Source organism: Protomyctophum bolini (assembly GCF_963924005.1).
Source record: "Protomyctophum bolini genome assembly, chromosome: 1".
NCBI classification, from domain to species: Eukaryota; Metazoa; Chordata; class Actinopteri; order Myctophiformes; family Myctophidae; genus Protomyctophum; species Protomyctophum bolini.
Genome location: NC_137862.1, coordinates 2,467,042 through 2,534,109, shown reverse-complemented (window position 1 = coordinate 2,534,109; position 67,068 = coordinate 2,467,042). Strand labels below are relative to the sequence as shown.

Genomic DNA, 67,068 nt, shown 5'->3' with positions numbered 1-67,068 from the left:
GTTTCAATATTTATAAATCCCAGAGATACACTTAACCACTTTCACAATTTTTCTACAAGCTGACAACATTGTGAGCTTGTAGATCTGCTTGATCTGTATCTGCTGTACTTTTTACACAACATTTTTTGTTGGGCATTCATTTTCCAAATATACATAATAATTATAAATGGAGATGGCCTATACTAGCTCTGGTCCATAGCCTTCTACTGCTTCAGTATAATAAGGCTATGAAGGCTATGGGACTTTCGGTTTTGAATCTCAAATTTCAGATTTGATTCTGATTCTGAATAAAAATAACGTTTTTGCTACTCACCAAAACAAAGGCGGGTTGTGTCATTAGAAAGCCTACTTTCCTTAGTGGAAGCACTCTGAGCCCCCCCCCCCTCCCCCCCACCACACGTATAAACGGTACTTTTTGGCCAAAAAGGGATTTTGTTTCCACTAGGAAAAAATTACTTTTAGTTACTCCAATGCGCCCTCTAACGATATTGCCCAGAGAATTGCCTCATAGAACATATTTTCCCCCCAGTGAAAAAAAAATCCCTTTCAGGCCAAAAAGTGGGTGGGGGGGCTCAGAGTGCGTCCACTAAGGAAAATAGGCTTCCTATAATGACACAACCCGCCTTTGTTTTGGTGAGTAGCAAAAACGTTATTTTTATTTACGCTAAAGAGGAGAGGCTGGTCTGATTTCGATTTGAGATTTAAAACCGAAAGTCCCATAGCCTTATACTGAAGCAGTAGAAGGCTATGGACCAGAGCTAATGTCCCACAAGGTTTCCCAACAAGACCAAATTCAATGTGATAGACTGAAACCCTTTAATTCTATACTTGGTATAGTCTTATTTAAATCTATGCAAAGTCATACACTTCCCAAGTGGACCCATGAGCAATGTACTGTACATTCTTGATGGCCTTGTTTTAATTGTCGCTCTTTTTATAGTCGTCTTAATAACTTTACTAAAATAAAATCATTGATTTGAATTAATAATATTTGAAATACAATTATGATATTTTGTGCTTGTAAAATGTTATTTAGACATAATGATGTTGACTTATTTAAGTTGTATGTGACTGTTGTGATTATCTTTGTCCTTCATTAGAGATGCTATTGTTTTCAGAGACTATTGAACCTGTAATAGGGGAGAATTGTATAAAGGCACTTTTTAATTTGTATTCAGGCACTTTTATCGCTATTACAAACTCACTGAGTGCACTTGGGTTTAAATCAGGTACTTTGTGTTTCTCATTAGATTAGCTAGAGGTATCGTACATTAGATTAGCTAGAGGTATCTTAACTAGCTAATTATCATGAACTGCTGGAATGTTTGCAAATAAAGATGTACTGAAGACATTGTCCTGGATGTGTTGCCATGTTTCACCACAGGATGGCATTGTTTACCTAATAGTAAAACCATGTTTTCAGTGTCGAAGGTACAGTAGGATAGTGTTTGGCTATACAGTGGTGGACGGTAACAAAGTATATTTAATTGAGTACTACACTAAAGATTTTGAGTCTGAGCTACATGGAGGTGATCAGCTTTTGTCACTGTTAAGGTGTCATGGAAGCCCAGGGTCCTGTTTCACAAAACTTGGATTAGAGATTAAACCGGGATTTAATATATCCTGGTTTTAATATATCCTGGATCAGCGGATTAACCGGTTTCATGAAAGCTGGTTAATCTTGCCGGATTCATTTAACCAGTTAACCTGGATATATTGAGGCTTGATTCGGTTTCATGAAAGCAATGCCACACTAGTTACCATGGAAACTAATGCTGTGGCTAAATATGCATTTTTTTTTTACACAAGTTTATGGTGATTTCTTTTTTTATGGTTTACTATAGTCCTAATAAACGCCAGGAAATTACATCTGGCCACAGAAGATCACAGGATCTACTGAAGGTAGCCTACTGGGGGAAGGCTTATACTGTGTGTATAGGCTCAATATGTCAGTTTGTCACATTCAATAGATCCTGTGATCTTTTGTGGCCAGATGTAATTTCGACCAGATGTAAACGAAAGAAAGCAGCAAATGAAAGAAAATGAACACATTCACTTGTACGTTCTCTAATAACAACCTGAAACATGAGCCTTGGTTGAAAAAAACCTAAAGTTGTCCTTTAAGTCCTTGTATCAGTAAGTCTGGAATAGATTAGTAAAGATACTGAGATATACAGAAGGGGAAGTACAGTAATGCAACTATTAACCCATTCTGACCTGAGATCAGATTCATACGAGGTTTCCACTGGACACACACTGGTCTGATTAACCCATTCTGACCTGAGATCAGATTCTAAAAATGTCAGTCGTTCTTCGATTTTTCAAAAATAGCAGACCTACAAGCTCGTAGCGCGCCACTCGGTGGCGCGCTATGAGCTTGTAGATCTGCTATTTTTCAATAGCTAAAGCATAACATGATGCCAACACCAAAATGGGTTCCCGTTCAGAATGGGTTAAGGATGCCAACTGCCACGAAGAATTACCCTCTGCAAGTCACGCTTGATGGTATACTATGGATGACCCGAGGAGAGAGAGAAGTTGCCTCATAATTAGTCCCCAAATGTCAGAGGAGCATTAAAGGGGGCTGCCACTGAATTACAGTATTAATAATTATTATAGTCACTCCACTGATAGGAAGTACATTCTGTTGAAATGAGTTTCCCTTTAGGTCCACATCCATGTTATTCTACTAACACCTGTAGTCATTGTGTTGAACCTCTGCATCCAAAATGGGTTGATCCACACCGGCAATATTGAGTGACTACTCCATATATAGGCATGTACTTTTCTTACTCGGATGTTTTAAAAAGGTACTTTAAAACATTCAGGAGGTGATTTTTTATTTGTTTCAGATACGTGATTAATGGGGCTTTATTGTCGTAGCAATCATTGCTATAATATGAGCGTCCATTAACGGTGGTCACCCCATCTGTTACGGACTGTTCTAAAGTCTAGGGGCAAAAAACTGCCCCGCAGCCTGTATGGAAGAACAACACCGCTCATGAAAGAGTTTATTTTAATACTAATAATAAGTTACAAAGTGGCTTTAATGGTGCATGACGAATGGTTTACAACAGATAGTTTTTAATGGTGGAATGACTTACATTGACAGGGTGTTGGCTGAGTAAGTAACAGCTGTTACACCATGCATCCCCCAGAACAGAATGCATTTTAGTTCATTTTTAGGTCATTTTTAGGTCGGGACACCAATTTGATTAGGAGAGAGAACTCATACAAGATAAACAAAGTGAAAATATAAGTGATGACAGAGTGATAAACAAAGTGAAAATAGAAGTGATGACAGAGTGATTAGAAGTGTAACGAGCAGACAATTAGAACTGGAGCACTTAAATAATTAAAGCTAATAAATGTAATGAATCTTTTGGCAACTCAAAACCTGTTTAAAAGGCTAGAGAGTGGGTGAAAGAAAACCCTGTTAACACTGTCTAGTCTATACCATTGATTACAGAGCTTTACATTTTTAAACTTTGTTTTAAAATAAAATATGACTTGCACTTTCGTTTTATATATATATTGTGGCGTCTCGGTCAGGGACCGCGCGTCACAGGTTTGAAACCCCAGAGGGGGGGAGAGAGGCAAAGTGAAGCGCTGTCAGCTCGGTGTCATCCAGGATGGGCGGTACTTCGCACGTCACCTCCTCGTTTACCAAATTACCTGACACCTGTGGGCCGACGCCCAGGTGAATAAAAGCCTCTGCCTATCTCAGTCCCTCAGAGACTCTCCCGAGGAAGCAGAGAAACCTATACGGCGCTCGGTAAGACAATATAATAAGCCCATATTCTCTCTCTCAAATATAATTTAGTATGATAAGATAGTAATGTTTGTTTTCTCACCTCACAGGCCGTTCCACCACAATGATGCATGAAAAATCACACCCGTGTGAACTGAGTGGTGGAACCCCCCCCCCCCCCTCCCTCTCTCTCTCTCATTAGCAGGCAACAGTGCAGCACTATCTCTCTCTGTATCCGGCAACAGCGCCCCTACTGGTACTAATAGTCATACTCGTGCTCATGGCCACATGCATAGGTGAACACGGACATTGCTGTTCCTTGGACTCAAAAAACGTTGGGCTCTGAGGCCCCCCCCCCCCCTATTCCCCCACCAGTGAGCTAAAAGGAGGAATGTGATAAATCTTACCTGTTGTCCGAGGAGAGGCCCCGGCACATGTACCCTATACTTACCATATAGACGCTCCTCCTGCTCTCTGTAAGAAATGACATTATTATTTGGATTGATTTGAACGCTCCTAATTTGGCATATTATGCAGAAGATAATGGAGTTGAATCACAAGCCTCGAAATGGGAAGGAAAACCCTAAACTAAACCCACTTACCTCACCCGGTCCTCGGCTGGTCCTTCGCTGGTCCTCCTCGCTGCCCCCCTACCCCCCTGAAAAGAAAGACTGACTTTTGCCTAGCATAGAGAGGGGGGGGGGTGTGTGTGTGTGTTTGTGTGTGTGTGTGTGTGTGTGGACGGACAGTAAAGAGGAGAGACATGCAGCAAAGGTCATCTTAACTGGACTCCGACACGCTGTCAGGCCAGAGCCTATATGTGGCATGTGCCTGGACCGCTAGCCCAGCAGGCGCCCCCTGTTAAATATTTTACATCAATCTATTTGTTGTGGTTTGACAAACATGCATTATTATATGCTTGACACTTAAAAATGAATGTGCTGAAATCATAATTCTAACTACCATCCAAAATCAAAAATTGCTAATGTGAGAACATTCTCAACCTTTTTTCCCACACAAATCTCATGCAATTCTTTACAATACATCTGTTTGTACTTACTACAGTAATTCTACTGTATGTTTTGCTGTGACATCCATAAATCATACAACCACTTAAAACGCAAGAAGACTTATGATAAGCATTGGCTGAGAAATGGAGCCCCGAGGGGAGGAGATTACACAAATTATGTCTGTTCTGTGTAACCATTTATTTCCTCTAAAAAAAAGGGAACTGAAAGAGAATAGTGTTGCTGTGTCATCAGGCCCGTCGTTAGAGAAGACGTAAGCTGTAAGTGTTGTTCAAGAATTTCCCCCAAACCTTTTTGTATTCACTCATAGTACTGAAACTGACCTAGAGTGGGGAGAGAAAAGATTGAGAGTTGTGGCTTTGTGTGTGGGTAATTGTTCTGTATTGATTATAGAAAAGGTGGATAGCTGAAAACCATGAATAAAATGTGTTTTTAAATGATATTGTTGTTTAGTGTGCAGACGTGTACAGTATGTGCACACTATTATGCAAATATTAGATGACTAGATGAGGAAGTTGTGGGAGTTGACTGGTTGCGTTTGTGAGGAGTCTGTGAGATGTGTGTCCCACGCAGACCGGCTGTTACTCTGTCTGAGTCACTGTGTTGAATTATGTTTGTTCTGGAACTGCTTCAAAGCTGTACGGTCATCAACACAGTAACGTTGATTGACTGATTTAGAACATTTTGCTTATTAACCCATTCTGACCTGAGATCAGATTCATACGAGGTTTCCACTGGACACACACTGGTCTGATTAACCCATTCTGACCTGAGATCAGATTCTAAAAAAATGTCAGTCGTTCTTCGATTTTTTCAAAAATAGCAGACCTACAAGCTCGTAGCGCGCCACTCGGTGGCGCGCTACGAGCTTGTAGATCTGCTATTTTTCAATAGCTAAAGCATAACATGATGCCAACACCAAAATGGGTGCCCGGTCAGAATGGGTTAAAGCAATAGCCTACCTTTTACAGAGTCAATCATATGATATACAGGTCCATCTCAATAAATTAGAATATGTTGTAAAAAGTTCATTTTCTTCCATAATATAATTCCAAAAGTGAATTCAATTCATTGTGCATAAAGGTTTCAAAGTATTTGAAACCTTTTTTTGGTTTAATCTGGATGATTATTGCTTACAGCTCATGAAAATCAAAGAATCCTATCTCAATGAATTAGAATATTTAGACCACTAAAATAAATATTTTTATAAAAAAAATTAAACAAGAAATGTCGACCATCTGAAAAGTATATTAATGTATGCAGTTAATACTTGGTCTGGGCTACCTTTGAACAAATAATTTCATCAACGGGGCATGGAGGTGACCAGCCTGTGGCACTGTTGATGTGTTATGTGTTATGGAAGCCCAGGTTTGCTTTGATAACAGCAGTAAATTAATTTGTATTGTTCAGTCTGATGTCTCACACCTTCCTCTTGACAATACAACCTAGATTCTCTGTGGGGTTCAGGTCAGGCTAGTTGGCTGGTCAGTTAAGCACAGTAATACCATGGTCAGTACACCAGTTACTAGTATTTTTAACACAGTAATACCATGGTCAGTACACCAGTTACTAGTAGTTTTAACACAGTAATACCATGGTCAGTACACCAGTTACTAGTAGTTTTATCACAGTAATACCATGGTCAGTACACCAGTTACTAGTAGTTTTGGCTCTGTGGGCAGGTGTCAAATCGAGCTGGAAAGGAAAATTAGGCCCCTCCCCCCGATCAAACAAAAATGTTTGGTCAAACCATGTGACTCCCATTGGAAAAGCATTGTGGTGGCCTAAAAAGAACAAAAAAATGACCAAACATGTACTTGATTCGTGTTTGATACGTGTGAATGAGGCCTGAAGCACAATGTACTCTAAAAAGATGGCTGTGTTGAAACCATTGTTATGTTTTCACTGTCAGTGGATCAATTAACACCAGCAGGTAACGCAGCCTAAATCACCACTGTGTTTTTGTCATGTCCAGACTCTCAACACAACCGTCTATTATGATATTTTACAGCACCGTGTGCCTCCTGTACATTGACAAGCTTTATGTTGACACTGATCTTCCTTTTCCAGCAGCGTGTGTTGAGACTCTATGATGCCCGAGTGTGAGCGTGGTGCTGGGGTGGAGGTGGGAGAAATCATCACATAACAACCAGAAGGAAGGCAGGAAGACGCTAGGTGAGCTTAAATACCCTGCCCAATTGGTCAGCTGACTGCCACATCAGCGTATGACGCGAGTGTTGCACACCCACATAGTAACGCAGCATATTAACCCCTCGAGTATATGAATGCACCCTTCTTGAGCACAGCATGAAGTCCCTCGAGTATGTCTGACTGAACTAACTCCGCAAGCTATACAAAGTCAAAGTCGTACGATTTGTCACACACGTTATACCGCAGTGAAGCATTTTCTCAGCATTTGACCCATATCTCTTGGAGCGCTGAGCCGCAGCCAAGGAGCGGTGAGCTGCAGCCGCGCCGCGCTCAGGAATAATTTGATTAGTTGATTTGACCCCCTCCCAATCCAACCCTTTGATGCTGAGTGTCAAGCAGGGAGGCATTGGGTCCCATTTTTACAGTCTCTGTGTTAGCCAATACCAAATACCGATACCAGTGTCGTGATCTCATGTTGTGTTTATAGCTATCTAGCTATATATCTGGTGTTGTGTTTATATCAGACTCCTCACTCAAATGTGCACTTGCAGTTTGGGGCAACTCCAAAGCAAACTCCACATGTCCCAACATTTTATTCACCTGCCATAGTATCAACCCCTGTGTCGGATCTGTGGTTAGATTGGCATATATTATGGTTTAATAGTGTTTAATAGAGAAACTCATGTGTAATGTGTGGTGTGTGTAATGTGAAAAATATACCAGCAAAAGATTGAGAAAGTTACATCCATCAATGATTACTGGATACGTAGTATTAGATTCAAAACAAGTCACATGATAGATGGATGACCTTTATTGATGCTGAGGGGAAGTCAATTGTCATAGATTAGCAGCCCTGTGGCATGAAAGCAAACTATACATCTAAGCTTCAAGAGTATAAATAAATTAAATAGAAAATGTACAAAAATATATATAGTACAGAAAATCGCTGACCAAACTAACTTGGGTTGTAAATGTACAAGAACACAGTAGAATGACATGTATTTCTATTGGTTCACTGACTGTAATTATAGCTAAGAAATAGAAAAGTCAAAAGAAGCAGGTGAAACTGCTGCTATTCTGCAAATGTACAGTAAAGGGTTTTTACAGTTGTAGTCAAAGGGTCAAATGTGAAGAAAGTAAATAAGTATATTAAATGAATGAAACTAATTCGGAGGTATGTAGTCGTTCACCCCTATAGGTCTTGCTTTTCAACCCCTTTTGGTGTTTTAAAGCATTGTTTTAGCAAATGAGAAATAGCAGATCTACAAGCTCATAGCACGGCACCGAGTCAGTGCCGCGCTATGAACTTGTAGGTTCTGCTATTTTTGAAAAGACGTGAAAATGTGCCTCAAATCTTTGAATATATAATATTACAGAGTGAACATTTTAACTCAAATCTTTGCTACTGGGGAGGTCCCTGGAACAACATATCTTCAGATGCGGAGGCCAGTTAAATTTTTGGGTTCCTTGACATTAAATATTGAGCACCACTGATACAGAAACATACTTTTTTTTTTACGTCAGGCTTAAATGGGTTAAACATGTTGAGAACCCTCTGACATCCCACTGGATTGATTGATTGATTGAAATATTGATATTGCCTACTAATATTGATTGAAATATTTATTAACAGTTTGCAGAATTACAGTACATTTCAAGCACAAACTCAATACAAAGACTGTTAACTGTGAGTGGACGACCCAATTAAGCATTAAACTTGTTTACAAGAGGGTCCATCATGTTCAATTCATCAAAACATTTAGAGACGTACAAATAGACACTTCTATATATAGTCAAAGAACAGAACAGGAATTCATCATAAAGGAGGTAAAAAGGGAAACTTATACAGTGAGGGGAAAAAGGGGGGGGAATTAAACAACATGTGTAGGCACAATGCAAGGAATAAATGCATTCGCCATGTATCCGAAGGAAGTCTGATCCAATCACTTTTAGATTTATCCAGTTTAATCTTGAGTTTAAGTTTTTGTTGTGTTCAAGATCTGATTTTAGGCATGTTTAAGCCTCCAGGAAAATCCGTGTTGAGGTTCTTAATCCACTGTTTTTCACTAAAACGTCTTTGTCCTACTGTCCAGTTAGGATTGTGTTGAAGTCCAGCGCATTTTAGAGCTTCAATGCCGTGAGCCATGAAATGTTGCACCAATCTTGTGGTTGTCTTTTTGGCATTGTTAATATTGTATCCGTGTCGTCCCAGCCTAGTATGTAGCTATTGTTTTACCCGTTTCTCCGACATATTGTAAACCACATTTTTTTTTATGTGATTAAGTAAATGCAGTTGCTGGTTCTGGCTGTTATTTGTTGTTTAATCTCTAACACGCGTTTTGTGGTTCTATTTTTTACTAATTGTTTGGGTTTGAAGTATTCTGGTCCCTGGCGTGCTGGTGTGGGGGGCGGTGGGTTGGTCACTGCTACAGAGCTCTCTGAATCATACACTTACTGTACACCCCCCCCCCCCCACCCAGGCAGATGATTATTATGGTTTCTATCCCCCTGAGTGAGGACATTTCTCATGTTCCGACATGTCTGATTACTGTTACTCTGGGAGGTCAGGGAGAGAATAGTTGTTTCACATGTGAAAAGGATATTTTGGATGACATTGTTTAGTTAAATGGGGCATAATGTTTATTGGCTACAATTAACTTCAATGTCAATGTTTTAGCTTTCTCATATCCTATAACTGAACTCAACATAAATAAATGTATAACTTGCCTACACTACTAGATTAATTGAACAATGTACACTAATGGTAAGATTGGTAAAAAGCAATCTGTTGCTGTGGGCATTCAATGGGAGCCTTTAGTGTTGACTGGGTAGGTTTTGGTATTTTGTTCATTTTAGTCATTTTGCTATATTTTGTATAATGTAATGAATTTGTTACATTATTGTCGAGCATATACAGTATATGGTTAATGTGTTTGTAGGATCCCTCACTCCTATCTGTGAGGGTGGTGTAGTAGAAGACGTGTAGTCATTTCATAATACAGCCCTGCTACATATAAACTGTTTTCAATCTCGAGTGGCAGCTATATTATATAATCATGGCAGCTTTGCCAGAACAAGAAAGTGAGAGAATGGAACAGAGACTGTATTAGTGGTGAAACGGGCCCATCCAGTTCTGAATGGAGGTAGAGCACATGAGACATCATAGCAATCATTTTAATTTAAAGGACCACTTCACCACTTTTCAACCTATCTGCATATAATAGGTCCTCACTAATAATCATGAAAAAATGGCACGGTTTATTTCTACTCAGTCTGTGTCTCATAGGACGGCTGTGGGCAGTTTAGTAACCGTCTTCCAGTGACATCATCATTAGGCAGATATATTTTTTTACAAAAATATTTCGATTTTCATTATCGTGAGAACGATGGCTTCCATTTTCGCATTGCAACTTTTCAGGACTAGAAAGCCTGCCGTTTCTATTAGCTTGTATTCCCCATCGATGATGTCACTGGAAGACGGTTTCTGAACTGCCCACAGCCCTCCTATGAGACACAGACAGAGTAGAAAAAAATTGCACCATTTTATCATGATTATTAGTGAGGACCTAAGATCAACCTAAGATAGGTTGAAAAGTGGTCCTTTAACACATGGAAGAATACACAATAAACCAAAACACAAAGAGAAAGATTGCACTCAGTAGAGTGCAATGTGCATACTTCTGAAAATGATATGCACTTACCTTACAGTTGGGCCTACATGCCGAGTTTCCATAGCAGTCATGCAATGTGATATTTGGTTTTCTTAAAGACAAATATCAGAGGCAAGGTTGTAGTCAAGAACTGTGAGAATAATTCACAGAGAAAGTAAGATAGTGCCTCTTCACAGTATGATCAAAACAATATTTGACTGGCCCTTTCTTGTGTTTGACACCTACTCATCTGTAGTACTCTAGTCAGGACTATTCAACCTTTTTCATAAGAATTTGCGGAGGATAAACCACTTTCATAATTATGTTTGTAAGCATGATTTGTAAGCACACTCCCTGATTATTTCATCAGGTTTCAATATGTTTCCTTGCATGATAAAGCAAGTCATCACTGCCATCTCTTAATCACTCTTACAAACAAAAGCACAGAGCACACCCTGTCCTTAGACCTTCTAGAACTTTAACATTAATATATGCTACTCCCTTAAGTGTATCAGGGGCAGCGGTGGCCGAACGGTTTGCGGAGCGGCCTTGATATCGGAAGGTCGCTAGTTCGTATCCCCGGACCGGCACGTTAAAATTACCACCGCTGAAGTGCCCTTGAACAAGGCATTGAACCCCTACCATGAAATGTTCTATGAGCAGGGCCTGGCTGTAAACAAGTTATTGAGCTTAGTCCAGTTACCCTGGGTAAACATAGTAATTTCCTTTCCTTTCCTTTATCAATCTGTCTGGCTGTCCATCCCTTGTTACCATGGTAACACAGTTAACAGAACCCCAGCATTCAGCTAGCTGCTTTCCAGTGAATTGACTGAAAAATGAGGAGATCGGTGGTAGGTTTAGTTTGATTAAATATTTAGAAGATCCATGTGCTCCAGTGTCTTTGGGGGAGTCCTTTTAACCCATTTTGCGCGGGAACCTTTTTTTGGTGTTAGCATTATGTTGTGTTTTAGCTATTGAAAAATAGCAGATCTACAAGCTCATAGCGCGCCACCGAGTGGTGCGCTACGAGCTTGTAGGTCTGCTATTTTTGAAAAATCGAAGAATGACGGACATTTTTTTGAATCTGATCTCAGGTCAGAATGGGTTAATCAGACCAGTGTGTGTCCAGTGGAAACCTCGTATGAATCTGATCTCAGGTCAGAATGGGTTAAGTGAAGTCTTACAGACTTACAGTATACTGTCTGCATGACGCAGGAAGCAGTGAGGAAGAAGTGGGCGGGACGGGACGTTGCCTTCTTGACATCTGGAGAACGTCTGCTTTCTGCAGAGCGTTAAACCGCTGAAATGCTGTCCAGAAACACGCTTGGCAGATGAGCGGAGTGACGGGCAGGAAGGAATTACATTTGAGGAAGTTCTATATTGTAAATTTGCTTATTTTTTTTGTCTGTTTTTCCCTCTACACTGTGGAAAGGAAAAGGAAAGGTACTATGTTTACCCAGGGTAACTGGACTAAGCTCAAGAACTTGTTTACAGCCAGGCCCATGGTAGAGGTTCAATGCCTTGTCCAAGGGCACTTCAGCGGTGGTAATTTTAACATGCCGGTCCGGGGATACGAACTAGCGACCTTCCGATATCAAGACCGTTCGGCCACCGCTGCCTCTGTGCAATCTTCAGTGTTAATTTATCCCTCCAACACTGTAAAATCTACCAGTGTTATTTATCCATTTGTAAGTCCATCTGGACCCTTATACAGATCCATTTGGTTTCATTTGTAAGTTAAATTAATACTAAAGATGTTATAGTCAAGGTATAATTGTGTCTATTTGCTCTTCTATTGGTAAACGGTGCATTTATATAGTGCCTTTATCCAAGGCGCTTTACAGAGATTGTGCATTACATTCACCCATTCACACACACATTCATACACCGATTCACACACAGATTCGGCACAAACAAGGGACTGAATTATTTTCGCTCCTATGCCACCAAAATGTGGAACGCCCTACCAACAGCCATTAAGACATGTGAATCCCTTGACTCCTTCAAAACCGCTCTCAAAGAGCACCTATACGGACAGCTAGCTGCAATTCGAAACTGGCCCCTGTAAAATCTGAATCCCCCCACCCTGCCCCCCCTTTTCCCCCTCACTGTATAAGTTTCTTTTCCCTTTTTGCTTCCTTTATGATGAATTCCTGTTCTGTACATCTCTAAATGTTTTGATGAATTGAATAAGGTGGACCCTGTTGTAAACAAGTGTAATGCTTAATTGGGTCGTCCACTCACAGTTAACAGTCTTTGTATTGAGTTTGTGCTTGCAATATAATGTAATTCTGCAAACTGTTGCCATGCAAGGCACAGAGTCTTGCTCACGGACACTTGGACACTAACTCTGGGGGAGCCCGGGTTAGAAGGGGAAACCTTTAGGTTCCCATCCAGTTGGTTGGTCCATAATGTTTCTGGCAGATTATCACATAAAGTGGAGGATGGTTGAAGACAATTATGTCTTACTAGTCCTGAATCATAATGACTCAAGTGAACTTAACCCCCCCACACACACACACACACCAGAACAGGATATGATTCTATTAGGAGGCTCAGGCTACGTAAATTGGCTTTGAAACCAGATTTTTTTTCCTGTCTTTCTTGACCTTTCACAGAGACCTGAGAGGAGAGAGTATTTCCGTTTAAAATACCCCCCGCTGCCTCCTCAGCGGGTGGTATTGTCTGTCTCCATCTCTCTCTCTCTCTCTCTCTCTCTCTCTCTCTCTCTCTCTCTCTCTCTCTCTCTCTCTCTCTCTCTCTCTCTCTCTCTCTCTCAGCCTTTACCTTCAGGATTAGCTCATCAGTTAACCCTTTTTGACCTGAGATCAGATTCAGAAAATGTCTGTTTGAAAATGACAGTTTTCTGAAAAAGCTATGTTTCTAATATGTCAGTCGTTAATAGAGTGCCGCCAGTTGCGTGCACAGACATTTAGAGGGGCAGGTGCTCAAGTGAAAAAAGGGCACCTTGTGCAGCGCGTGGAACCGACCGGTTGCCTTAATAGTGTGAGATTTATAGATTGTGGTGCCTAAAAAATATAGTAGAAGCTTTTTATCAATAATTGATCAATGTCACCATGGTCCATATACTGTACAGTGTACACGGTAGAAAAACAGGAGGGAAAAAAAAGTTGAATTTTTTTCAAAGGGCACATTGACAAAAGGGCAGGGGGTGCTAGAGCACCCCTAGTGTCTATCTGTGCACGCCACTGAATGCCACGCTACGAGCTTAATGTAGAGCTTGTACAGTAGGTACTGTACAGTACAGAATGGATTAATGGCTCAGCTGTGTACTCCGGTGCTTCCGATGTGCAGCAGAGATTGGCGACATTTACCCCCCACCCGATCTCACTGTCGAACGGCACAGAGAAAGAATGTTAAGGAGAGCCGACAGCAGAGGAACTGAAAACAAAGATTAATTATTGATAACACCCTTATCCAGGAGGGTGTGTAAAATGACTGTTTAAACAACATGATATTGTAGATACATCCTCAGCATAATGTGGGCAAACAAAGTGTGTCTATATAACATACATAATGTTATTAATTAACTATGTTATGCTTTAGCTATTGAAAAATAGCAGACCTACAAGCTCATAGCGCGCCACCGAGTGGCGCGCTACGAGCTTGTAGGTCTGCTATTTTTGAAAAATCAAAGAATGACTGACACGGAAACATAGCTTTTTCAGAAAACTCATTTTCAAACAGACATTTTTTAGAATCTGATCTCAGGTCAGAATGGGTTAACTGTGTTTGTTTGTGTGTGTGCGCGTGTGTGCGCGCGTCATGACCAGTGTTTATAATTGGATGCGGGTAATTGGTTGAAGACCAGACCAGGCATGCCGCAGCATTCTTGATCGTTGATGGAGTTTGAGTAATGGGTTGTTGGGCAGACCAGCGAGGAGTTGCAGTAATCATTCAGTCCTGTACTGTATATTAAGGATCTGGGATCAGATTCCTGGGTGAGGAAGGGACTGTTGTACAGTGCAAACCTACTACAGCTTAACACATTTTGTACATAATACGTCCTGAAACGTCATAAGGATTGGAACCGAGAGGTGCCTTAGACGTCTGTGGACGTCCTAGCGACGTCCAAACGACGCGGGGCGAGATAATAATATTCAGAATAATTACTTCTTTTTTTTTTGGCATTTCGCTTTTCGCTTGCCGTATGCTAACGCTCTGTGAAACTATTAGCTTGTCATTGACTCCCATGTTAGCGCGGCGGAAAGAATGACTCGTATCTCCTCATCCAGGGCGCTCTCCGTGGTGATGAATGGATCGATATGCTGGCGCTGCGTTTCTGCTCCTCATCCGTCTCTCCCGCAAAATATGAACTCTTTTTGGAGCGTATATAAATATATTAAGATGATCGGAGATTGTGATGGCACTTTGTCAGTCAACTTTTTTAAGAAAGTATTTTTGGCCCTCTGGAGTGAGTGTGGAAATATATTGGCCATCGTTAAAGTTGCCCAACCCTACATGTGATCAAGTGATTACATAAATATGTGCTATTGTGCATTGAAGGACAGCACCTGTTCAGCACAGCACCACTCCCAGCTTCTTGGCAGTTCAACTTCAAACAGGGTGTTGTCAAATGGAAATGGAATGAATGATCAAGCAGGGGGAACTTAAGTACTTTACAGGGGAGAAAAGAAGCTAGTGTGTCCTCCAAACATGCTTTTTATGTTGCACTATAAAAATGTATGAAAGAGGAGAAAAAGTGTCGACTGTCTGACGTCATGTGATAGAGCAGCTTGTGAGAGAGAGAGAGGGCTGAGAGCCGAGGGATCTGGTGTAAAGGGGGAAAAGGAAGTGGTCAGAGAAAGTAAAGGTCAGACAGAGTGTTCTGCTGCTGGAGAAGCAGCTGGTCGACAATGTAAACCGCTGCAGTGCAGATTTATTGTGGCTCAAATACTGTATAGGATAACGAACGAGGAGTTCGGGAGGGAGGCATCTTGGGCAGCAGTGCTCCGAAAGGTTATACTCAAGGTTCAAGGTTGTCTTTATTTGTCTCCCTTTGGGAGAAATGTGTCTTGGAGTGACAGAGTCACAGCTGCATACAAATAACAGACACGTTCACATACGAAAAGGAAAAACACCATGAAACACCCAACATACACAAAACGGAGATATTGCCCACATTCCCTTGATAAAGTGCAACTAGTCAAAAAAGTGCATTCGGCAATCTCTGATCGAGCATTTTGATTGACAGGTGGAACAAAAGAGTGTTTAAATCTATTATACACACACCGTGGAGTTCTGTACCTCCTACCGGATGGCATTAGCTCGTATTCTCGGTATAATACATTCAAGGGGTCAGATACAATATTCCGCCCGTGAGAGATGGTTAGAAACAACTCATGCATTTGCTCTGTAAAATGCAAAGAATCTCCGTATGAATGAATCTAATTGTTAATGTTTCCAGCCAATGCTGAACTGGATGTATTTTTGTAGCTTCGAAAGCATGAGGTCCTAAAAAATCATATCATGGAACGATGTCATCAAATGAAAATGCAATTAGCGTGGTTACAAAGTGGTGTAACTAACTTATGAGATGAGTGCACTTGAACCCAGATGAGGTTCTATAATATACTTCTAACAACCTTCTACTTCCAAAGATTTATTATATGCTGTCAAAACATGTGCTTTGTCTGCTGCTGCATGCCAGCTGTTTGTATTCAACGGTGTTTACGTAATACAAACGGTTTCAGTACTGGGCGGACTCAGTACTGGCCGGGCCGGTCCATTGTTTGACAATGCATTTCGCATGCGGAGCCAATTCATGCGGACTGTTGTGTGAAAAATGTCATCGGCGAAGAAGTGTCCGGTATACCTTGAGATCTGCATTACAGACCATTATTAATGTAATTGATTCTGTTCTTCAATTTTATAGCGATTACTTTTTTAATTCTTTACTATAGCCCTACTAGACCCCAAGAAATTACATCTGGCCACAAAAGATCACAAGATCTATAATGAATGTGAAGGTAGCCTACTGGGGGAAGCACTGTGTCATAGGCTCAATTTGCCAGTTTGACACATTCAAGATATCCTGTGATCTTTTGAGGCCAAATGTAATTTCTTGGGGTCTAGTAGGACTATAGTAAAGAATAAAAAGAAAAAAAATCGCTATACAATTTTGTAAAGATACATATATACATATTTAGCCCTGTGCTCGAATGCCCCCACCCCCCTGTAAAAAAACAGCTAAAATCCTTAAAACAAAAGAAAGCAGCAAAAAGCAGGAAAAAAAGATTACACTCACCTTTTACTTTCTCTCATAACCTAAAACATGAACCTTGGTTGAAAAAAACTAAAGTTGTCCTTTATATAGTGATTCTTTGAGAGCATTAGAAAGGAGGCTTGCTTTGTTGAGAAAAAAAGCTGTGTACAGAATATGGTCTGCTTTTGTTGGATGTCATTTGGCAGGATAACAGAGGAGGACCTAATGTCCGCAGGATGCAACAACGTCTTGACAGAATTAATTCATTTAATTTCCTGTATCTTACAGAAATCCATCAAAACAAAATAAAAGCCTAACATATTTTTCTGAGAAACATGTCGTGGAATTCCTATGGATCAGAGATTCAGGGAATAGCTGTGCTATGCTTTGAAATATGGTTCATCCGGCTATGGGCCAGAATGAACAATGGAACTTACTAGAGCTTAAGCGCCAGGGTTGCAGCGTCCACAGTCTGCAGGGCCCACAGTCTGCAGGGCCCACAGCCTGCAGGGCCCACAGTCTGCAGGGCCCACAGCCTGCAGGGCCCACAGTCTGCAGGGCCCACAGCCTGCAGGGCCCACACTCTGTAGGGCCCACAGCCTGCAGGGCCCACAGCCTGCAGGGCCCACAGTCTGCAGGGCCCACAGCCTGCAGGGCCCACAGTCTGCAGGGCCCACAGCCTGCAGGGCCCACACTCTGCAGGGCCCACAGCCTGCAGGGCCCACAGTCTGCAGGGCCCACAGCCTGCAGGGCCCACAGCCTGCAGGGACCACAACGTGCAGGGCCCACAGTCTGCAGGGCCCACAGTCTGCAGGGCCCACAGTCTGCTGCAGGGCCCACAGCCTGCAGGGCCCACAGTCAGTCTGCTGCAGGGCACAGTCTGCTGCAGGGCCCACAGCCTGCAGGGCCCACAGTCTGCAGGGCCCACAACGTGCAGGGCCCACAGTCTGCAGGGCCCACAGCCTGCAGGGCCCACAGCCTGCAGGGCCCTGTGCAAGACTATTTCAAATAACTGTTGCTTCCGTCAAAACCATATTTATAGGCCACCGATTTCAACACGGAACCCCAGCTAGTGTTTTTTAACCGTGGGAATAAGAGATTTAAAAATAGCAGATTATAACTCTACAGGAGCAGCGGTGATAGTGCTGGCGGTGCGCTTAACGCGTGCACGTTCGCAAAGAAGCGTTGTTCTTGATTGTGTTGCACGCATACCGTGCATTCATGGGGCCTTTTGATCTGGTGTAGCGCCAGGGCCCTCGGAGGAGGGGGTTGATTCGGCACTGGTTGTGATTTTAAATCCTGGAAATGTTGACTTCTCCTATAGGCTATACTGTGTCTTCATGACTTCTCCTATACTGTGTCTTCATGAGCAAGAAGCAGGCCTTAGGAAATTATTTGTGAAAGAGGACGTGCAAGCTATAGTTCTAGTATGACATTGCAGAGATGAGCTATATAGGAACTAACTATTCACAAAAACATCCATCCATGCTGACGTCAGGCGTGTAGAAAAGCCCTGAGTGTTGCCATGACGTAGGTGGTGATGGCTTTCATTTGACCCACGAGTTAATTATTTGAGGATAGTGCCACCTCTTAACCCATTCTGACCGGGCACCCATTTTGGTGTTGGCATCATGTTATGCTTTAGCTATTGAAAAATAGCAGATCTACAAGCTCATATCGCGCCACCGAGTGGCGCGATACGAGCTTGTAGGTCTGCTATTTTTGAAAAATTCGAAGAACGACTGACATTTTTAGAATCTGATCTCAGGTCAGAATGGGTTCATCAGACCAGTGTGTGTCCCGTGGAAACCTCGTATGAATCTGATCTCAGGTCAGAATGGGTTAATGGTTACTCTGTGTAGAAACATAAACTCCTCGATTGACTGATTACAGGCTTAGATGGTCAGCAAACAGCAGCACCCTGGGGCTGCAGTGATGCAAGCTTTATGTGTGCTCTTATAGTATGAGCTCCTTACTTAATAAGTGGAAGCCTGCAAAGCTTGCCTTGGTATATTCAAACAAGAAAGTGTTTGCTCAAATAACAAGCAAGCACCAGGGAAATGTAAAGAGAGTAATTAGATAAGGCAATTATTGACTTTGTCCACCCAAACGTTACATTTTAACAGAAACCATGCAGATATTTAAAGGATGGGTTTTGTTGGAGATATAGGCTCTCGATAACAACAAACTAATTGTGCAGTGAGATACTTTTAAAAGAAAACCTCTTGGAGCATGCTATCTTTGCGCGTACTTTAATTGGTGAAGTTTAGGTGAAGATGTATTAAATCAAATTGCATAAAGTTAAAAGTGTTACAGATTGAATAATAGAATGAATATGAAATGTATTACATGAGATCTCATGGGCGTCAGAATTCCTTGCAGATTAAGTACAATCACCAAGTGACCGTTCGTGAAGTCTGCGCGCTGGTCAAATGCTTTCCCTGCTTATTTATACATTAACATGAAGCCAAATCGGTGGATTCCGGATGACGATTTCTCTATGTTCCCCTCGATACTTCTGCTTTTCCTCTGGGGTTATACGGTGGTCATTTTAGTCAGAGAGGTAGCCTGCAGGACAGAGCATAGGACAAACCTATATGCTCTCTTGACCTCTCCTCTTGACCTCTCCTCTGATACTTCCGTTTTCCTTGCTCAACATCTGAGTGTCAATTTTTAGGTGTCTTATCAACATGCTCATATCAGAGGAGCGTTTGGTGCTGTATTGGGAAAACACGGTTACGGACATATCGGCAGACAGTGTATTTGTCATCATTTAGTCATATAGATTAAAGGTTAAACATGGATGAATCAATATCCTGATATATTAAAAAAATTATAATACATTTGTATTTAATTACATTATGCCTTTACATAAATGGCTCTTTATTTAACATTAATGATTCAGTTAATTAATATGATCAACAGGGTATAATAATTGGATCTCTTTAACCAATAAACCAACAGTTTTTACACTTCTTGCTCTTGGTTAGAGTGCCTGCCCTGGGACTGGGAGGTTGGGGTTCGATCCTCGGCCGGTTCATACCAAATATTTGGGGGAAAATGGGACCCAGTGCCTCCCTGCTTGACGCATCAAGGGTTGGATTGGGGTCCCTGCGACATACTAGCGTCATGTCCAGGGGGTGTACTTGTGCATCAAGCTGCCTCACGCTACAGAAACAGGAGATAGGCTCCTGCCTTATGGGCCTCATGGCTACAGAAACAGGAGATAGGCTCCTGCCCCATGGCTACAGAAACAGGAGATAGGCTCCTGCCCCTATGGGCCTCATGGCTACAGAAACAGGAGATAGGCTCCTGCCCCTATGGGCCTCATGGCTACAGAAACAGGAGATAGGCTCCTGCCCCTATGGGCCTCATGGCTACAGAAACAGGAGATAGGCTCCTGCCCCTATGGGCCTCATGGCTACAGAAACAGGAGATAGGCTCCTGCCCCTATGGGCCTCATGGCTACAGAAACAGGAGATAGGCTCCTGCCCCTATGGGCCTCATGGCTACAGAAACAGGAGATAGGCTCCTGCCCCTATGGGGCTCATGGCTACAGAAACAGGAGATAGGCTCCTGCCCCTATGGGCCTCATGGCTACAGAAACAGGAGATAGGCTCCTTCCCCTATGGGCCTCATGGCTACAGAAACAGGAGATAGGCTCCTGCCCCTATGGGCCTCATGGCTCAGCAAAGCTTACTTACTGTGTGGAAGTGGACATTAAAATGCTTGATCCTCTGTGAATTGAAATGGCATATATTGGGGTACATATTTAGCGTCACCACGCTAAAATATGTAACTGAAAACATTATAGTTTAGAAATAAGCCACGTAGTAGCTGTATGCTTTGGTGGCCGTCTGTCTCTCTTGTAGACAGACACCTTGTGCACGCAAATGACGAATGTAGTGTAGACACTAACGTCCCATAGCCTGAAGGGATGCGCTCGGATTGGTTCAGATTGACAAATTCTTCAGTTTCTGACTGAAACGTCTAAATAAAATGACCAATAGACAAAGTCAGTTGGTGGAACTTGTATTGTAGAGGATTTATGGATCAAGGATTTAAGGATCACAAAGAAAAAGAAAATGTGTTTAACAAAAGTTGGCCTCATCATGGTGACGCTCTAAAAGATGGATAGATAGATCTTTATTTGTCATTGCAACGTGTACAACGGAATTAAAAGAGCCAACCAATCAGTGCATCATATCACAAAACAACATACTGTACAAGCTAAAACAAAACACACATGACTTCCTGTTATTGCACAGCTTAACCCCTGTAGCACTAATGCACAAACATGTCATTTTAGCTGAATTTGCACAATAAACCCTTATTGCACTTAAGAAACAAAACATGTGTCGCAGCAGCAGATCATTTCTTAGCAGCATTGAGTGCAACTACCGCTGTGGGATAGAAGCCGTTACTGAATCTGTTGGTCCCTGACTTGATCACTCTGCACCGTCTGCCTGATGGCAACAGTTCAAACAGTAAAAGACACAGCACTCTCTACAGGCCAAGGAAAAACGCCTGGCCTGTAGAGTGTGCATACAAAGTTTTACGGAGATCGGTGCAGTTAGGTAAAGACCAATCTGAGAACCCATAGTCAAAAAAGAAAGGAAAAACTGCACTGAGTCCTTCCTAGTAGCCTATTCGGTGCCATGTATTTGTTTCCCCAGGTCATAATACAGCATATCTTGTGTAAAATAAGCAAAAACAGGCCATCTTCGGCATAAAATGTCCCCCTGTTATGTCCAACATTATTTTGTCCCCCCTGTTAGTGTCAATGGATATTTATATGGAAAAAGATGAATAATACATTGAGCTGGGCAAATATGTCTAACAGCTGAACATGAACTCTTTGAGAAAAAAAATTAAATCCTGTAAAAGATATATTTTTATTTGAAAAAGTTTCTAGGCTGAAATGGCACCGAATAGTAGGAATGACCCTGCTCTCTTTTCCTTGCTATAACGCGCAGATGTGAAAAATGCAGGGCAAAGGTTTTCCACACACACACACACACACACACACACACACACACACACACACACACACACACAGACTGCATCCACACAGTATAGACTCTAGAGTCACAAAGATGATTTTAATAATTTATTTATGTCCACATAAAAGATACAATACAAGCAAGGACACACACATATTTACAAGGTGCTGTACTGAATGCAGTCAGCCAATCCCGGTCAAATACCCACACACCCTTCAGGGGTAATTAAGTATCAGCGGCTGAAAGCCTCTTACAGAGTGTAAGCACACTTGGGCTTCCAATGCGCAGAAAAAAGCCTCTCGTGGCAAGCGTCTCTTCCTGGTTTTTAGACAGCTGGAGTGGAGCTTTATTTCCATCCACCAGCTGTCTAACCCGGAAGAGACGCTCGCTGCATCTTCGTGACGCTAAAGTGTGCCTGCACTGTCAACCAACCTGTGTACATGTCCTAGGCTACCGAAGATAAACACAAGTAGATTGCACCTATAGCCTATAAAGGCTTTTTCTAAGCTAGAATCAAAGGTGCTGCATGAGGCCACTTTCAAGAATGGAAACTGATCTGTTCCCTTCATTGACAACATCTGGTCTGGTGTATTGGCAGAGAGGTGTGCAAAGATTTCAGGATTTTCAGTAGGCTACAGAGTTGAAACATATGGAAGGTTTGACACAGGAATGTTTGTACATTCTCAGACTGTTAAAGTGTTTAGATATGTCCTTTAATCAAAATCAACTATTCTGTTGTGACGTGCTATGTAAAGCACACACACACACACACACACACACACACACACACACACACACACACACACACACACACACACACACACACACACACACACACACACACACACACACAGTGTGAGTGACTGTCTAGACATGCAACCCAAAGCAAAGTTACTATATTTACCCAGGGTAACTGGACTAAGCCCCATAACTTGTTTACAGCCAGGCCCTGCTCATAGAACATTTCATGGTAGGGGGTTCAATGCCTTGCTCAAGGGTAATTTTAACGTGCCGGTCCGGGGATACGAACTATAGCGACCTTCCGGTATCAAGACTGCTCCGCAAACCGTTCGGCCACCGCTGCCCACTACCCATGACCCATGACCTGGAATGAATAAGAAATAGGGAAGGAACTCTACATCATCTTTTCAACCGTAATTACACATAATGTATAGTTTGGTCATTCAGTCAACAATGATCCTGTTGTTTCTTTCTGGGGGGATTTCTACGTTTTGTAGATATTAGACCTCAAAACAAAGATACCATTCTTCCCTGCATGCAGACTTTTTTTGTTAGATTACTTGACATATTTGGCTATTCTAGTTTGCAGACAACATAGGCTTATTTGTGCGTATAGTGGGCGGGCACAGTGATGCGTTCGGTAGGATTTGGCCTTATTTGGATGCCATATTCCTGCGTACATATATATATAGGCCTATGCTATTTGGAGGGGGGTATTTTCATTTTTTTCTACTTTTTTGTTTCAATTGTTTTGCCCTATCTTCCACTCCCTCTCTCTAAACACAGTATGAAGCTATCAGACTGTGTGTGTGTGTGTGTGTGTGTGCACGCGCTCGTGTGTGCTGTGCTATATGCATACATAAAAATCCGTAAAATCTGAATCCCCCACCCACCCCTTTTCCCCCCCTCACTGTATATGTTTATTTTCCCTTTTTGATGACTTCCTGTTTTGACTATATTATAGTTGTGTATATTCGTACGTCTCTAATTGTTTTGATGAATTGAACATGGTGGACCCTCTTGTAAACAAGTGTAATGCTTTATGGTGTCGTCCACTGACTCACAGTTAACAGTCTTTGTATTGAGTTGTACTTGAAATGTACTGTTAATTCTGCAAACTGTTAATAAATCAATCAATCAATACAATAGGCATTCTGGTATGCATTTCCCCCCGGGTGCAGTACTTAGTTTAGACAGTTTTTGGTTTAGACTAGTCATTGGTTAGACCAGCCATTAGTCATACAACTACAACCTATCTCAAACCCTCACCCTAAACCTAACCTCCCACGGGACAGCACACCTAAACCTAACCTTAACCCGTGTCTAACCAATGACTAGTCTAAACTAAGTATGCACCCCTTTCCCCCCTGCATGAATGCATATAAGAGATAAGATGCAGGGACAAATATGTGTAGCTTCAGATCAGAGTGAGCTCCAGTCATGATGATTCTGTTTTGGACAGTAACGTAGGTCACACCATTTCCTGTTTCTGGGGATTACACATTTACACTACAGAGGAAGAGAAGAGTTCCATCTTTTCCTCTTCCTGTCCAGATGGTAGCATCAGTTGACACCAGATACCGTTTGTCTGTTGACTGTTTTGTGTAGACAGTAGACACACACACACACACACACACACAGTAGACACATGCCCAACCTTTGAAATACTCTGAGGCACGCATTGGCATCCTTCCCTACACACACACACACACACACACACACACACACACACACACACTCTCATGCATGAACTGTAGTCTCTAAAACTATAGCCTATAAACTGAGGTGGACAAATCTGGAGATGACGTGCGTGTTTGCATGTGCGTTGTGCGTGCGTGTGTGTCAAAAGTGTCAAATTAGCTTTTCAGTGACCACAGCTTGCTCTTCGTCCACAACAGCGGCAAGTAAGGGCTGTGTGTGTGTGGCACACACACACACACACACACACACACACACACACACACACACACACACACACGCATACGCCTACATATTGCATCAGAGAAAATATGTTTGTGTACACAACGTACGTGGGTGAGATAAGTTCACTGCCACCACATCTGTAGCCACAGAAAATAGCCTAGAAAAAAAAATTCTGCTTCCCTATTTTCACTTCACAATCTATTTATAGTGTCTTCCTTCTTCCTGGGATAGTTAGACCGTCTTGTGAAATAATAATAGCCCCTTGTGAAAGTTACGGAACTCAGTTCCTTTACGCAAGACTTTATTTGATTAAGCTTAATTTAAAAGTATGAAGTAAATGTGACAATAATCATCATAAAAAAAAAAGAATCATAGTCAACAGAAAGTGACACATTACATATAAGGCTACATTGTGAAACTTGGACAGGTCACATGAGGTCTAAGGCATAAATAATCAAATATATTTATAGGCTAGTGTGACAGATATCAGAACATCAGATAATAGCCTTTAATTTTCTTTATCCCTCATGATGAATTCATGATGAATATCTTAGAAAATCGAGAAACCTTCAAAGAAATATAATAATAATAATAATTGTTATTGATGATAATGGAGGGTAGACCAAAGCATGTCACTGGTGACGGATAATAAGCAATAGACTACAAAAGTGTATGGGTTTCTCTCAGTAAAATACATGGGTTACCTACAGTATAGCTCTGTATGGCTGTACAAAATACATTGCAATAGTAATCGTTCAAGTTTGTTTTATGATCCTTATAGGCTTAGGGTCATCCAAATAAATAACATTTATTGTTGTGGGCCTCTTGAACATGTTTAGATCATCATGATAAATGTAGAGGTTGAAACTTGGGGTACCATTAAGTTAACAACCTGAGGCAAAAAAATCTAACTTATTTGAAGTAGCCTATAGCATGTGGTGTCAAAATAGGGGTTTTTGAGTCTGAATCCATTCCAAGCCTTTTGCACGAAAAACATATCCACTTGCCCAAATGTGATGACCTCATCGGCTAATTAAAATGTGAAGTTTTTGCCCCATATAGGTAAGGTTATTAATGGTAGTAGTAGGCCTATGGTATTGGTACCCCAACTTTCAACCCCTCAATGATCCACAATCTTTCAATACAAACATTTTTAATGTTATTTGGATGACCCTGAACAAGGTGGACCCTCTTGTAAACACGTGTAATGCATTACTGGGTCATTATTGGGTCGTCCACTCACAGTTAACAGTCGTCGTATTGAGTTGTGCTTGTAGGCCTACTGTACTTCTGCAAACTGTTAATACATATTTCAATCAATCAATCAAACCCTAAGGATCTTTTTTTTTTTTTTTAACTTTGAACGATACTATTGCAATTTATTTTGGGTCAAACCAGATTGACTATACCTAGCCTACTGGCCCACAGTGTTAGGACCATAGAGTTCGGTCCAATATTCTCTATCTAGGCGTAACATTCTATTGGGCCAGCAGCTGCGCCTTCGCGTATTATTTATTATAGGCCTACGTAGTAGTCTATCATGACGGCGTCGCTCGCCGACAAGAACTGATCTCTCGACAATCATGCAGGCTGCAGCCACAGCTTGCTTGAAGATTGATTATTCCTCGCCAATAAGCGACACCACCGGCGTTCGATGGCGTAATTATAACACATTGTCTAGTATCATTGGCGGGCGAAAACATACTCTGTGTAGCTGCTCCAGACTTTGTCTTCGTTCGGGTCGTTGCTGTTGTACGCGCACGTCCCCGTGGAGCTGCACGCCACCATGTGGAAGCCGCTCTCCGCCAGGCGGTCGAACGCCTGCTCCAAGAAGTTATACTTCAGGTAATACCTGGACGTGTACTTGTCCGACGTTCGGTCGGGGTCCCGACTCTCGTTCAGCGTCTCTCCGAAAACCTCCTTCGCCAACGAGATCTTACTGCAGACGGTTATTCTGGCGACCCTGCGGAATTTGGCGTCTGTTTGGATGTCTCTCCCGATCGTGTAGGTGCCCCTGTAACCGATGGTGACATAGCCGGGCGGCCCGGGCGTGCCTTTAGTCGGTGACGGCTGCGGAGAACCGGTGGTGGTGAAGGTGGTGGTGGTGCTGACCTGTGCGGACCCCTCCTCCTCCGCCGGACCCCCACCACCCTTCACGGGGTCTCTAGCGGTGGCCGTCCGGAGGCGCTGCGACAGATCATGGAGCAGAAAGAAGTCCGCTTCCTTCTGTAGTCTCCTCTTCTCTTGGAACAGGTCGGGCAGAACGAGGTCCGAGTCCCGCAAGTACTCCAGAATGTAACGGAACAGACAGCCGTCCCGGTCGAAGAAGAAGCGCCCTTTGCGGTCTTGAGGCACTTCGCTGGGGCAGCCCTGGGCGAACGTTTTCCACAGGAGAGAATTTGGCACAGAAGTCAGAGTTTTAAGTTGGGTCACGTAGAGTTGTCCACCCACGTTCAGCTCGACTATGTCGGGAAATTGTAAACTTTTGCTGTCGGTTTGAGCCATCTCTCTCTCTCTCTCTCTGTACCTCCGCTCCAAATGCCCTGGAAGGATATATGGGGTGTAGGCTGACTGTAAAGAGTTGTTTATATGGTTTTTGGGTATGTGGGAGGAGGAGAATAGGACACATCACATCTCTCTGCGATTAACTCTTCAGAGGGAAGTGGGCTGTATGCCATAGAAGCTCGCACTTTCAATAAAACACAAGACTGAAAGGGTAATGACATTGGGCTATTGTATTGGGATAAAGTTTATTAGGCGGAGTCTAATGTTTAACTTGTCGATTAATTCATGAAGTTTCATTTCTTCAAGAACTTTTTTCCCCATGGTGGCTGGCAGGCATACATGTGTAATTATAGGGTGGAAGTTTGAGGGCAGAATGGCACTGGTAGCCTACCTCTTTTTTAAAGCATATAGCCTACAATTAAAATCTATAAATGATAGCTTTGGAGAGAAATGCAAAGGAAAACATAAACATGCATTTGACTGTTTAAAAACCTAAAACCAACAGTAGGCCTACAGCAAAAGTTACAGCTGAGTTGGCTAATAATGTACAGTAGACCACTATTGCCTATACATAAAACAAAATTGGTCGCATATCCTTGAGTGGTATAATATACCACTCAAGGCTACTAGCTCTATTATATTATATATATATAATATATAATATATATTATATTATTATATTATAATATAATATAATAGAGCTAGTAGCCGGAGAGCCACAGGCCCAAAAGCTCAACATCAATGATTTACCTGTGATGTCATAACATACTTACTTAATGACCAAGTGAATAGAAAAAACACAAATAAAAAGTATGTCATGACATCACAGGTCCACCTGTACCTTTTGATGCTGGCTCCCCAACTATTGGGCTGTTCTAGCACACCAAAAACGAATCCTACAGATCAGACTTAAATGTGGCACTATTGTTTGGGTGAGACCGGCATCTTGTGGAGAGTGAAAGCAACTACAGTGTAAAATTCCCTTGTTTGACTACCCCCACCTAGATGGGACATCATGGGAGCATAATGGAAATTAAAACAATATGAACGATATTATTTTGATAATGTAAATATGCTTAAAACTTTGGTCTTTATATAATTTAAATAACATCATCTTTAAGTTGTAACATTCGAGCATTCATTTGGTTGGAAAACCCACTGACTAAACTATCATTAGTAATACGTCATGGTTGTCTAGAAGACTATAGATCCCATATTTATATATTTATACCTGTCTAAATTGTTGTATTGCTTTTCTTCTATTGTATTCAACCTTATTGAAGTACAGTAAGGAGGAGGCAGCGGTGGCCGAAAGGTTTGCGGAGCGGTCTTGATATCGGAAGGTCGCTATAGTTCGTACCACCGCTGAAGTGCCCTTGAGCAAGGCATTGAACCCCTACCATGAAATGTTCTATGAGCAGGGCCTGGCTGTAAACAAGTTCTTGAGCTTAGTCCAGTTACCCTGCAGGGTAAACATAGTACCTTTCCTTTCCTTTCCAGTGAATAAACATCTGTTCACTTGCCAGCCTTGTTGCATCCTTTAATAACTAGACACATAAGGGAATGTAACACACACACACATACACACGCACGCATGCACACACACACACACACGCACACGCACGCGCACACAGGATATGAAGATATCAAGATGCTAATTTATTGGCTTTGGTACCAGCTTCTGCAGTCTTGACCTTTCACAGAGATCTGAAGAGAGAGGGATGTGTTTCCTCTGAACTAACCCCCACTGTATCCTCAACAGGGGAAGAAGTTTAAGCTCTCTCTCTCTCTCTCTCTCAGCAGGTGACGGGTCTTTCTATGGAAGCTATCACCCTAGTACTCTGCTGCTGTTGGAAAGGTTACCTATAACCAGTGGCGTGCACAGACAGACATTTAGAGGGGCAGGTGCTAAAAAGGTGCACCTTGTGCAGCGCGTGGAACCGTCCGGTTGCCTTAATAGTGTGAGATTTATAGATGTTGGGGCCTAAATAATATATTAGAAGCTTTTTTATCGAGAATTGATCAATGTCACAATGGTCCACATACTGTACAGTACTGTATGCCTACTGTACACTAAGAATAAGTGCCTATATGTGCACGTCACTGCCTATAACCTTTGTTCTGGCAGTTAGCATTGGATATAAGCAGTAAGTCATTAAGCAGCTGGAGTTATGCTAGATGTCTCTCCATTCTGTTTAAACTGTTGACTGAGACAGGTCTGCTCATCACAGATCATGGATAAGGATATTTATGTCCTTAACTCTTTATCTCAATAGTTTCAATCATGTATTTAATAATTGATACTGGAGGCACTGAAGATTTGAAACCACTTGATAGAATTTGCAAATGCTCCACCTGGCTCCACCTGGTGGACATTAAAATACTGTTCAGGCGACCTTTGGCACTGGGTCCAAAATTAGCACAAAGGAGAGTGATCACTGGCACACTGGCATAAGTGTGAGAAAGAGGATGTTTGGCTTAAGACACCCAAAATACAGCCCTCTGAGTCTATAGTGATATTATATCATTGTTTAAAATAAATGTTGACATGGCAAACTGATCTAGATTCTAGAAATTCTGTTCTTGAGACGGGGAACCCCTTTTGGTGTTTTAACTAAGCATTATGTTATACTTTAGCTATTGAAAAATAGCAGATCTACAAGCTCATAGCGCGTGGCGCGCTACGAGCTTGTATAGGTCTGCTATTTTAGAAAAATCATAAAAATGCGACACCAATCTTTGAATATATATTCTTTCAGAGTGAACGTTTTTTCTATTTCGATGTCAGGCCTAAATGGGTTAAAAAAATATTGCAGACCCCTGCCTTAGACGTGGTGAGCAGGCTCTTTATCTTTACCCCTGCACCATCTGAGTGCATTCACTACTTTCTTAAAATGTCTGCAAGGCAGTATGCAAGAACTAAGAAGGCTAGATTCAAAAATAATTGTATAATTATAATGGAATCATGACATAGTAAATAGTAGAAAAGTCTCAGAGGTTATTTACAGAAAAGGGACAGTGAGTTGCCACCATTTTAATTAGATTTGTGTATTTATTTTTGCTTTCAGACTTTGTAATGTTATCATTTTATAGAAATGGGCCTGTTGTTTTTGCCTCATAAAAGGCTGTTATACCAATATAATCTGTTTGTTTTGCAAGTGCTCTTGGACTACAATTTATACTCTTTGTGTGTGTGTGTGTGTGTGTGTGTGTGTGTGTGTGTGTGTGTGTGTGTGTGTGTGTGTGTGTGTGTTTTATCCATCTCGCACTGAGCAAAGCACGTGACCCATCCTGATGTGACAACCAGTCACAACACTGTCACAACTCAGGCTCTGGGGTGTTTGTATGTTTTGACCTCTTCTTCCATGACGTCTCTCACAGGCAGCCAAACCTCTCTAACCTCTCACCCGCTACTCTCTTTTCTCCAGTGATCTGTTCCCTGTCTGATTTATGCTTTATTGTAGGACATGTTGAAAATAGCAAAATCTACAAACGCACATAACGGAGGCACCAGATCAGCTATATGCATTCTCTACTTACCACACAGGGGCATTCTACGGTTCTAACCTAGAGTAACCGGAGACGTCGAAATTAAAAAATAAAAGTCTTATAAATGCTGACAGTTTTCTGAAATACCTATATGTTTCTTTATCAGTGGTGCTCAATATTTCATGTAAAAAAGAATATATGTAATTGGCCACCGACCAACATTTGAAAATATGTTCATGCAGGGACCTCTCCAGAAGCAAAGATTTGAGTTAAAAACGTTCTCTCTGAAAGCCCACCGCCGCCCACCACACTCAACAAACTGACCACATTCCCGGTGCACATTTCCGAACGCACCCTACAGTAACTCAGGGGGAGCCGGGGATCGAACCGCAAAGCCCTCCGTCTCCCAAAGCAGCCGCTCTACCTCGTTCTGTTCTTCTGGTATAGCCTACTCCTGAGCTACTGGTAGTCTACTGGTTCTGTTCTTCTGGTATACTCCTGAGCTACTGGTAGTCTACTGGTTCTGTTCTTCTGGTATACTCCTGAGCTACTGGTAGTCTACTGGTTCTGTTCTTCTGGTATACTCCTGAGCTACTGGTAGTCTACTGGTTCTGTTCTTCTGGTATACTCCTGAGCTACTGGTAGTCTACTGGTTCTGTTCTTCTGGTATACTCCTGAGCTACTGGTAGTCTACTGGTTCTGTTCTTCTGGTATACTCCTGAGCTACTGGTAGTCTACTGGTTCTGTTCTTCTGGTATACTCCTGAGCTACTGCCATAAGTGGTTAAGATGCATCCTTTCCTTCGCTGTCACAAAATAGAAACGTTGTATCGTGTGTGTGTGTGTGTGTGTGTGTGTGTGTGTGTGTGTGTGTGTGTGTGTGTGTGTGTGTGCGTGTGTGCGTGCACTCTCTTCACCTTCTCTCAGGGTTACAGGGTTATTTCTACCACCCTGTGCTTTTCAATCAGGCCTAATGGATTCTCTGGCTCAGACTCAGCCCTGTCACAGAGAGACAGACATGCGCACTTCCATAAATGGGTGTGGCATGTGGTAGATCATGGCGATGAAGTAAGCGCGGAATGACCCTGTTAACATTCTCATCCTCTCTTTGTCCTGTTTCCTCTCTCTGTATTCGGTTTGACTTGTTTTCTCCTCTCGCTCTGATTTAAATCATTTAGAATGATCCATATTATATAAAGTGCATGAAGTAATACAGCTGTTAAAGTTATAAAACAATTGTAAACTAAAAAAAAGTAATTGTGGAGATACGTGTGTGTGTGTGTGTGTGTGTGTGTGTGTGTGTGTGTGTGTGGCCGCCTTTATCATAGGAGGCCCTTTTTTAACCTCCTATGATGATTTCCTTTTGACTATATAGTTGTGTATATTCATACGTCTCTAAATGTTTTGATGAATTGAAAATGGTGGGCCCTATTGTAAACAAGTTGAAGTGCCCTTGGACAAGGCATTGAGCCTCTACCATGAAATGTTCTATATGAGCAGGGCCTGGCTGTAAACAAGTTCTTGAGCTTAGTCCAGTTACCCTGGGTAAATATGGTAACTTTCCTTTCCTTAGTCCAGTTACCCTGCAGGGTAAACATGGTACCTTTCCTTTCCTTAGTCCAGTTACCCTGCAGGGTAAACATGGTACCTTTCCTTTCCTTAGTCCAGTTACCCTGGGTAAACATAGTACCTTTCCTTTCCTTAGTCCAGTTACCCTGCAGGGTAAACATGGTACCTTTCCTTTCCTTAGTCCGGTTACCCTGGGTAAACATAGTACCTTTCCTTTCCTTAGTCCAGTTACCCTGGGTAAACATAGTACCTTTCCTTTCTTTGTCCACTCACTGTTAACAGTTTTTGTATTGAGTTGTACATGTAATGTACTGTATCAATCAATCAATCAATGGCAATGTGTAGAAGATTAACGGTAGCACCGATGGTCACGTGATTAGCTCCCCCAGAGTCCAGACGGCACACATTGACCGACCCTAGAGAGAAACCCACGCTGTAAAGAACCATTTGCAGTGAATCTCTGAACACAAGCTGGAATGTATAGAGATTCTCATCATTGTTGGTATAAGAAATATTGTGACGTCATCCTGTGTGTGTGTGTGTGTGTGTGTGTGTGTGTGTGTGTGTGTGTGTGTGAGAGAGTGTGAGTGCGCGTGTGTATGTGAATGGCTCTCATGGGTCCCATTCACCCTCCTCCTTACTGCAGTCTCAGAGAGAACAGGTCCCCTGAGGCTATGCTATTGTGTGTGTGTGTGTGTGTGTGTGTGTGTGTGTGTGTGTGTGTGTGTGTGTGTGTGTGTGTGTGTGTGTGTGTGTGTGTGTGTGTGTGTGTGTGTGTGTGTGTGTGTGGTGCATTAGCTTCCCCAATGACTCGAAAACCTCCTCTTCTCTCTCTGTTCCCTGTGTATAAAGAACTGATGCTGGGGGGGACATCTTCTATATGACACAACAACCCTGATGCTGGGGGGGACATCTTCTATGACACAACAACCCACAGATAAATGAAGTCCCAATATCACTTTTATAGGATGGTTCTCAACCTGTGAGCCGGTCCCACTGGTGGGTTGCAAAATGTATTGTAAGTCGGCACATTTTTACATGCAGGGTAACAGCAACGTTTTCCCTAAATAAAAGTTGGTCACTGCATTTGAAGACAGTGTGCAGGTGTTTGTTCCTTTTTCATGCTATTTTAACAGGCTTAAAAACACATCTTGCAGGAAGAGACAATGAGAGAGTTTTACAGCAGAAGGCCAATTATTAGGGGACTAAACTATTAGGGCATTTGAACACTGATGCAATCGCCTGCCAGTCACAATGTGGGACAGAGTCTCAATTTGTGGGACGCCTGAAAAGTCTTGGAAATGATTTATTCAAATTAAACCAAACAAATGACTTATAGGTCTATATATACTAAACTGTACTATTTCATCACAGACAACTTTACTTTCTCATCACAGAGAACTTTACTTCAGGTGCCAACCAGTACGTGCTGCAAAGGAAAGGTACTATGTTTACCCAGGGTAACTGGACTAAGCTCAAGAACTTGTTTACAGCCAGGCCCTGCTCATAGAACATTTCATGGGGTCAGGGGTTCAATGCCTTGTCCAAAAGCACTTCAGCGTTGGTAATTCTAACGTGCCGGTCCGGGGATACGAACTAGCGACCTTCCGATATCAAGACCGCTCCGCAAACCGTTCGGCCACCGCTGCCCACAGCATGAGCAGGTCTTTCATTCCTCTGGTCAGCTGAAGAGTCTACAGTCAGTCAGTCGCTGCATGGCCATGAGTGGTTTATGGCTGTACTATAATTAGGTTGTGATGGTTGATTAGATCACAGCAGCCGCCACGTTCATTTAGCCGAAGAGGCTCCTCAGTTGCTTATTAAGATAAATGGAGGGATATGACGGACACAGTGAGACGAGGCATTGTCATGTACGGTATGTACTATACTAGTGTACCGTAAAGCTGTGTTTCCTTAGGGAAAATGATTGTAAAAGTGGCCTCTAAAATAATTGGCTCACAAATGAACAGCCTAGACCAGATCTTTAAGAAACAGGTGCTTAACAAAGCTCTGTGTATCCGATCTGATGCTGCTCAGCCTCTACACGGAGAGTACATCCTTCTCCCATCCGGCCTTCGCTTGCGAGCCCCTTATTGTGCCACAAAAAACAGGCAGAAACATTCCTTTGTCCCGGTCTCTGTTTGCACACTGAATGCTGCTGTGGGTAGATCTAGGACATAACCTTATAAGCACTTTTTACTTTTTACTGTATTGGTCTCCTGCCTAATGTTTATGCACAGTACACACACTTTTTATGACCTGATCGCATATAGCACTTTAACGCCTGCACTTTAATGGTTACGTGCATCTTTGTACTCTGGTATCTGCTATGTGAACTGTTTGTTTATGTGTACTGTCTCATTGTTTAATGTACTGTCTATGCTGAAACCCAATTTGCCCTTCGGGGACACTAAATAAACTTGAACCTTGAACCTTATTGTTTGTATCGACAACAGCAGTTAACCACATTATATTTTATTTATTTATTTATATAGCACCTTTCACCCTTTTACATTTGCTATATATAGTTCACTAATACTTATTCTGATAATTTCAACCTTACCCTTACCTTGCATTCCGCCTTCCATTTCCCCCCTTATTATTTCTGCCACATATCTCCATCCCCAAAAAGAATCTCTGCTTTTTCTTCTTCTCCTCCTCCGCCTCCTGCATGTGTCTCTTTCGGTCCCCCATATTTCAATTAGGAGCCGTCCAATTAAATTACAGGGACCATAAAGTGGGCCATAAATAGCATCCCGCCGTCTTGCTGGCAGAGGCTCCGTCTGAGATGAGATATGGCCGCCGTCTCTTATACTAACGTCGCAACAACAGGACAAATCATGGACATCACATCTGATACTGAGTTTATAAATATATACGCTCCGTTTATTTAGTTTCAGCTCCTACAATACGTCACAGTGAAGAAGTTGAACATTACTTCAACTATTTTCTTTTCTATTTTAACCCATTCTGAACGGGAACACATTTTGGTGTTAGCATCATGTTATGCTTTAGCTATTGAAAAATAGCAGATCTACAAGCTCGTAGCGCGCCACCGAGTGGCGCGCTACGAGCTTGTAGGTCTGCTGTTTTTGAAAAACCGAAGAACCTGATAGAATCTGATCTCAGGTCAGAATGGGTTCATCAGACCAGTGTGTGTCCAGTGGAAACCTCGTACGAATCTGATCTCAGGTCAGAATGGGTTAACAGTAGAATTATGCCACGTACTGTACATCCTGGCTCATTGACACTTTTGACAGGATTGTGGTTATGCGTGGGGAGGGGGGGGGAGATGGTGGGGACTTTCACTCAGCCATATTACATCTCTCTCTGGGGGTCAAAGGTTGTGTAGTCCCATCCCCCCCCCTGTCGCAGAACCACGCTGTCAACATACCGTATAACTCCTTATGGGACATCCTGTAAGATTGTGGTATAGAATACAATATCTGCTGTTGTCACAACAAACTATATAGTGGCATTCTGCAAAACATTTGCATTCTCTTTGTTCTTATTTTCTTCTTTGTGTTATTTTAAACTTAAAGCATATATTATACTTAGCATTGATTCACTTCTCCAGATGCTATACAAGTTCACCAGTCATTGTTAGATGGTGATGGAATTAAATAATTATAATTACAGTAGGTTAAATACTTACCAGAATGAAGGATTTGATGGAAAATGGAAATGAGTGAATCAGTGTAAAATGACCTATAAAGGTTAAAAAAAACATAATCAATAGTTAATAAGGTATAGGCTGGGTTTCCAGGACTCATATCACTGGGCAAAACGTAAAGATGTGGGGTTCAGAAGGGATCTTTTCTGGTTTTAACTTACACTGATTCACTCATTATTAATTTCCATCAGATGGTATCTCAATCGACTTTTCTCAGCTCCACATGTCTAAACCAAGTGGAAAGTGTTTGAAGCCGGATTCTGAGAATTCACCCTTATCACGTTATCAGGTTGTTCTGGGAAATGAAGTCCAGGAATAAATGAGAATGGACAGTTGAGTTTACCGTAGATAAAAATCAACAGAAACATGTAGCCTACCGTACTTTTAATTGTGCTTGGAATGTCAAGGAGAGCAGATCACTATAGGGCTGATGATCAGGTGCATTGTTTGTTCCAACATTTATGTACTGTACATTATATAGAGACTGATTTATCTGACTAATCTGGAAGGTCAATAATTTAAGAAAAGCAATAGTTGGACCGATAGGACCTTTTTGAGGAACAGTTCTTTGCTCAAAGGTTGTATACCGTAACATATTTGGATTTCACAGGGTTAAAAATCACATTTTATGCATTTGAATGGCAAAATAATGTATAAATGTATAGCTTCTGCTATGGACCTACTCTTAGGTTTGCCCTTAGCTTTACAACTACTAAGACAAGAGATGGAGCTCCGTACACATGACTACAAACTGCTCAAAGGACTCTAAATATATATATTCTAAATATATCGAGCGAATGAATGGACGTGTTCTGGTTTACTACCAAATGAGCGTCATTGAGCGCGTCAATATGACCGCTCCCTTCCACCCAAACCCCCAAAATAAGTGGATTGACTTTTGGCTGAGGGGGACATTTCTGTTATAATTGTTAATTATCATGAGTGCTCTATCGTGTACCCTGTATGAATGGAGATGGGATGCTCTCTCTCTCTCTCTCTCTCTCTCTCTCTCTCTCTCCAGTCTATGCTCTCTTTATCCTATTCTGACCTGAGATCAGATTCTAAAAAATGTCTTCTACATCCTGACAGTTTTCGTTCTTCGATTTTTCAAAAATAGCAGACCTACAAGCTCGTAGCGCGCCACTCGGTGCCGCGCTATGAGCTTGTATAGATCTGCTATTTTTCAATAGCTAAAGCATAACATAAATGGGAGGCATACTATACGGTCCAACGGAGCATTGGTTCGACATGCGTCCGCACCTCAGACTATAGCGCCTGCTCCCGTGCTTGTGGTTATGGTTAGGTTAGGGTTTGAGGTGGGTTGGTTATGGTTAGGTTAGCGTTTGAGGTGGGTGGTTGTTTTTCGGACCAATGACTTGTCGGACCAAAACACACGCACCCAACATAAATGCTAACACCAAAAAGGGGGTTCCCGCCCAAAATGGGTTAAAGGATTGGGTCTCAGAAAACCAAGGACACAGAGGAGGACATCGTGATGAACGGAGGAGAGTGGACGGAAGTGCGATAATGGGTGGGGTGGGGCACTTGCGTCACGCCTCGCATCGGGGTTGGTTGGGTTTTATGGCGAGGAGTCGAGGACACTGACAGGCCACACCCACAACTCCCCGCCCCAAGTTCCATCTTTCCTGAAGCGACACCTACCCCTCCCCCGCGGTCGACCCAGACGAGCTCGTGCAGCACTTAACCCATTCTGACCTGAGATCAGATTCATACGAGGTTTTCCACTGGACACACACTGGTCTGATCAACCCATTCTGACCTGAGATCAGATTGTAAAAATGTCAGTCGTTCTTCGATTTTTCAGAAAATAGCAGACCTACAAGCTCGTAGCGCGCCACTCGGTGGCGCGCTATGAGCTTGTAGATCTGCTATTTTTCAATAGCTAAAGCATAACATGATGTTAACACCAAAATGGGTTCCCGGTCAGAATGGGTTAAGGTAATGTAAATAACCGACAGAGAGCTATTTTAAGATGCAGTTCTTTTCACTGCGCCGTTGAACGGGGACAAAGACGCAAGCCAACCGATTGTAATTTCAGTCACGTTTTGCGGCCATGTTCATTCCCTGTCCACCATGATGGGGCTATAGCTGAAGGACCATGGCCAACGCGAAGAACAGGCCCGGATCAGCCTCGTATACGTTAATGAAGAATCATCATTTAAAATGTAACATTGCGGACAACATTAAAATTTAAAATCCACTGGACCGTATGGGTAGTTTTTTTTAAAAAACATGTTGTGACTGTACTCTATATCAGTGGTTCTCAAACATTTTCATGTCTGTCAAGGACACCATGACATTAATATGTATATGAATAATCAATGTTTAAAATAAAGTGGTTAAAATGATTGATGCTATTAAAAGTAACACTGGTTAATACGTAAGACAAATATGCTTTAAAACATTATACTTGGTGCAGCCCTATGGAATATATGGAATGCACGTGCTAATATAAAGTATTTAAAATATCACTTTGTTACTCATATTAACCTTAGGAAGTATTACGTTGACATACAGTATGACATCATCAACTTGCGACGGGAGCAGTTCCTGAATTTCCTCAATTTCCATTTCCGCAATTTCCGCAATTTCCATTTCCGCAATTACCATTTCCGCAATTTCCATTTCCGCAATTTCCATTTCCACCATTTCCGCAATTACAATTTCCGCAATTTCCATTTCCGCAATTTCTATTTCCATTTCCAACTATTAATGGCAGCTGGGTTTCATCATTCAAATAAAATAGAATTCTGTCCGTTTAGCTATAAAATTATGTCAGGGAATAGGCATACACAGTATATGTCTTTCATTTGCATTGCATCTCCCCCCCCCCCCCCCCAAGCTTTTATTTTCGTTCGAGTAATAGTACAACTCTAATAGTATTACTTATAATAATGTAATTAAAGATAACTTCATTCAGATTTATTTATTTTTATTTCATTTTCCAGATTTTTTTTTCTTCTTTTTTTTAGATTTTCATTGGTGGGCCAGTCATAATGGTCCCGCGGGCCTGATGTGGGCCTGAGGTTGAGTATCACTGTTTTAAGGCATATTTGTCTTTATTAGCCAGGGTTCCTTTTAACTGAAATGACACAGATGCTTTCCCGGTTGTAATGTGTTAAATGTATATACCAAGTCCAACATACTTTTCCAGAACAGAACAGCTAAACATAGACTGTGGTCACAGACATCCCTGATACGACAGAGAGGAACAATTGATTAAACAAGGCTTAATCAAACCACAGTTCTGCATTACAACATCATATTAAAATAAAAAAATCAAGAAACCAGTGATCAAAGACATGGTTTAATATAATTTGAATGATTTGGCTTGCACCAGTAATATCATTCTTTTCTTCTTGTTTCAATGTTTTCTGACATCAAAAATAAATAGGGGTCAGTGTCATCTGTCATCTATTATCTTATATGAATAATTTGCAACAATAATATTTGTATATTTTATATACTATATTCACATATATGTATCTACAAACATATACATCACAGAGAAAATAAACTGTACTTTACTGACAACGTTAAAATGAATGAAATACTTCATGTGTACCTGCTCCTAAAATGAAGCTGCAACATTAGCTGTTTGACTTTGCAAATCACCAACAGAACTCAGTACACAGACATCAGCCTAACCAACAGAACTCAGACATCTGTAGATGTCTATCCTAACCAACAGAACTCAGTACACAGACATCTGTAGATGTACCACTAGATGACAATAGATCACTTTGTAGAGGGTATACATTCATATTCAAGTCTTTGTCCACTGAAGTCTGAATAGACTTAGAAACCCATAGCATTAGGAGCACAGTCATCACTGCGAATGAAAATCATCATCTTTTAAAGGTTAATTAAGGCAATTGAATACACAATAATAATGTTTAATACGTTGAAATCTGACTCGGTTCACAATGATCCTCACGAGGAAATTAAGATCTGCGATGATACGAAAGATAAAATTATCTATACAGTGGCCACAACAGTGCTTTAATTCAACTATACTTTATACTACGGCTTGTATATTTTCTACTATGTATGGTACAGTATGATAGACGGGCTGATTGCTGCTTCATGATGTCCATCCCTTTGACTGAGTGATACACATTTTAATGAAATAACCCAAAGAAAAGGACATAAATGCAGGGCGTGCCAGTAGACGACAACCTGCATCGACCACGTGAGCACAACCAGACAAAAGTCTAAAATAGATTTAATACTATTTAGCTGTTCTTTTATATATATATATATATCTTAGTTATATTCACCTATTCTATCAGCAGAAATGTTTCTTATTTGCAGAGTCAATCTATATAGCCTTAACAAATGAACGAATCCCTACAAAGGTGAAAAACACGAGTGAACTTACAGTACAGAGAAATGAGGTGAACTTACATGGAATCAAACTATTGTGTCTTATCTCCCTTCATTCTTATTTCTGTGTGCAATCACGTCGACCGCTCACATTTCACAGGTCTATAGTGGAGATGACTGTACTGTCTCTGCATAATGTTATTGCTTTTTGCCTTATTAGTGATTATCGTTCACAAGTATAACAGCTGTGGCTGTCAGGCAGTTCTCACACAGGGCAGTACGTACCTGGCATCCATCCCGTCTGTCCATTAGCCACGACAGACAGACAGACAGACAGACATCTGATCAAAAGATATGCAACGGTTCTCTTCGACAGGTCCTGGTCTCTGTATAGCTTACTATTACTGTACAGGACGTCTCTTCCATTAACACCGGACGTTATGTCCAGATGTAATAATCATCCAACTCAGTCACGACTCGTGACGGAAGAACGCAAAGATATACTAAACAAAATTTTCGAGGCTCTGAAATATCCTTTCATTGTCTTTGATCTGAGGAGAGAAGAGATGGACATGATTTCTACTAGCTGTGCGTGTTTCATGTGCTCGTAATGATGGCAATTTGTAAAACGGGAGCCCCTCCGCCCAGTAAATGAACACTGAAGATTTTACTGTGTATATTTGGACGGTTGAGTAAAAGCTACTATACAGCAGTCTGCCACAGTGTTCATCCTGATGTGGTACAGTATGTGTTTCCCTGGCTGAGGTGTGAGATGCTCTAAATAGTCCCAGGGACTTATATTATATATTCTTTTTCTGTCATTTGTCACTGCGGTTCTTGTGGTTGACACGTCTGTCACAGAAACTATCAACCGGATCGCTTGGTCTGTCCCACATGTCCTGAATCTGTTATTCTGCGTCGTGATTGGTGGGGGAGTCAGGGCTGGAGTCCTCCTCCTCGAAAGTCGTGGGACACGTTTCTTTGGGCAGCGTGTCGCGGCGTGTGAGCGTGTCGCGGCGTGTGAAGGCCGTCGCCAAGGTCACGCTGAGTCGTGATTTGACGGGCGCCATCTCTGACAGCCCGATGTTGTCCCCACCCCCGCCGCGGGTGACGAGTGTCGTTTTATCCATAATCTCCGTGCTGTGCTTGGACATCACGGCGTCGAGGAAGTCGTACTTATGGGACAGCTTGCCGCTCTCAAACAGGTACTTGGCTAAGTAGGAGACGGCGACGTTACCTAAGAACGAGGCCAACATGGAGACTGTCTTGAAGGGGAACTTCTGAACGACCACGTCGTCCATCACTTTGGTAAAGGGGTTCTCCCGTTGCTCCGTCACCCAGCCGGGGTAGTAGATGAAGGGGGGCAGGCGCAGGTAGGGCTCCCCTCCGCCTATGCGCAGCACCATGCCGAACAGGTAGCCGGCCACCGAGCCGTACGTGTTGGTGCCTTTGACGAAGAGCACGCTGAGCAGCTGGGGGAAGATGATGACATAGACCAGGTCTGAGCTCAGGTACCACAGGCCGTACACTGTCCCGGTGACCAGCGCCATCACCGTGGCCAGAGCCCCGAACACAAAGATGGTGATACGCATCACCCACACGATCTCTCGGTCCGACGCCTGAGGAAAGAAGAGAGAGAGAAAGGTTTAGGACATTAAACTAAACTGTACAGAACATCACAAAATTAAATACATATAAAATAAATGATAAATACAGTATTGTGAAAAATAGATAAATGCATCACATACAGTATAATAAATATCCTGACTCATGACCCCTTTGAAAAGTACACAAACTGACAACCATCAAAATGTAAGAGCTGTTGGATATTTTTGGCCATCATACATAGCTATAGAGAGATGACTTCTGCACACCCGGTAGGTAATATGTTTCGGTCTATGTTTCTCAGGCTTGGGGAATCCTGAGGAAGGTCGCAAGACCGAAACGTTGCTTCTTAATAAAAAATGCTCTGAACCCAGCAAGCGGGTGTCTCTCCTTTCTACATTATATGGCCATCATATAGCATCATATATTGTTTAAATTAAAAAAATGCATACAAGACATTCCGTCTTCTTTTCACAATTTATTCCGTGTTACTTTTGACATTCACTCCTACCCCACAAGGCAAAGATATCATTTTCAATTACCCTATTGTCGCACTTCCAAACATCAATCTCTCATCAAATTTAGAGGCCCTCATCTATGGAACTCCCTATAGATGCTTCACTTAAATCCTCATTATCCTTGCCAATATTAAAAAAAATCTAAAGAAATATCTTATTTATTCCTCTCTGTAGATTACATGTTTTACCTTGATGCGTTATATTTTCTTTTGTGTGTTTGTTGTTGTATTGTTTATTTCTGTTTTTTGTGCAGTCTGTGTTTTTATTTCTTTACTGCACAGCTGCCCCCCTTTGCCAACTTTAGACTTATGTACTGTTCTTTATGAACTTTTAAACCAATGACCTCTTCCTACAGGAAAGGATTCCAAATAAGCCAGCTGGCTTCTTCCCTTCCTTGCATTGTATTTTTGTTCTTTGATATGTTATTGTCTATTTTTTGTACTACATGCTAAATAAATAAACCTAAACCTAAACCTAAGACACAAAAGGACTGACCGACTGGCGGAAGGCGAGCTGATAGATGTTCCTGGCGAACATGGAGCTGGCCGACAGGATGGATGAGTCTGCCGATGACATCACGGCTGCAGAGACGGCGCCCAGGCCGAAGAACGAGACGAATGGCGGGCAAAGGTGCTGCAGCACGATGGGTAGGATCATGTCGGCTTTGCCGTTGTCTTTAGGGGGAATCGGTCCGTACTCCGTCTGGTTCCAGTCTGGGCAAAAGTAGAGGAGAAAATGTGTTACCACATTTGAAAATGCACATCCAACAAACGCACACACACACGCACACGCGCACACACGCGTGCGCACACACACACACACACATGCACACGCACACACACACACACACACACAGACACACACACACACACGCCTTTTCAAAAGATTGGTCACTGCAAGATGTTAAGGTTTGGACTTATGGAAGGTTTGTCTTAGAACTGACACTGACTGTGATGTTTAAATGAATATGACTTGCTTAAAGGACCACTTCACCACTTTTCAACCTCTTCATAATCTTCATAATATAATAGGTCACTAATAATCATGATAAAATGGCACAATTTCTTTCTACTCAGTCTGTGTCTCTCATAGGAGGGCTGTGGGAAGTTCAGAAACACGTCCACATCATCGTTAGGCAGACATTGCATTTTTACAAAAATTTTGATTTGTATTAGCTCCAGGACGATGGCTTCCATTTTCGCATTGCAACTTTTCAGGACTATAGAAAGCCTGCAGTTTCTATTTGCTTGGATTCCCCATCGATGATGTCACTGGTGGACTGGTTTCTGAACTGCCCACAGCCCTCCTATGAGACACAGCCTGGTTTCTGAACTGCCCACAGCCCTCCTATGAGACACAGACTGGTTTCTGAACTGCCCACAGCCCTCCTATGAGACACAGCCTGGTTCCTGAACTGCCCACAGCCCTCCTATGAGACACAGACTGGTTTCTGAACTACCCACAGACTGGGTAGAAAGAAATGGTGGCATTTCATCATGAATATTAGTGAGGACCTATTGTACGAAGATAGGTTGAAAAGTGGTGAAGCTGTCCTTTAAACAAATAAGCAAAAGGAGGGTAGAGCTTCCAAGAAAACCAAAAAAGGAGAAACATACAACAAATATCAGAGGCTGCAGGACATTTTGTACACATAGCAATTAAAATGTTTTACACCAGGGTAGACCAAAGTGTATTAAACAGGAGTAAACATTGCTAGTTGTAATCACATGTATCACCAAGGAGACTTTGATCATGGAGATCAAACCTCTAATTTGGTCCCCTGCCTCTAATGTAATATTTACAGATGGTTGGTTATTATTAAGCGGATTGCTAGCCTGTACCTCATTATGGATGAGGTGAACCAGCTGCTATTTACCAAACTCTCTCTTAGATCTAAGGGCGAACATACGTGCACCGTCCTGAGGTATCTCCAAATGACACGCACGTGACCTGAGAATGTGCGTGTGTTTGTGTTACCCTACCCTACCCCCTTAGATAGCATATAGTATATATGTATAGTTTATATGTATAGTTTCACTATATAGATATTCCACTGTTACGTTCTTAGCTTACGCATGTTTCATGATAAATGCTTTTTATGTGATTTTATGTGATGTATGATGCTTTTTTTGTTCTTGCTTAATGTAAATCGCTCTGGATTAAGAGCGTCTGCTAAATGCCTAAATTGTAAATTGTGCGTGCGCACGTGTGTGTGTGTGTGTGTGTGTGTGTGTGTGTGTGTGTGTGTGTGTGTGTGTGTGTGTGTGTGTGTGTGTGTGTGTGTGTGTGTGTGTGTGTGTGTGTGCGTGTGCGTGCGTGCGTGCGTGCGTGCGTGCGTGTGCGCGTGCGTGCGTTTAGGAGTCTAACCTGTAGATGCCGCTATGGCTCCTATGAGAACGGAGGGCACGGCCATGACGAGGCAGCCGAACGCAGCCAGGAAGGAGAGGACCTGCGCATACGTAGCAGACGAGGACGACAGAACCCGCTGGAAGTACACCTGCCACGGAATGCCCCCAAGCATCTAAAGGGCAAATACAATACAAAACCATAAGACACGTATACAATATACAACATTTGTATACACTCCAATTACACAGTACAATCCTCAGTGTTCATTTAACTTGACATTACAAAATTGGTAAATTAAGAGTTTACTGTGTAAAATACAAGAATGGTAAATGGCTGTCAAGATACTGTCATGGTCACGTCCTGATAGCCCCTCCATTTGTCCATGATTTCACTCTGTCTCTCCCAAGTCCTGCTCCTCTGACTCTGATTACCCTGAGTGCCGTCACCTGTGGGGACCAGCTGAGCCAGGTTGGGTGAGCCAGTGACTATTTAAACTCTGCCTTGTGTTTGTTCAGTGCTGGAGCTTAAGTTAGTGTCAGGTTTTATGTTCAGTGTACTGTATGTACTTCTGTTATCATAAGTCATTTGTACCAAGTAAAGTCGAGTTTATGTGATGTTCTTGTCCTGCCTTTGTTTGAGTTTCCTGCACTTGGGTCCTAACACCTGCAAACCGTGACAGATACTGTAGCTTGAGAGAGCAGTCTATTTATTTTTTACCCCTTTTTCTCCCCAATTTAGTTATGCCAATTGATTCCTCCCTTCATGGCTTAATATCTTAGAATGTATATTATGTACCAGTAAAAAGAAATTGTCAATCCATGTCCAGATGTCGCTCCTGTGTATGACGCCTCTCCAGGGCGCCTGGTACACGTGCTTCACGGCCGTCACGGTGATGTCTGTCACCGCTGGGTGGTTCAGAGCAAAAGGCACGCTGATCCACTGGAACACACAAGACATACATGTCAACAACACCCAATGTTATTCTGAATGGAACTGATCCACTGGAACACACAAGACATAGATGTCAACAACACCCAATGTTATTCTCCAACTCCTCCTAGGCCTATAGAGCCCATGACCCACCTTTATGCATCACATTGTGATGGCATAGGATGGCTCCGGGTAGAAGACAGAGTCAAGCAGTTGTTCAGCCCTGCCCTCTAGTGCCCTCAGTCCCCATTTACTTAACCGGCGATGGTGAGCAACTCTCACAGCCCACAACACTAGAGGGAGTATAAATAATGATCTGGTGCCACCCACATATAGAACAAATAATTATGGGTAAATTCACTTTCCACAGCACTGCCACTCAGGTGTGGAATGCCCTGCCCCCTTCCCTCAAAAAGAACAAATCACTGGCTTCCTTTAAAACCGGTCTGGAAAAATCACCTATCAATATCAGCGGGTCAAAAGGAGAGAAGATGACTGCCCAACCTCCCTATACCCCCCTCCGAGTGATTTATTTGGTATTTAGATTTTTTTGGTACTTAACACCTGTAAATAGTTTTCATGTTTTTGAGGTATCTCGATTACTGTCATCATTGTGTTGTGAATGGAAACAAGACCGCAAGGTCTTTTTTCGGTGCTGTCCTTTTGGATAAAATGTGCTTTGACTGTACCATGTACTGTTTTGCATTTCTTATTGTCTAAGAAAAAATTAAAAATTAAATCAATTCTGAATGGAACTGACCCACTAGAATACAACAAGACATACGACAACACCCAATGTTATTCTGAATGGAACTGAAACTGCCGGATGGTACATATTATTATGTCAATTGTTGCTAGGAGACGTCAGTTGTTTATACCATTAGGAATGGGCGATAAAAAACTGCCTCCCCCTGGACAGCCGGGGCGCCTGATGGAGGGGAAAGGAACTGGTTGGAATAACGTGTTCCTTCCACGCGCTGCTACGTCCAACCAGGGAAACTCCCCCCTGTCAGGTGTAAAGGAGCAACTTAAAGTATTTTATTTAAAGTACTTAAAGTATAACATAATGCTTAAAACACCATTAAAGCTGCTATAAGCAATAATTTGTCAAAATTGCTGGCTGTCTGAATACCAAAAGAAATGTTGACATATTATTGTGCTGTGGAGCCTATTGCCAAATTCCAAACCTGTTCCCATGATGAGGGCAACCAGATGTTTGCAAAGGTTAGAAGGTTCAGGGTAGCTGTGTTGTTGTTCACAGATTCAGGGTAGCTGTGTTGTTGTAACTGTGTTGTTGACACAATTGATGCATAATAAGATTGTTGCTGTCGGGCAAAAAACCTTGTATCTGTTTTTACATTTTTCCGTAAATTAATGCCCTGCAGGTCTTGTGGTCTACTTTATCATACAAGATTGAAAGTATAGTGAAAAGAGCAGATCTATAAGTGATACGAGGCATTGAGAGTATGTGTATAGATTGGCTAGTTTCACTATTTTAAATTGTTTTAAATAATGATAAAGGAATGTGTAACTGTCCCAGCATTGGGTATTTTGTATTTTGTATTTCTATTTTTCTATTTCTATTTTCTATTCTATTTTATTGCTCACATTTCTGAAAATGTATATGTGAACATTTTGGAGGTTTATTTGGGTACATAATGGTAAATGCATGGTGATATGGTGCCATCTACTGTGCTCTGTTTTGTGGTCTGTCTGGTTCCTGGGCAGGTTGAATTGGGCTCACCTGCTCTGATTACCTATTTAAAGCACCTGTGGGTCTTGGGCATGTCAGATCAGAACAAAAAGAGCAGAGCTGCAGAGAGGAGCTCTCTCATGTCAGAGAGTCTGACATGACTAAGATAAGATAAAAGAAAATAATATAATATGAAAGAACTTAACTGAACTCCTGAATAATCGGTGCAGAAGGCGCATACGGTATGTTCCCAATTGTTTTGTTTGTCTGTAAAAGTTATGCCATTGTTTGTGTTTATTGTTTGTGTACATTTTATTGTTTGTTTAACTGACAAAGACGTTCATATTTCACTGTTTCATGATATTTAAAAGTGTATATTATGTGATTTATTTACAGTTTTTCACGGTTGCCACTTGGGACAAATAAAAAGCCCTCAGTGAAATCAGTTGGAGCGTTGTCATATTTCTGCCACGGATAAAGAGGGTTTGGGAGCAGTTACAGAATGGTTTTGGACATATATAGGCCTATATGAGGTTTCCATTCGCCGATGACGTTGTGAACTTTAGGTTCTGTCTGCCTCTCTTATCACCTGATAACTCCCTTTCCCCTTTATGTTTGTTTACCAATTTCAGTCGAGTGAGTAATTTAACCACTTGAACCCCAGAATTCAATGGGAAACATTAGCCTAAAATAGCCGATCTACAAACTCAGCTATATGTTTGGCAAAGAGATTTGGTGTAGAGGGTAAACGGTGCATTTATATAGCGCCTTTATCCAAGGCGCTTTACATAGATTGTGCATTACATTCACCCATTCACACACCGATGGCGGCAGCGGAAACCATGCAAGGCACCAATCAGCACATCAGGAGCAATTAGGGGTTCAGTGTCTTGCTCAAGGACACTTCGACACTAACTCTGGGGGAGCCCGGGTTCGAACTGGCAACATCCAGCCACTCTACCCCTGAGCCACCACCGCCCCATTGGGAAAAGTATATTACTGTAGTCTGTATAAGTCAGTGGTATACAGAGTGATGAATGGTGGAGCTGAAGGAGGTGGGTTTTCTCCAAAGCACCAGACTGGGTTCAGTAGCAGTTTAGTCTTCATTCACAGTAATATCCTCAGTGTTAATGTAACCCGGTGTTAAACCAAACGCAACCCTTATTTGCCACAGGAGTATAGTCTAACTTACCAGTCCAAGGAAGATACAGAAGAGCTGGACCACGTCCGTGTAGGCCACAGAGTACAGCCCTCCAACCAGGGTGTAGAAGATAGCGATGCAGGCAGAGAGGACCACGGACATGTTGATGTTGATGTCGATAATCACACTCAGAGTAGCACCTGAGGTATGTGGAAAAAAAGAGTGGTTAAATAAATGATATAGAAGATGCATACAAAATGCACACCCATGCACGCACACGACTATAGTGCACGCACTGCCACACACATACACGCATGCACGCACGCACGCACGCACGCGCACACACACACACACACACACACACACACACACACACACACACACACACAGGCATTGTATTTGTGTTTGTGAAGGGGTGACAACCGTGACATCATGAAAATACCCCCAGCTCATTTCATATTGTGACTTTCAATGTTGGCAGGATTCAGGAAATAATCTCTCTCTCTCTCTCTCTCTCTCTCTCTCTCTCTCTCTCTCTCTCTCTCTCTCTCTCTCTCTCTTCCACTAAGTGTCTGCATCCTATCTATCTTATCCGTATGAACTTACCAAGGGCAGATAAGATGGCAGCAGACCAGAAGATCTCGCCCATAAGTGCCGGTATGAAGAGCAGACCTCCCATCCGCTTCCCATACATCTGCTGGAACGGGTCCAACATCGTGACGTAACCTCTGGAACGCATGGGCTTGGCGAAGAAAAGGCCACCTGAAACAGGGGTCAAGATCACCATAATAATGCTCTTAAAGAAACATGTCTGCGTTCGCGTTTTATATAGCCTATTGTCGTTAATTGAGGTAAATGAATGCCGCGCGCAAAGCGCACACAAACTCACCCACAACCAGACTGAGCGCGTATCCAAACGGTGCCTGCGCCCAAGCCAAGCCACTCTCCGGCAGATACACGTACTCAGCGGTGCCGTTGATGTATCCCCCTCCAACCCAAGTTGCTAAAAATAACAGAATGTCAACATTAGCAGCATGGCCATTTCCGTTTCAACGCAAATCAGTTCATAGAAAGGTCGAGGCGCTTAAAGTACAGTATAGCCTATATGCGATCAATTTAATGTCTACTCTACACAGTAAAATCTTTAATTTATCCTATAGTGTATACATATTTTGCAAATGTACTGTATGTAGGCTACACTCTCAGAGTTAAATTAACACTAGACTATCAGGATTTTAGTGTGAAATTGTACAGCGTTTGATTATCCTCTTATAAAACATGATGTACCTGTCATGGTAAATCCACCGACGAACAAGCCTATGTCTCTCCCGCCGACCATGATGGTCTCGCTGCGGTCGGTGCCCTCCGCCTGCCCAGAGTTCTTGTTCTTCCATGCCGCCCAGATGCCCACGCCCAGAATGAGCAGGTAGAAGACCGCGAGAGCCACAAGTCCCTCAATGTGGACCGTCATAGTCGCTCCCGCTGCGCCCGGCCGTCTACAGCTCGGAACTGGATACGCCGAGACCGAGTCCTGCTGAGCCAAAATACATGTTTAAAAAAGGAGGAAAAAAAAGACAAAGTGATATTAATTAAACAATCGAATTTCTATACAGTGCCTCCTTATAGGTCCATGTTCCCAATGTCTCAGATTTCATATGGTTGTGCGTAAAAACCGAATTACGCACGCACATTTGTCACCACTTTAAATTTCAAAACTCTTAGCAGGCAAATTACAGTAGCCTACATTCAGACTTGTATTATCTTATGCTCAAAAATATCTAATATAATATTGTTTCAGATCCTATATTATAAACCTGAACTAAAAGTCGTAAGACACAGATCTGTCCCTATATATATCAAAGACAAAATATCAAAACAACTTACTTGATGTATTTCCAGTCATGAACCGGGCACTTGAGGCTAGAATACTCTTTTGGAAGAGTGAGTCGTCCGTAAGAGCTGTGACTGTGACCCTCTAGTCTGCTCTGCACAGGGACAGACCATCAGAGGAATGCGTGGAGAGATCTCCCATGTGACTCCCTACGGTGCGGCTTATAAGAGCAGGTACCGTCGGTAGTAGTCTCCAGCCAGGACACATGTACGTCAGATAAAACTGAACGTCCGTTTTTAATGAGTACAATGCAATGCTCGAGAAACACGTACGTCACTGTCCAAAGATGTAGGCCTGTGACGGGAATCGGGGTGGGCACAACACGTGCGCGTCTGCCTGCCTGCTGTGACTGCATGCAGGTCTCCAATGAATTTAAACGACCGAATAAATATAGCCATATAGCATGAGAGAAAGATGACAGAAAGACTATAGCCTAATTAGGCTAGAATCTAGACGTTAAACATTACCCATGCACCTTCCAGCAATTCAAATACAGTTTGAACGAATATTTCCGACTTCCCCACTGCGGGTTTCAGTGAGTTGGGGTCAACTTAATGACTTCACCTGCCTGAAGTGATCTAATTAAAGTCTTGACAAAACTGTCAGGAAACCAATTAGGGTAGACTAGCTCAGCTGTGGAGCGTTGGAGAGAGCTCTAGCGATATCGTCTGCATCATGGATATAGTGGTGTTGGGAAATCTAAAAATGCCTGTGCGGAATAAAATATAAACTATTAGGCGCTGAAGACAGGCTAAAACGTAAGTGCATCAAAGAAGGTGTATGCAAATCGTTCTCCATCTCCACCCACACATGCACAGCGCTGTCAATATGACGTTAAGTGCCTCCTATATTTTAAATTAAATGTCAACAGATTTTATGAGGATTATACTGTGCTTAAACGTTTAACTTGGCATTCCATTGTGACAATTAATAGAGCTTTTCAGGTAGACTATATATAGTGTATAACTTGTGATATTTTTTAATTATAGGCCTACTAAAAAGTGACTGCTTATATTCTAGTACTAATCATTGCCTTAGAGTGTTTGTTCAATACATGTACCTACTCAGTCTACCGGTAGACTAGTGAATAAACTAAACATACATTTTCGACAATTACAGCATATTCTAAGTAATAACAATAAATAAACAATAAAGTCATGTTTTTAATTGAACTGTTAGATGTGTACTGTGATTGGCTGGTTTTCTCATTCCAATGGCTATAGATGGCAGATGGCTGAGTAACATTCCACGCCTCTCAAGCTGCATAATACTGGCTCAATATTGAGACTGAGCCTGTGTGAGGTGATGGTCTTAATTACAAAACATCATAAGCAAAATTAATGTATTAAGAACTTTGTATCTATACCACACTAACTATATACCTTTACCTACTATACCTATCAATACTAACAAGCAGCTGTTGTTGGCAGGTCATATGTTGTTGGAGAGAGGGGGGAGGGAGGGAGAGGGAGAGCATGGGGAGAGATAAAGAGGGAGGGGAGGGAGAGATCTATCCAAGTCCCATCCAAAACATGACATAGACTAGAATAGTTTTCTACTTGCAATGGGTAACACATTCTAAATAAATGCAATTACAGTACTTCCCTATACAGTTACACATACGACACACACATTTTGTACCAGTTTGGATGATGTTTGGACAAACTCTGTAGGAGTATAGTAGCAGGAGGAAACTTGTCAGGAGGAAATGGGGGAGTTGCGTAATGATCCAAGGATTCCAAGGAAAAACATCATTTGGAATTTAGGCCTATGACCTACGGTTTAAGAGTTATAGGCCAAAATATCTGCCTGTTAGCGCCCTTTAGCCATTATAGCATTTCTTCCATGGCCTAGTCACCATGCAGTGAAGCAAAGTTTCACAGCAAATTGAACCTGATGATAAATAGACATTCTGTATGGTTTGGAGGGTTAAGAATGTTCAAAGGGATCATTACCTTTAGTCTTATTTGAGTTGTTCATAGTAGTAACCTCAACTGTGTCAATATTACCGTAAACTGTGATTATCATCAACGTACTCAAAGCTGATTGCAACGCCCTGTGCTGCCCAGGATCTTGGTACGGAAAGATAAAGGTCAGGTCATCCAGAAGCTCTCTCTCTCCGTTGATAAAGATAAAGGTCAGGTCATCCAGAAGATCTCTCTCTCCCTTGCGGGGAGTGACCTGAAGGCTGAAGTAAAAAACAAACAAAGCGTTCGCTCTGAAAGAATATATATTCAAAGATTTGTGCCGCATTTCTACGATTTTTCAAAAATAGGCAAATAGCAGTCCTACAAGCTCGTAAACTGTTTACTTTACTCTATATGTCTCAGAATGCAAAAAACAATTTATTGAACTCTGTATTCTCTTCTCATATTTGGCTCCACGTCACGCTCGCTAATTTTAACTAAATATTCTAGACTCAAGATTTCCCTAGCTATCAACTATGTTCCTGATTTGAGACATTTTGTTCACAATGGGCCCCTCCTGCAAACTTAGTCTAACGTGAGTAGGGCTCTTCCTTAGCTATAATAAAACTACAATGTTCTTTCCACAGGTTCGCTGGGAAACATGTGTATGCAGTGCACACAGACAGTTTTGAAGTTGCTTGATTCAATATTAAGATATACATTAATTTGTGTACAGTACAGCACTTTAGCCCTGTACTGTACATACAGTAAAAAATGGACAATAAGTAATTATAAAAGATGACTTGAAATGGAATACTATTAGCTTGACTATAGGAACACAGCCGATTAGTCAAAGTATGTATTCTGATGACGGATTACAGCGTGCGTGCATGCGTGTGTGTGTGTGTGTGTGTGTGTGTGTGTGTGTGTGACGTGTGCGTGCGTGCGTGTGTGCATGTGTGTGACGTGTGCGTGCGTGCGTGTGTGTGTGTGTGTGTGTGCATGTGTGTGACGTGTGCGTGCGCGTGTATGTGTGTGCGCGTGTGTGTGCCAGATGTGCCATGGCTTGTCTTTGATGTTCTCCAGACAAACTTAAAGCAACTGTGACACCTTGATTTAAGACGTTTCTCACATCCATCTTGTTGGCAAAAAACAGGATGGGAATTCTCCTGTGTTTAATGTCACAAATTAACAATCGTATCTTTTGGTATATATAATATATATATATATATATATATATATATATATATATATATATATATATATATATATGTATATATGGAATAGACTATGTGACAACCAGGAATAGTCTGGTGACCACTGGAGAGGCGGGTGACAGCCGGAATGTAGACGGCACCCCGGGAGCAGGATGGGGCCTTTAGGAGAGCCATTCGAGCCGCAAGTGGAGCCTGCAGTGCTATACCTTTGCCCAGGTGGAGCCTGCAGAACCATTGCGGCTCAAGAATCCACCACTCCTGAATGAAGTGTCTGGTTCTGGGAGTCTGGTGCAACGCACCCACAGAGCCTAGTCCCTCCACTTGCGAGAATTGTGCCTCCCAGTCCCGGCAGAGTAGTTCCGGAGTGGTCCCAATGGATTCTGTGGCCCTGGTCTTTCCCTATAGGGTCTGATCGAGGGTAGCTACTGGGATGTCATGTAAGTCGGGACTATGATGTTCGCAAGACCCGAAACCCCGTTGACCTTGGGACACATCACTGAGGATACGTCCCAGTTGCATGAATCCATGCGATGTATTTTCGTTCTGAGGTATTCTATTTATAGTGACTCATAGGAACAGACTATGTGAGAACCAGGTGTAGTCTGGTGACAGCCGGAATGTATTACAAGTATTGAGGGTTTGTTAAATATCTGAAAACAAACATAACAATTTTAACATTAATCCAATATGTAGAGCTGCTTGCTTCACCACCTCTCTCTCAGCTAAGGCCCATTAGCGCTCTCCACTGGCCACTGCAGGCATGACCACGAGCACATTAGAATCAGAATATATTTTATTGTCACAGCCTCAGGTGTATGGATTAGGAATTATGGATTGGTTAGCAGTGAATGATTTATTATTACTCAGAATATAGAGATATTTAGCAGTTATATTAACAAATTGGGGATTGAATGGATCATCCATTCAATAAACAATAAACACTCTGAATCTCTGGTTTGAGCATGAGTCGCTCAAAACGAACGCACCCCGGCATGGAACACTGTGGTTCGATCCCCGCCCACGGCAAACAGAACCAACCAGCGACGAGAAAACAATACCACGTGCTCGTCTGCTGGCTGATTGGCAATTGGTCAGAAATGTGACCATTCGGCTAGCAGAAAACACCCCCACCTGACCTTTACGTATATGCTGTTCGTCTGCTGATTGGCTGAGGCGATGCCACATGTTTACATCTGTGAGGAAAAATACGAGTAAAAAAAGAAGGGAAATTAAAGGTATGTAAACGCAGTTTATATGCTATAATACGGTATGCTTTATAATTTAAATGAATTAATTCGATTGTTAGGCTATAGACCAGCGATTATGTGCAATTTATATAATGTGGCGTTTTCTGTTTGTTGTGTGGGATCTAGATCACACAGCAAACAGAAGACGCCAGTAAAGATACAACAGCTGTTGTATCTTTACTGTACTATGTCCAAATTGTAATTGTCCATGTGTGTTTTTAGTTCACTGTGTATGTGAGTGTGAGGCCGGTATGTTATGTCACTGTACTGTATGTTGTCTCCAAGCACAAATAGCTGTCCAAGAATCAATCCAAATGTATATACAAATCATCAGATGTAACTATTTGCTGGGCCTATAAAAGGAGGAAATAAACATAGCCACGTCACCAACACTGCTCGCAATGCTGCCTCTTAATTTTCAACAACCTGTAAAGAAAACATATTTTAAGTTGACCTCACCTCAGTGCTACAATACACTTATATGAGGTGTAGCAGAGACACACAAGGACATAATATAATGATAAATACATTCATACAATTTACAACATAGCAGGGCCTATATTACATTACACAACCAAAATGACTATAACAACAAGATAATGAATAAAGCTATGTCATCTATGTGTCTTTTAGGACTTATGTCACCAGCATGGTGTAACATGGCTGCTCAACAAGGCTGCCCTTGTTCTTTAAAAGTGCAACCTGATAATTGCTTCCTCTCAAAGTTATCCACACCTTCTGATCACACATGCTTGTGCCCTGTGAAGGAAAGGAAAGGAAAGTTACCATGTTTACCTGCAGGGTAACTGGACTAAGCTCAAGAACTTGTTTACAGCCAGGCCCTGCTCATAGAACATTTCATGGTAGAGGTTCAATGCCTTGCTCAAGGGCACTTCAGCGGTGGTAATTTTAACGTGCCAGTCCTATAGCGACCTTCCGATATCAAGACCGCTCCGCAAACCGTTCGGCTACTGCTGCCCCTACTGTGCTTATTTTGATGCATATAAAAAGAAATGAGAGCCACATATTCATTTGATCCACAGGGTGTGTCTTCACTTTATTTTATTTTACAGAAAGATTTAGTGAAAATGTTTTTGTTTTACTGGGGGACAATAAGTCATCTGGTGTTGGGGAATGGCCCTCATAATCCTCCCCCCATAACACAGACTCTGAACTCTGTTCGGTCAGTGAGTTGTGTCTGTCTGTACTGTTTTTCAGGGACATAATGGGGTATGATGAAGATGTTGAGGCCCTGACTACCAAACTGGAAAATACTTTAATCTCCTATCACAGTCTGGAGGCGGATCAGTGGAGGGTTGCCAAGATGACGGTAAGTGGGACTGGGAAGCGCATGCTGTAGATCGGAGGTTCCCAACCACTCGTACTGGTACCAATATTTACATTACTGCAGGTAGCCAGTTCTTCTGACCATGCTGAAAATAAATGAGCATGATGGCACACCTAGCCAAAAGATTTGAGAACGGATTAATCACATTAGAAATATAATCGGCTGTGCAGACAGAGTTTTGTCAGAGCGGAAGCATTATTGGCTTAGGAATGGAACAAAAAGGGCAGGTACAGTATATGCTCCTGTATTTTTTAACATCAGTTATTATGGTTATTATGGTTCTCAACGGGCATGAAAATTAAGGCCCAACTATATCTTTCTGTGGCTCCAGATGATCCCTGTGCTTTAGACCCGCTGTTGACCTGTCTGTCTATAGCAGTGGTAACCAACCTTTTCAAGCCCAAGAGCCCATTTTATTCCCAATTGTAAGCCAAGATCTACCACTAAAACGTGTTAGAAAAAACACAAAGACTAAAGCTTAAATTAGAATAAATTCTTATAGTAAGTTATATTATCGATGTCAAATAATATTAAAACAAATTAGAAATAATTAGTATTAGAAATATTTTGTTTCTCATTTCAATGAATATTCACATTGGCAGATGTTCAAATGACATGACATGACTCTATAGCATCAAATGTTGGATGAGTGAGAACTTTCTCAAGCTAAATTAGGATAAGACAGAAGTTCTCTGTATAATAGGTTCTAGTGAGCAGAAAGAATCAATAATAAGCAGACTTGGCAACCTTGACTGTAGAAAGTAACAGTACAGTAAAGAACCTGGGGGTCATTATTGATTCTGAATTTAATTTGAATTCACACATTAATCATGTTACCAAGATTGCCTTTTTTCACCTTAGAAATATTTCACGAATCAGAGCCTATTTGTCTTTAAACGATGCAAAAACGCTAATCCACACCTTTGTTTTTTCTTGGCTTGACTACTGCAATGCACTTTTTTCTGGACTGCCTAAAACAACTGACAGATTACAACTTGTCCAAAATGCAGCAGCCAGAGTTTTAACTAGAACTAAGATGAGAGAACATATTACTCCAGTTTTGGCTTCACTGCACTGGCTTCCAGTTGTTTTTAGGATTCTTCCTACCTACTTGACTGCCTGCCTAAATATGTCCCAAACCGCCCCCTAAGGTCTTCCACTGCTGTCCTGCTCGCTTTGCCTAAAAAAATGGCAACTAAAAAATACGGGGAAGCAGCTTTTTGCTTCTACGGGCCGACGGCATGGGACAAACTCCATACACTGTACCTTCGACAGGCAGCCTCTGTAGACATTTTTATAGCACAGCTCAAGACCCACTTCTACACCATTGCTTTTAATTGATCTTTTATTTTTTGTTATTCATGTCCTCACTGTATTGCATTACTGCTTGCTTTTTAATGTTTATGCCTTGCTTTTCTTTTTTTCTCATTGCTCTGTAAAGCACTTTGAAGCTGCATTTCATGTCATGAAAGGTCCTATACAAATAAAGTTTTATTATTATTATTATTAGACTACAACCTATCAAACCATAACCCTAACCTCCCACGGGGCAGCACACCTAAACCTAACCTTAACCCTCTCCCAACCCTTAACGCACCCCTCACCAACCTTAATCCGGTCGTCTTAACGCACCCCTCACCAACCTTAATCCGGTCGTCTTAACGCACCCCTCACCAACCTTAATCCGGTCGTCTTAACGCACCCCTCACCAACCTTAATCCACATGCTATGTCTAACCAATGCTATGTCTAACCACTAATTAGTGGACTAGCATTAGCATAGATTTTAGGCCTGACCCGGCCCTAAAATGTCGGGCCGGGTCGGTTTTGGGCAGAACTTGAGAACTATCACAGCGTGAAAGTGAAACGCCAGTCAGCACCATCTTCATAATAGTAAATATACACAAACGGACAGAACAGAACAATTTTTTTTTATTATTATAAAGATTTTCAATATATATAATTTTTTTCATGGAGCCCGAGGCATACATTTTAGCCCATTTAGGCCTGACTAGAAAATTCTTCTAAATCCTCCAGTTTTCTGAAATAAATATTTTCACGATTTTTCAAAAATAACAGACCTACAAGCTCGTAGCGCGCCACTCGCTGGTGCGCTATGAGCTTGTAGATCTGCTATTTTTCAATAGCTAAATTATAACATAATGTTTAAAACACCAAAAGGGGTTCCCGCCCCGAATGGGTTAGGGTTGGGCCTGATCGGGTTCGGGCAGAGTTTCAGAACTCTACTTCAGCATAAAAAGGTTGAGAACCAATGCTGTAGATCAGAGGTTCCAACCACTGGTACCACCAGTGGTTGGAACCTCTGGTACCACTGGTGGTATTTGAGCACCCTCTGGTGGTACTCAGAGGAGTCGCCCCAAAAAAGGAGGAAAAAGACAAAAGTGGAATGAAATATTTATATTAACCCATTCTGACCGGGAACCCGTTTTGGTGTTAGCATCATGTTGTGCTTTAGCTATTGAAAAATAGCAGATCTACAAGCTCATAGCGCGCCACCGAGTCGCGCGCTACGAGCTTGTAGGTCTGCTATTTTTGAAAAATCGACAGAACGACTGACATTTTTAGAATCTGATCTCGGGTCAGAATGGGTTATTCAGACCAGTGTGTGTCCAGTGGAAACCTCGTATGAATCTGATCTCAGGTCAGAATGGGTTAATACAGCTAGTTCTTCTGACCAAGCAATTGGTTGAAATAGGCTCTCCAGCTGTGCTGAATAATGAGCATGACAGCACACCTAGCCGCTAATAGAATATTTGAGAACGGATTAATCACATTCAATCAGTTGATGATATCAGCTGATTAGTGATTAGACAGTTTTGTCAGAGCAGCAGCATTATTGGCTTAGGAATGGAACAAAATATATACGCAGCAGGTATACGCTGGTGTATTTTAACATCAGTTATTATGGTGGTACTGAATATCTTCTGAGGTTGTACTTCACTATTAAATGATGTAGAATAGATGACGGGACAGTCCGGTTCTATTCTGCCTGGAGAGGAGTTGTTTCGGTGTCATCTCGACACTGTCCTGTCTTGGCTATATTAATAATAATAATAATAATATCTCAAACATATATAGCGCTTTTCTGATTACCCAAAGACGCTTTACATGGGGGGGTCTTCTCTTTACAGAGAACGACACAAATAAAAACAACTTTAATAGAAAAAAAAGAAATAATCGCTAGAAGCTAAAAAACATTAAAAGACAGTGAAAAGGGTTAGCTAGGGAAGGCAATGTTGAAGAGGTGGGTCTTGAGGGCGGTTTTGAAGGTTTGGAGGGTGGGGAGGGCATTCCACAAGGTTGGGGCAGCAAAGGCAAATGCTCTGTCACCCCATGTCCGGAGTTTGGTCTTGGGGACGTCGAGGAGGTTTGCGTCACCAGACCTGAGGGAGCATGAGGGAGGGGACATGATGTTTGAGGAGGTCACAGAGGTATGGGGGAGCCAGGTTGTGTAGTGCTTTGTAGGTGGTCAGGAGTGTTTTGAAGTGTATTCTCTGTTTGACCGGTAGGTAGCCAGTGGAGCTCATTGCTGGCTAACCTCCTGCTTCTTGTGTTTCAGAAGGACGTAACCGTCTGGCGGAGAGCGTCTGAAGAATTCCACGGCTACCTGTAAGAAAAGCTTGTCCATTTGGCATCATTGAAAAACTAATTTCTCCTTTTGGAATATTGTTAGTAATATGTTTTCAGAATAATTTCATAATATGTTTTCCTCTTTGCATCATTTTTGGGAGGCTCTTTGGGCATAAATTCATTGTTTTAAAGGACAATAGCCGTTACCTAGCGTCCAGACAGATTTTCTCTGCTGAATGAGCTGGATTCCAGGCTACTGTATAGTATTAGTTAGTCCGGGAAGCCATTGGATTCCATGCATTTCAGTAAGGTTAAGGTATGAAAATGAAAGTCACCTTGCGGGAGGCGGTCTTTTTTTTTTCCGACAGCATTCTAGCCGACGGGGCAACGATCCGATCCGCAGCGGGGGGACATTCGCTGCGATGCGAAAAAGCGATGGTCTGACATGCACTGCTCCCGTGCTTGCGGTTAGGGTTAGGTTAGGATTGAGGTTTCGGATCAATATGCTGTCGGAAAAAAGACCTGCACCCCACCTTGCAGGGTCTTGAAAATCACTTGGGACAAGTCTTCCAATAACCTTAAATGATATAATTATAAGTAAGTAAGTAGGTCTGTGTGACCTCTGTGTGTCTTATTGTCTGTATCAGCCGAGCAACAAGGTCCCATATGCTCTATCCCCTGCCCCTAGTACTTACTGCATGTCTTAGTTACCCATGCAGTGATTGATAATCATAATTATGATGATTTGGCACCAGGATGAAACCCAGAACTATGAGATCTACCGACTGAGATACCTAGACGGTGGACACATTATCTGTGTTTTTGTTATCGTTGCCTATTGAGTAAGAAAAAAATAATTGCTGAAGGAATAACAGACCAGATATGGACCTGATGAAGGTTCTTCATATCTGGATTCAATCCAGATTGGATCCATTATTTTAAAGTGGACCAATAATTATCCGGATGTATTTATGAACACAAGTTCATAAATAGTTATGAAAGTGGGTGTCAGCAGGTGTAACTTAAATTCTGCTTGTAAATCACAGAATATATCAACAAACACCCCACAAGTTCCTTGGTACTGCAAGACCTATTATGTTTGGTTTTCAAGTTTTCAAGTATTCTGCTGCTTCTTCCAGGTATAAAACTGAAGGTTTGGTCAAAGACAGTCCCAGCAGAATCATAGATTTTATCCGACCGGGCCCTTGTCGACTGCGATGGGACTCCCTGATGACTTCAATGGACATCGTCAATACCATTGATCAGGTAAGATAATAGTACTGCTAGTCACCACGGAGGTTGGCATTTGCCATTTGGAAAATGGTGGTTGATAAATTGCACCTAACTTTATTTGTTCAGACAACGAGAAAATAGAATTGAATCAATCCCCCAGAGTCCCCTCCTTTATTCTCTCCACATCAAATATATTTAGACTAAGGGGGTCCCTAGAGAGAGCAAGGAAAAGTATGGCCGACCCCTCCCACCCTGGCCACGGCCTCTTCACCATGCTCCCCTCTGGGAGAAGACTGCGGCTGCCGAAGGCTATGAAAGCCCGCCACAGACAAAGTTTTTTCCCCTCTGCTGCCAGGCTGCTCAATGACTCTGGCTTCCCTTCCACCCCTACCTCCTAGTGACACCGGCACTTTAATCACCGGCAACATTTGATGCACTATGAACTACTGTATATACCTGCACTTTATATTTATTTTCCTGCACGGTGTTGTCTTATGTCTGTCTATCTATTTGTGAAAAAAGAATCGAATGCACTCATGTTATGTCAAAACAAATTCCTATGTGTGTATACACAAATGGCTAAATAAAGGTATCTGAATCTGAATCTGAATCTGAATATACGCCCCAGGGACTATAAAATATCAATGTGGGACTTAAATTGATCTCAGCCGGGACGGTTTCGGGACTAGAGGAGTTCTTGCACTGAAAACGTGCATATTGTGCCTCACCTACGGGCAACATAAGACTAGCAGTGCTGCATGAATAATAACTATAATAAAGTAATGTTCCAACATAAGACTAGCAGTGCTGCATGAATAATAACTATAATAAAGTAATGTTCCAACATAAGACTAGCAGTGCTGCATGAATAATAATTATAATAAAGTATAATGTTCCAACATAAGACTAGCAGTGCTGCATGAATAATAACTATAATAAAGTAATGTTCCAACATAAGACTAGCAGTGCTGCATGAATAATAACTATAATAAAGTAATGTTCCAGTAACATAAGACTAGCAGTGCTGCATGAATAATAACTATAATAAAGTAATGTTCCAACATAAGACTAGCAGTGCTGCATGAATAATAACTATAATAAAGTAATGTTCCAACATAAGACTAGCAGTGCTGCATGAATAATAACTATAATAAAGTAATGTTCCAGTAACATAAGACTAGCAGTGCTGCATGAATAATAACTATAATAAAGTAATGTTCCAACATAAGACTAGCAGTGCTGCATGAATAATAACTATAATAAAGTAATGTTCCAGTAACATAAGACTAGCAGTGCTGCATGAATAATAACTATAATAAAGTAATGTTCCAACATAAGACTAGCAGTGCTGCATGAATAATAACTATAATAAAGTAATGTTCCAACATAAGACTAGCAGTGCTGCATGAATAATAACTATAATAAAGTAATGTTCCAGTAACATAAGACTAGCAGTGCTGCATGAATAATAACTATAATAAAGTAATGTTCCAGTAACATAAGACTAGCAGTGCTGCATGAATAATAACTATAATAAAGTAATGTTCCAACATAAGACTAGCAGTGCTGCATGAATAATAACTATAATAAAGTAATGTTCCAACATAAGACTAGCAGTGCTGCATGAATAATAACTATAATAAAGTAATGTTCCAACATAAGACTAGCAGTGCTGCATGAATAATAACTATAATAAAGTAATGTTCCAGTAACATAAGACTAGCAGTGCTGCATGAATAATAACTATAATAAAGTAATGTTCCAGTAACATAAGACTAGCAGTGCTGCATGAATAATAACTATAATAAAGTAATGTTCCAACATAAGACTAGCAGTGCTGCATGAATAATAACTATAATAAAGTAATGTTCCAGTAACATAAGACTAGCAGTGCTGCATGAATAATAACTATAATAAAGTAATGTTCCAGTGGCACCAACAACACACCAACATAAGACTAGCAGTGCTGCATGAATAATAATTATAATAAAGTGGCACCAGCAACACTTTCACTGCATAGAGAAACCCACAAATGTAGCAGTCAGAAAAATGCTGCGTTATTTGAAGAGGAGAAAAAAATGTATAAAACAATAAAATAACAGACAGAGCGCTCCCTGCAGCACAAGGAGATGTACCCCTCCCTTTTCCACATCATTTATTTCAGCCAAAAGTTAATATACTGTATGTAAGGAAATTGTCGCAAATTAATACTGTACATGTATTGTACATATACAGTATATATGTATGTAGTACTGTACGCCGACAGCAGTACAAGCAGTGGCTCTCAACAGCCTGTGGATGGAACAACGTGGTGGATGCAGCGTCACCGTCACAGAATGTTCCCTTTTTAATCAATGAAGGGTGGCTCCACTGCCCGCGTTGGGCGTGCGTGCCGCAACGCGCCCAAACGCGCCCAGTGGAGCCCTGGCGTAACACCCCACAATGACAACTTCGACCCACAAGTGTTCAGATCACGTGCATTGATCAGCCCTATATGTCTGAGCCTGAGGTTCTGACGCATGTCAGTGAAAAACGACCTAAATATTCTTTATTGTGACTGTGCTTTTACTTTACTTTTTTACAACTGGTGACCCCTCCAAAAACTTTGGTTACCCCTCTGGTGCTGATCTAAAGATTCTAAGAAGGCATTTACTTTATGTATCAAGGATTGATACTTTGATACCTATTATTATGATTCCTTGCCACTTTCAAAAACAATGCTGGAAGTCTTTAAATACGGTAACTATTATATGTTCTGCCCTCACATTAGTGTGAATGGTTTGAATGACACAAAATCGGGACTAGTGTATACCGTACATTCACTTTGGGAATGTTCAAATTGGATTTTGGGACGGTTACATTTAGTGTAGCGTTCAGAAATAACTATTTTGAGTGTGTGAGTTGATTCAACTTTACATTTGCCCACATTATCATCACAAATATCATCAAAACAGAGTTACATGTGCTGGACAATGAGAAAAGAAATCACACCACATGAAAATTATGAACAATTAAGTGTGCACTTTGAGCTTGCATGAAAGGCAGAAGAAAAAGTGAAAAACAGTATGTAGCACAAGTGATGGCTTTTGTAGTAACTGTAACCTGATGATTGAAATTAGGTAACAGTAATATCTTTCTTGCATTACAGAAAAATTTAATTACAGTGACAACTTTATTGTCTCCACCAGGGGGGGGAATTGGCCCGTTTTTAACAAAAAGCCACAAATCATTGAACACTGCAATTTACAGACTTTCCTACTAGGCTGAGGAATATATCCCACCCTTTTCACATTGGCCTATTATAGCGCCACCAGGAGGCCACAACCTGACCTGCGCCCAGAGGGGCACTTTATCTAGTTTTGTAATGTATTAGACTCAACAGTCTTATCAACAATATTGACTGAATGAATGCTGTATTTGTGTCTGTTTGTGACTGTTTGTCTACAGAGTAGGTGTGTGATGCGTTATGAAACAGCAGGTCAGCTGTGGGGTCTGATCTCTCCCAGGGAGTTTGTGGACCTGTCCTTCACCACGTCCTACAAGGCTGGTCTGCTGTCATGTGGTGAGATGGAACAAATAGATAACCACGTAAACCATCCTTTTCCCCCTCTACACCACATTTAATTGTCTGTTATTTTTGTGGATTGTTCACCTACAGTACAGGATGCTAGTGTTCATGTGGTTAATGGACCCTAACTTCATTCCCTTAGTTTAACCCATATAGGCCTGACGTCGAAATAAAAAAAACGTTTGCTCTGAAAGAATATTTATTCAAAGATTTGTGCCGCATTTTTACGATTTTTCTAAAGTCTGAAACCTTTTAACAATATCGCTAGCCATGTTTCCTTCATTAACTATGCAACCAGCCACAATAAAATATCACCACAATGTTACATTTTTAACCATTCACATTATGTGTATAGTATATCAATCAATCAACTTTATTTGTTCAGACTCAGGGTCCAATAAACAACAGACAACATAAAACACTACATACAGAGAAGAAACACCCCATAAACCCATAAAACATAATTTTTACAATAAACATTCATACCAGTGCTTCCAAAAAGCAGACCGGTACCTGGCGCTACTGAAGCTGGGGTTACATAGCAGCATAATGATACAGTTTTTAGACTCATTGAGCCGACACATGAATTTATACATTAGGTTTCTCAGTAGGGCATGAAAAGTGTAAACTCCCACACTACAGAACAGCTCACTAGCACTGCTCAGGCATGTTTGCCTGAGCATACAGTATACATATATGTTGATATCTGATATTTTCTGTTTTTACTTTCTCAATTTCTTTCCACCTTTTTCTTGAAATTGCAGTGGACGTAGAGCAAATGACTTCACACAGATGTGTGCATGTTTTTCAACCTGTGTTGTTCACTCAACTCGTCCGGGGGGGGGGCGTTCGTTTCGCTCCACAGGTGTGAGTGTGGACGAGTGTGGTGAGCGTCCAGGCGCCGTCCGAGGCTTCAACCATCCCTGCGGCTGGTTCTGTGTTCCTGCGTGTGATGGTGACGATGGCAGCCTGCTGACCGGTTACGTCCAGACCGAGCTGCGGGGAAAGATTCCTCAGAGTGCCGTGGACGCTGCCATGGGGAACACCTTAGTGAACTTCTACACAGACCTCAACAAGGTCCTCAGAGAATGACCCACTTATCTTCTACACAGACCTCAACAAGGTCCTCAGAGAATGACCCACTTATCTTCTACACAGACCTCAACAAGGTCCTCAGAGAATGACCCACTTATCTTCTACACAGACCTCAACAAGGTCCTCAGAGAATGACCCACTTATCTTCTGCTAACTGGCTCTACTCACCATGACCACTCCCATTAGTCCCAACTGGTGTTGCGATACTCCCATAGACGGGCCGTTGTAATCGAAGAACATTTATATATACGATATTGAATAATTTATTCCCGAAACCAACTTATAGTTAATTTGGAATTTGTTTAGGTGTAACCACAAGAACAAGAGGATCAACCAATAGTTCAAAACACCACTTGGTCCAAACATTGAACGAACAACGTGAGCTCTTATTGTCGTGACTCTCTTTCAAAGGGTCTGGTCCCAACAAGGTCCTCAGAGAATGACCCAGTTCTTCTGCTAACTGGCTCACCACGACCACTCCTTTAGTCCCAACTGGTGCTGTTGACAGTTGCGATACTCCAAGTAGACCGTCGTTGTAATCGAAGAACATTTATACATACGATATTGAATCATTTATTCCCGAAACCAATTTATAGTTAATTGTGTCGTGACTCTTTTAAAGGGTCTGGTCACCAACTACCTCCACTGAACGACTGGTTGCCTAGTAACAAACAACACATCATTGAATAATATTGTACAGATCAGTTATTATTATACATACTGTGTCACTTTTTCAATTAAACAAGTTATTTTTCTTTCAATGGTATATTTTTCACAATAACCACATTCCACATAATGTGTTATTTTACAACTTTGTCAAAAGCCCAGGGTAACTGGACTAAGCTCAAGAACTTGTTTACAGCCAGGCCCTGCTCATAGAACATTTCATGGTAGAGGTTCAATGCCTTGTCCAAGGGCCCTTCGGCGGTGGTAATTTTAACGTGCCGGTCCGGGGATACAAACTAGCGACCTACCGATATGAAGACCGCTCCGCAAACCGTTCGGCCACCGATGCCCTTATAAAATAGTAAATGCGTTTATATACTGCCTTTCATCAGGCCGAAGGCATGGGGAGAGAGTATGTTTAGTTGTCTCCACCAGGCCGAAGGCATGGGGAGAGAGTATGTTTTATTGTCTCCACCAGGCTGAAGGCATGGGGAGAGAGTATGTTTTATTGTCTCCACCAGGCCGAAGGCATGGGGAGAGAGTATGTTTAGTTGTCTCCACCAGGCCGAAGGCATGGGGAGAGAGTATGTTTAGTTGTCTCGACCAGGCCGAAGGCATGGGGAGAGAGTATGTTTAGTTGTCTCCACCAGGCCGAAGGCATGGGGAGAGAGTATGTTTAGTTGTCTCCACCAGGCCGAAGGCATGGGGAGAGAGTATGTTTAGTTGTCTCCACCAGGCCGAAGGCATGGGGAGAGAGTATGTTGTACACTCTGTCCGTGTGTGCGTCCGTCCGTTTGTTACCAGCTAATCTCCGGCACCGTTAACCCGGTCGATGCCAAATTTTGCACGCACACTCCCTGGATGCCAACGATGAACCTCTGCCCCAAATTCTCCGGAACGGCCAGTTATAGCGCCACCAGGAGGCCGACTTTTGTAAAAACACATTTTTGGATATTACTCCTCCAGATTCTGTCCAAAAAAAATCTCTATAGTCATGTGTTCAAGACGGATCTGT

General features: G+C 41.9%; 3 protein-coding genes across 4 annotated transcripts; 1 reads left to right on the top strand and 2 right to left on the bottom strand.

Annotated features, from left to right (window-relative positions):
- Positions 1-24,539: 24,539 nt before the first annotated feature.
- On the bottom strand, positions 24,540-27,021 carry LOC308321584 (BTB/POZ domain-containing protein KCTD12-like). The gene has a single exon (XM_080772538.1). The coding sequence runs from the start codon at positions 26,976-26,978 to the stop codon at positions 26,157-26,159; it is 822 nt and encodes a 273-aa protein (XP_080628664.1). The 5' UTR covers positions 26,979-27,021; the 3' UTR covers positions 24,540-26,156.
- A 13,942-nt stretch (positions 27,022-40,963) lies between these two features.
- LOC308314383 (high-affinity choline transporter 1-like) lies at positions 40,964-49,762 on the bottom strand (the record flags this gene model as incomplete). The annotated part of the gene is made up of 8 exons (XM_080761995.1): positions 40,964-41,674; positions 42,674-42,891; positions 44,546-44,699; positions 45,323-45,466; positions 48,343-48,491; positions 48,898-49,053; positions 49,181-49,294; positions 49,579-49,762. 8 exons carry the CDS (start codon positions 49,760-49,762, stop codon positions 40,964-40,966), a joined length of 1,830 nt encoding a protein of 609 aa, XP_080618121.1.
- A 4,729-nt stretch (positions 49,763-54,491) lies between these two features.
- stard4 (StAR related lipid transfer domain containing 4) lies at positions 54,492-66,148 on the top strand. Of its 2 annotated transcripts, none has more exons than XM_080763205.1 (7): positions 54,492-54,541; positions 55,772-55,883; positions 59,481-59,530; positions 60,631-60,757; positions 64,172-64,286; positions 65,158-65,369; positions 65,816-66,148. In XM_080763205.1, the coding sequence occupies exons 2-7, from the start codon at positions 55,779-55,781 to the stop codon at positions 65,828-65,830; spliced, it is 624 nt and encodes a 207-aa protein (XP_080619331.1). In that variant the 5' UTR covers positions 54,492-54,541; positions 55,772-55,778; the 3' UTR covers positions 65,831-66,148. The 2 variants fall into 2 exon arrangements, with proteins under 2 accessions (XP_080619331.1, XP_080619330.1); XM_080763204.1 differs by having other exon boundaries at positions 65,508-66,148.
- The last annotated feature ends 920 nt before the right edge of the window (positions 66,149-67,068 follow it).

Bases quoted from the DNA above. Each gene is read 5' to 3' on its own strand.
- stard4 (XM_080763205.1), top strand. From the start codon at position 55,779: ATGGGGTATGATGAAGATGTTGAGGCCCTGACTACCAAACTGGAAAAT. The intron at 55,884-59,480 runs GTAAGTGGGACT...CTTGTGTTTCAG, and splicing joins GGAGGGTTGCCAAGATGACG to AAGGACGTAACCGTCTGGCG. The intron at 60,758-64,171 runs GTAAGATAATAG...GTTTGTCTACAG, and splicing joins TCGTCAATACCATTGATCAG to AGTAGGTGTGTGATGCGTTA.
- LOC308321584 (XM_080772538.1), bottom strand. From the start codon at position 26,978: ATGGCTCAAACCGACAGCAAAAGTTTACAATTTCCCGACATAGTCGAG.